General features: G+C 41.2%; 5 protein-coding genes across 5 annotated transcripts; 4 read left to right on the top strand and 1 right to left on the bottom strand.

Moving 5' to 3' along the window:
* The first annotated feature begins 5,388 nt into the window (after window positions 1-5,388).
* Window positions 5,389-13,670, top strand: LOC128367777 (E3 ubiquitin-protein ligase TRIM39-like). Its single transcript, XM_053328429.1, has 3 exons — window positions 5,389-5,591; window positions 8,384-8,654; window positions 12,479-13,670. Exons 2-3 carry the CDS (start codon window positions 8,393-8,395, stop codon window positions 13,579-13,581), a joined length of 1,365 nt encoding a protein of 454 aa, XP_053184404.1. The 5' UTR covers window positions 5,389-5,591; window positions 8,384-8,392; the 3' UTR covers window positions 13,582-13,670.
* Window positions 13,671-18,639: 4,969 nt separating this feature from the next.
* Window positions 18,640-20,786, top strand: LOC128377328 (E3 ubiquitin-protein ligase TRIM39-like; the record flags this gene model as incomplete). The annotated part of the gene is made up of 2 exons (XM_053337262.1): window positions 18,640-19,012; window positions 19,510-20,786. Coding segments are annotated over 2 exons (1,650 nt in total), but the record flags the coding sequence as incomplete, so codon positions are not given.
* A 4,414-nt stretch (window positions 20,787-25,200) lies between these two features.
* Window positions 25,201-27,292, top strand: LOC128377318 (E3 ubiquitin-protein ligase TRIM21-like). Its single transcript, XM_053337252.1, has 2 exons — window positions 25,201-25,462; window positions 26,193-27,292. Exons 1-2 carry the CDS (start codon window positions 25,201-25,203, stop codon window positions 27,290-27,292), a joined length of 1,362 nt encoding a protein of 453 aa, XP_053193227.1.
* Window positions 27,293-28,989: 1,697 nt separating this feature from the next.
* On the top strand, window positions 28,990-38,093 carry gtpbp2b (GTP binding protein 2b). Its single transcript, XM_053337239.1, has 12 exons — window positions 28,990-29,196; window positions 31,265-31,291; window positions 31,569-31,753; window positions 32,124-32,235; window positions 33,224-33,421; window positions 33,588-33,762; window positions 34,567-34,786; window positions 35,437-35,572; window positions 35,806-35,864; window positions 36,751-36,922; window positions 36,994-37,158; window positions 37,892-38,093. The coding sequence occupies exons 1-12, from the start codon at window positions 28,990-28,992 to the stop codon at window positions 38,090-38,092; spliced, it is 1,857 nt and encodes a 618-aa protein (XP_053193214.1). The 3' UTR covers window position 38,093.
* Window positions 38,094-44,858: 6,765 nt separating this feature from the next.
* Window positions 44,859-60,092, bottom strand: tp53bp2b (tumor protein p53 binding protein, 2b). Its single transcript, XM_053337603.1, has 17 exons — window positions 59,945-60,092; window positions 59,726-59,839; window positions 58,567-58,631; window positions 58,232-58,333; window positions 56,084-56,264; window positions 54,373-54,572; window positions 52,327-52,491; window positions 51,942-52,161; window positions 51,713-51,835; window positions 50,906-50,979; window positions 50,430-50,820; window positions 49,528-50,297; window positions 49,277-49,414; window positions 48,820-48,953; window positions 47,899-48,065; window positions 47,056-47,255; window positions 44,859-44,900 (listed from the first exon to the last, which is right to left on the bottom strand). Exons 1-17 carry the CDS (start codon window positions 60,090-60,092, stop codon window positions 44,859-44,861), a joined length of 3,234 nt encoding a protein of 1,077 aa, XP_053193578.1.
* Between the last annotated feature and the right edge of the window lie 6,194 nt (window positions 60,093-66,286).

Here is a 66,286-nt window from a genome sequence, read left to right as displayed (position 1 = left end):
AATTGTAATAATGCAGCCATAAAATTCACATTATCATAAGCTTGAATATTTCATTGTGTGTCATTTAGCTTTAAGGTCAGAACATGAACAGAAAAATAATATTCAACTTCAGTCTATTTTTCATTAAATAATTAATTAATTAATTCAATTAATCATTTTTTTAAGTTCACTAAATAGTTGAAATTGATTTAATATTTGTAAAAATGCTTTGATGGTTGGTTCTAATTCAAAAATATGATAAGACTAAAACAGATGCTGTAAAGTGAATGAAACTAAACTGTTTATGGAAGTGTTTTATTTTGAAATCTTTGTCTAAAGGTCTTTGCCCACCCCCTCTGACAAGGTTGGCCACCTTTACAGTGGTGGCAGACACTCAGGGCAGGGAGGTTATGGTGGCAGAGATCTATACTCTCATAGCAAAGAATGACACCAAGGAGATGATGCAGGATGGGTTGTATTAATACAGAACAAACAGTGAGCTGAGCTTTATAGTGACAGTAGGGTAACTATAAATAAATCAATCAGTCATTAGTGATAGTTATGTTGCTGTAATTGCAGCGCTGTAAAGGGGTTCTTGTTTCTCTCTGACCCTCAGATATATTCCTACATGTGTGGCTGAAATCATTTTGTAAATAATAATCAATTAGCTGCTACAGAGTCCAAATTTTATCACATCTACACATCAGAGCTTTAGTATGGAATGAGGCAGGACTGGATATAAAGGACAGGTTCAACGTCAGATTCTCCAGATTAAACTGAGAGTTTGTCGGAGTGACTCAGCTGCAGTCGAGACACGTCTCTGTGTTTCTGTCTGAAGACTTTACCAGAGTTCAAAGATCTTTCTCAACAACACATCTGAGTCTTTGCAAACACTGGTGAGTACAGAAGAAACCATTTACTGTGTTTCAGAAGGTTTTAACATAAAACTTCATTTTTACTCAACTTTATATATTAGTGAAACTTTATGGCTCGTATTGGGAGAAATGTCAAGTATCATAGTGTAGGTCATCTGTTCAATATTTTAGTGTCTAGAATAGTGCAATATTTTGGTGTGTGTGTCCTGGTGTATATGTGAATCTGCATGTTAACTGTAGTTTGATTGTACGTATACTTATATATTGTGTGTATATGAAGACGCTGTGTGCTGCTACATGACCTGTGTTCTCTGTAATGTCTGAGACAAAGTTCTCCTGAGCCTAATCTTATCTCTTATCTCATCTTTAAACTTTTGTAAATAAAACGGTGGAGGATTCTTAACATTTTTTTCATTTTCAAGTTTTGTTTCCGCCTTCCAACCTGTTGTTGGCACCTGGCATCAGTCTTGTACTTGTGTCTGTTGCCAGTTGTCTGCAATCTGAAGATCACTCACTATGTTAATACTGTAGAGCAGCACTTACAAACACGACAAACAAACAAAGACAACAATTATTACATGAAATGAAAACACTAAAATAAAAATGGTGGTCTGGTGGTTTGATTTTTTTTAACAATGACATGCACAAAACTGGTGCCCATATTTCAGCATATCCGGACTGGTTATTTTGTGGTCTAAAAGCCTTTTCTAATTTAATCATTTCTATTGCTTCAGTGATCCATCCATGTACAATACATTTATGATTTTCCAATTTTCTGCTAGGTGATTTTTTTGACTGAAAGGGGAGACTTAGCAACAGAGTAGGTATGATAAAGGTTTAAAAAGAGTTTTTGATTGAGGCTGATGACAAATCAGCGGTCAGCATAAAGGGAAGCAGGAAGGATCAGATGGAGCAATAGAACGTCTGTGGACTAGTGTCTGGGAAAACTGCAAGCCTTTCATGTCGAAAATATTCTGTATTTTAACAGGAAGAGATGGTGAAGAAGGTGGAGCTTTTGAACACTTTGAAGGATTTAACAGATGAGGAATTTAGGGAATTCAAGTGGCACCTGAAGGATGAAAGTCTGGCAGGCTACCAAACCATCAAAGAATCCCATCTGGAGAAGGCAGAGAGACGAGACACTGTGGATCTGATGGTGAAGACCTACCAACTTCCTGGAGCTGTGGAGGCGACCAAGAAGCTTTTAAAGACGATCAACAGGAATGATCTGCTGCAGAGTTTATCAGACAGCAACTCAGGACCAGAAGGTCAGTCACAGGAAGACAGAAACATGATGTCACTGCAGGGTGAGAGCTGCATTTAGATACTGAAACAAGATATTAACCTGTTCACACAAGATGCATCTCTCACATCCAGACTGTGGAGGTCACACAGAAATGTTACATTCATGTTATTTATTAGTTTTAATACTGAAGAACTTCCACATTCACACAGACCTCCATCTGTCCACCATGATTAACACAAACATCTCTGCTTTCACTATCAGTGGAAACGTCTTCACTTCCTCTCTGATACAGTCATGCTCAGTTTAAATCAAATGTTATTGACACAAATATCTAGCTGAATAACATTAAATTGTTTATTGATTATTAATGATCTCTCCCAGTATCTGTCAGTACTGATCTGAAGGCTTCAGAGAACAGAGGACCTTCCTCCTCTCAGCCTCATCTTCCTCATCCTCAAGTTTCCAATGGCAGCAGTCAGAGTGAAGGTAAAGCTGCTGTAATCTCTGGTTTGTATTTGTTGGTGTAGTTTTCACATTATTAACAGGTGAGAACTCCTCTGGACCTCTGCTAAATATTGTTTCAGGAAGGAATCGTTTCCTAACTTAAGAACACTGCAGCAGATTTAGTGACTTTAATTTACATCTCAGGTCTTTTATGGTGATGTGAAGTGCTAATGCTAATTTAATACAGGCTTACTAAAATTTGAATTTATGTCTGTGTCTTTTCTCTATGTGCCAGATAATATTAATGATAATGATAAGGAGTCTTCAGAGAACAGAGGACCTTCCCCCTCTCAGCCTCTGACTGACAACAGTCAGAGTGAAGGTAAAGCTGCTCAAAGCTGCACATGCTCAGTAGTGTCTGCTTTACTCAGAACTGCTCTCTGAAAACATGATCACTATTATTAGTTTTTGGAGCCATTTCTAAACAAACTAATGTGATCAAACTCTTTATAATGAAGGAACATGACAGTCAGTGCAGCGGTTTGACTCACTGATGTGTTTTTAATAGCTCCTTAACAACAACAGAGGAACAAGATATATCAGACTTTGATACACATACAATACATGTTAGTAGATCAGTTCATTGTTGGTTTGGATCCAAACATGACTTTTTATTGATTATAAGAAATATACAGAAATTGCCCTAACAACCCTGCATGATGGCGAGCAGAAAGGGAGGGGTCGTAACAAGTGATCAGTTATTAATTTCAAACTCACTGGAGGTAGAAAAAAAAGTTTACTCCTTCCTGCTCCCTACTGATGACCTGCGGTCATTTTATAAGGAAACAGTGACAACGTGTTAGAGGGCGCTCTTCCTGTTAGGTCTCTGAGACATAAACAATGTGTGTATTTTCATGACATTGAACATCTTAGATTCTAAGTTTTTTTACTTTCACTTAAGTACACTCAGCATTCAGACGGAGAAAGATTGGTCCCTTGGGGCCCACCAATTATGATAGGTCTGATTGAAGTGACTTGGAATTAAGTGAAATTAACTACAGAACTCAAGATTATGTTTTTTGCACAATTGTGATACTTCGCATACAATAAATATATTTTCACATGTGTTCTCTGTATGTAGATATGTCTGCCAAGAAGCTGTTTGAGGCTGAGCTGAAGAGGGTCCAGCAGTATGCAGTGGATGTGACTCTTGATCCTGATACAGCACATCCTAATCTCATCGTGTCAAATAATTGTAAAGTTAATCATGATCAAGTGAAGAAAAAGTTCCCACGCAACCCAAAGAGAATTGCTAAATACTATGGTGTTTTAGGAAAGCAGAGTTTCTCTTCAGGCAGATTTTACTTTGAGGTTCAGGTTAAAGAGAAGACTGAGTGGATTGTAGGAGTGGCCAGAGAGTCGATCAACAGGAAGGGAGACATCATAGCGAGCCCTCAGAATGGTTTCTGGACTATAATTTTGAGAAATGGAAATGAGTACAGTGCTTGTAATAATCATCCAGTCGATCTCTCCCTGAAGTCTCAGCCTCAGAAGGTGGGGGTGTTTGTGGATTATGAGGAGGGTCTGGTCTCATTTTATGACGTAGATGCTGCAGCTCTTATCTACTCCTTTATTGGCTGCTCCTTCACTGAGAAACTCTACCCATACTTCAATCCCCGTAATAATTATGGTGGTACAAACTCCGCCCCTCTGATCATCTGTCCTGTCAATCAAACTGTCTGATCTAGTTTCTATGATCAGCAACTTATTAAGCAGCACCAACAATTGATTTACTTCATGTGTTAATTATTAAGTTTTACATCCTCTGTGTAAATATGCAGAGTAGTCTATACTAGCAGTCAGTAGATTAGAGACCATACAACAATAATTGCATTTAGAAATTAGTATTTTACCTTAAACTTGTCTTTTTACTGCTTCAGTATCCTCCCATTATTCATTCATTAATCTCTTCATAGTTGATGGATCCATCATGAGAAACATTTGAAGAGAAACTTTGTTCAAATCAACAGAGCTTTAAAATCTAGTGAACATCTCAAAGTTTGTAAAGATACCAAGTGTGTATCAAGACTGAATGTTAGGGAAATATATCTACAGTGATGTTCAATATATCTATATCTATAGTTATAGTTTTTCAGTATATGTATTGATGCAGTCATAAAATTCAATATAGTGAGCTTCAATATTTTATCGTGTGTCTTTTAGCTTTTAAGGTTTGACAATGAACAGAACAATAAAATTCAGTTACAGCCTGATTTCATATTACTCTTTTAATTTGCTGAATATTTTAGATTTATTGAATATTTGTAAAAATCCTTTGAATGCTGTTGCTTATTCAAAAATATGATTTGTGTATTAAATCAAAATTAATCAACTCATTTTTAAATCTTCATTGATTATATTATTTCAATGTTTGTATTCTTTCATTGGCTGATCTGTGTTTGAATAATTACCAAATAAAATTGTTTAAAAAGCCTCATAACAAGTTCATGATATATTGTTTTAAACATGTGACTTAGTCCATCATTAAGTCCTCAACTTTCTTCCTAAAAGACAGAAAATGTGGATGTATGTCAGAGACTAAAACAGATGCTGTAAAGTGAAACTACTCTGCTATACAGTATCACTGCAGTTAAATCCTGTGCAGAAGAAGAAACTGTGTGTGGAAGTGTTTTATTTTGCTACCAGAGTCTTCCTCTCAAAGTCACTGAGGTTTGTACAAGTTGTCTGTGTTTCCCTCTTGTGTCCAGCAGAGGGCAGCATAACAGCAGACATCAGAGAGAGGACAGTTTGCTAAAGGCAGGGCCAGACTGCATACACCTCAACTTCCTCATCTGATTCTTTCACAACTACAGGAGAGAAGAAAATGCAAGTATTATATGAAAAGGTTAAAACATGACAGGAAAAATAGTGAAATATAGTAATAGTAAATAGTTAGTCTAACCCTAATAAAACCAGTTTCAAGACGCTCTCTGTGACACTCGGTACACGCCTTGTTCCTGCTCACATGACCTCCGTGAACACCACAGGTTTGCAAAGCTTCTTTATGACTGTGTCCCAATTTGGTCCCAATTGCGAGGCTGCATCCTCGAAGTACGCATTTAGAGGCCGATTACGTCACAACGCCGCGCGAAGGCTGTCCCAATTCGAAGACTCCTTCAAATGCAGCCTTGAAATGCGGCCTTCTTTTCCCTCTTTTTCGAGGATGCACCGCTACTATCCTTCGCGGCCTCCCAGATCCCAAGATCCTTTGCGCGGCGCTGTTCAGTGGCGCGAAAACACAACAATGGCGACACCAACAGGTGAAGACTTTTCATTCAAGTGTAAGTATTGGTTTGTTTTATTTAATTATTTGTACTTATTACTACTTATACTTTTACTAATTACTTATATTTTATTACTTGACTTATTTTTTTATATTTATATATATACTTATATATATGTACTTATATATATATTTACTTATATTTATATATATACATATATACACACATATATATATATATAGACTAAGATGAACAAATTTAGATTTTAATAAAGAGCTACGTTTGGGATTGTCACTATTATATGTTATACTTCATTATTATGATAATTTTTTGCTATATTAGAACCCTTTTGTCTGTTAGCATAGCATCCCTGTGTTTACCTTTTCTCTTGCTTCCCTCTGTGTTTAGAACAATACTGGAAAAGATGGGCCTGGAGGGGAAGGTCCAGCCCCACCAGGCGAAAAAGAAGTGGTGATTTTATGTTAATGTTATAAAATAAAAAATATTGTCAATTGTTACACGTTGTCTATTCCATTTAGTATTTACAACTTAAGTACAATTTATAACAGGGTTAACAAACGGCATAAAGTGCTACTGTTCAGGAAGAACAAGGGATTAAATATTTTCTTTTATTATCAAGTGATGAAACATTTAACTATTTACAAAAATTACATCAGAAATAACTATTTACAGATTATTATTATTTTATTATTCTTTCTCTTGTGTGTTTTCCTTCTTTCTTCTCCTTTCCTTTATTCTTCTCCTTTCTTCTCTCTTATAATTTTGTCAGCTTTTTCACCGTCTTTTCGGTCGTGGCGTCTTTCTCGTCTTATGGGCGGGAACAGCTGGTGACGCAACCAGGAAATGCCTCGAAGGCTCTCTCTCTCTCTCTCTCTCTCTCTCTCTCTCTCTCTCTCTCTCTCTCTCTCTCTCTCTCGGCTGCTCTCCTCTTGTGGATCATAACGGTTTGTTCCTCTTTATCTCGTACTCATCCTGTCATGTTGCACTGGTAATGAATGAGTGTTAAGCTTCAGGTAAATGCTGCTAGAAGCCAGAAAAGGTCCACATAGAGTCTCTTATCTCCCGGAGCCACTGACTGACGTTTGTTGAACATGTACAATATTTGTTGCATTCTCAGAGCTATTTTAAAGTGTTTCCTTCTGTTGTTTGGGGTTCCTAATTTTTTATCATTCAGTTTATTTTGTACACAATCATGTTGCTTCCTGGGTGATTGTGTTTAATCTTTATTCTCATTGGTTTCCACACTGACAGGAGGATTTTAAATGGCTGCTGTGTCAGCATTTTTTAATAATTTTGTACGTCTCCAGAAGCTGGGGGACTAAAGTGTTGGTGGCTCTTTGGTGCTGGTGTCTCCTCTCTTGTGTGTCATCACCCTTAGTTCACCCCTCTGCTTGATTAGCTCACTTTTAATAGTATTGTGTTTGTGCTAATCAAGTTATTGCCCTTTTATTGGTAACTGTACATCATCAATTCACTACTCTTTCAATACTATGTTTTTTGCTATATCGGACCACATCTCTCTCCTGTTGGTGTTATGAACCTGTTTGTCTTTTGGGTTAGTGGTACTGGACAGAGGATATCATTTTCTCTGAGTAAAACCCCCACAATGTGGTAGTTGGATTGTTTTGATGAATTCCCTGTAACCCCAATCACTTGCCACACTAATACAATGGTACAATAGTTGATTTGTTCCCATTTATTAAATAGTCAGAGGTTAGAGTAGGCATTGATGATTTTAATAACTGAGTGATTTATTTGGACTTTGTAGAAATAAGGTAAAGCATGACAGTATAGTGGACATCTTTGTCTGGTCTCTCTGCAGAGTCACTACATCCATCTGTGATCTTTATCCATGTTTACTTGGACAGTACGCGTCCTGTGGTTTATGGTTTTATTCAGTGGCAGATTAAGATTCTTGATTTTCTTTATTGTTCTTTGTAGATTTCAATCCATTAAATGAATAACTTACCAAAGTCAAACTTTTCTGTAGTGTCTCCTGTTGTGGGTGAATGAGAGATGAAATTATTGACTCAATTCAAAATGTTAATATTTGACTAATGATTTTAATATCTGTTGATTAATGAATAACTTGTGCAGAGTCGGGTCTTTATTTGACTGAGTACTGAGATAAGTGCTGTTTTCATAAGTTTTGATAGACTTTGATCTTTTTATCTTATCTGCTTTTTTAGTGCATAAAGGTGAAATGTCCATTTTTACATACTGTAATTGCTGATATGACTGTTAGGCTAACTTCAGAAATGAAGAAAACAAGAACACTGCATTTGAAATACATGTGCAGATATTTTACTACATTGTACTGATGACTTGCAGTAGAATTACTGCTGAAACAGCAAATCAGACTCATCATGAAACTGTGCCAACAAATGCTGCATTTTCCATCTAAAGCCATAAATGTGCTGTATCAAACTTAATTATGATTGACAACTGCCAAGAACCTCGTAAAACTATTTTCACAATAAACACAACCTAATATTTATTGATCCATTTATTTCACTTTTCACTTTTGTTCTCAGTGTGTAGATATGTCTGCTGCCAGCTGTCTGCTATCTGAAGATCAGTTTCTGTGCTCCATCTGTCTGGATGTGTTCACTGATCCAGTCAGCACACCATGTGGACACAACTTCTGCAAAAACTGCATCAATGTACACTGGAACAGTAATGACCAGTACCTGTGTCCACTGTGTAAAGAGGTTTTCATCACAAGGCCTGAGCTTCACATCAACACTTTCATCTCTGAGATGGTTTCTCAGTTCAAACAGGAAGCTCAACAGAAAGCCAGCAGCAGCAGCTCAGAGCAACAAGCTGCCAAACCAGGAGAAGTTCCCTGTGATGTCTGTACTGGAACCAAACTGAAGTCCTGTCTGGTGCTTCTGGTGCTTCTGGTGTTTCTGGTGATTCCGGTGTGTCTGGCCTTCGTCCACTGTGAGGCTCAATTCAATATTCATGACATTTGACATATAAATAAATAACATATAAAACTAGAGGGGATGGTGGCAGTAAGTATATTATGGTAATAAGAAATATTTTTTTTATAAATGTCTGTCTTTCTGCCAATGTCCTACCTGGGACAGGAAGTGACAGTTCTTTTCTCCCAGGATGAGGGGTTATTTCTTTCTTTCTCTTAGACTTCAGAATTAGGGGCAATTTTTTCTTACATTTTGGAAAGAATTCCTCTCTAATATTTCTGTAGTTCCATCCATCCATCCATCCATCTTCTACCGCTTATCCGGAGTCGGGTCGCGGGGGCAGCAGCCTAAGCAGGGAAGCCCAGACTTCCCTCTCCCCAGCCACTTCGTCCAGCTCTTCCCGGGGGATCCCGAGGCGTTCCCAGGCCAGCCGAGAGACATAGTCTCTCCAGCGTGTCCTGGGTCTTCCCCGAGGTCTCCTACCGGTGGGACGTGCCCTGAACACCTCACCAGGGAGGCGTCCGGGAGGCATCCTGATTAGATGCCCAAACCACCTCATCTGGCTCCTCTCGACGTGGAGGAGCAGCGGGTCTACTCCGAGCTCCCTCCGGATAACTGAGCTTCTCACCCTATCTCTAAGGGAGAGCCCAGCCACCCTACGGAGGAAGCTCATTTCGGCCGCTTGTACCCGCGATCTTGTTCTTTCGGTCACTACCCAAAGCTCATGACCATTGGTGAGGGTAGGAACGAAGATCGACTGGTAAATTGAGAGCTTCGCCTTTCGGCTCAGCTCTCTCTTCTCCACAACGGATCTGTGCAGAGTCCGCATTACTGCAGACGCCGCACCGATCCGCCTGTCGATCTCCCGTTCCATCCTTCCCTCACTCGTGAACAAGACCCCGAGGTACTTGAACTCCTCCACTTGAGGCAGAATCTCATCCCCGACCCGAAGAGTGCACTCCACCCTTTTCCGGTTGAGGACCATGGCCTCGGATTTGGAGGTGCTGATTCTCATCCCGGCCGCTTCACACTCGGCGGCGAACCGATCCAGTGAGAGTTGGAGGTCGCGGTCTGATGAAGCCAACAGGACCACATCATCTGCAAAAAGCAGTGACCCAATCCTGAGGTCACCAAACTGGACCCCCTCTACACCCTGGCTGCGCCTAGAAATCCTGTCCATAAAAATTATGAACAGGATCGGTGACAAAGGGCAGCCCTGGCGGAGTCCAACTCTCACCGGAAACAAGTCCGACTTATTGCCGGAAATGCGGACCAAGCTCTGACACCGGTCATACAGGGAACGGACGGCCCTTATCAGGGAGTCCGATACCCCGTATTCCCGGAGAACCCCCCACAGAATCCCCCGAGGGACACGGTCGAATGCCTTCTCCAAGTCCACAAAACACATGTGGACTGGTTGGGCAAACTCCCATGCACCCTCAAAGATCCTGCAGAGGGTGTAGAGCTGGTCCACTGTTCCACGGCCCGGACGAAAACCACACTGCTCCTCCTGAATCCGAGATTCGACTATCCGATGGACCCTCCTCTCCAGCACCCCCGAATAGACCTTACCAGGGAGGCTGAGGAGTGTGATTCCCCTGTAATTGGAACACACCCTCCGGTCCCCCTTCTTAAAAAGAGGGACCACCACCCCAGTCTGCCAATCCAGAGGCACTGCCCCCGATGTCCACGCGATGCTGCAGAGTCGTGTCAACCATGACAGCCCCACAGCATCCAGGGGCGGATCTCATCCACCCCCGGGGCCCTGCCACCGAGGAGCTTTTTAACCACCTCGGCGACCTCCACCCCAGAGATAGGAGAGCCCACACCCGAGCCCCCAGGCCCTGCTTCCTTACCAGAAGGCGTGTTGGTGGGATTGAGGAGGTCTTCGAAGTATTCCTTCCACCGATCCACAACGTCCCGAGTCGAGGTCAGCAGCACACCGTCCCCACCGTACACAGTGTTTACGGTGCACTGCTTCCCCCTCCTGAGACGCCGGATGGTGGTCCAGAATCTCTTCGAAGCCGTCTGGAAGTCTTTTTCCATGGCCTCACCGAACTCCTCCCATGTCCGGGTTTTTGCCTCAGCGACCGCCCTAGCTGCATTCCGCTTGGCCTGCCGGTACCCGTCTGCTGCCTCCGGAGTCCTACAGGCCAAAAAGGCCCTATAGGACTCCTTCTTCAGCTTGACGGCATCCCTCACCGCCGGTGTCCACCAGCGGGTTCGGGGATTGCCGCCCCAACAGGCACCGACCACCTTGCGGCCACAGCTCCGGTCGGCCGCCTTAACAATGGAGGCACGGAACATGGCCCACTAGGACTCAATGTCCCCCGCCTCCCCCGGCACATGGTCGAAGCTCTCCCGGAGGTGTGAGTTGAAACTCTCTCTGACAGGAGACTCTGCCAGACGTTCCCAGCAGACCCTCACAATGCGTTTGGGCCTGCCAGGTCTGCCCGGCATCCTCCCCCACCATCGGAGCCAACTCACCACCAGGTGGTGATCAGTTGACAGCTCCGCCCCTCTCTTCACCCGAGTGTCCAAGACATGCGGCCGCAAGTCCGACGACACGACTACAAAGTCAATCATCGAACTGCGGCCTAGGGTGTCCTGGTGCCAAGTGCACATATGGACACCCTTATGCTTGAACATGGTGTTCGTTATGGACAATCCGTGACGAGCACAGAAGTCCAACAACAGAACACCGCTCGGGTTCAGATCAGGGGGGCCGTTCCTCCCAATCACACCCTTCCAGGTCTCACTGTCGCTACCAACATGGGCGTTGAAGTCCCCCAGCAGAACGAGGGAATTCCCAGGGGGAGTGTTTTCCAGCACCCCCTCCAAGGAGTCCAAAAAGGCTGGATACTCTGAACTGCTGTTTGGACCGTAGGCACAAACAACAGTCAGGATCCGTCCCCCCACCCGAAGGCGGAGGGAGGCCACCCTCTCGTCTACCGGGGTAAACTCCAACATACAGGCACCAAGCCGGGGGGCAATAAGTATTGCCACCCCTGCCCGGCGCCTGACACCAGTGGCAACTCCAGAGTGGACGAGAGTCCAACCCCTCTCGAGGAGACTGGTTCCAGAGCCCTTGCTGTGCGTCGAGGTGAGGCCGACTATATCTAGCCGGAACTTCTCAAGCTCACGCACCAGCTCAGGCTCCTTCCCCACCAGAGAGGTGATGTTCCACGTCCCTAGAGCTAGCTTCTGCAGCCGAGGATCGGACCGCCAAGGTCCCCGCCTTCGGCCGCTGCCCAGCTCACAGCGCACCCGACCCCTTTGGCCCCTCTCACTGGTGGTGGGTCTGTGGGAGAGGGGTCCCATGTCCCTTTTTCTGTAGTTATGGCATGCTTATAGAAAGTGTAAATCTATCTGTAAAGCTCCCACATAACAATGACAGTAGAACATGTGTCACTGTCACCTTCTGTCTCAGGTTATTCTCAGTTACTGTGGTCAGATATTCTGCCTCAGTATACTGTCTGTGTAAGGCCAAACCTGTTTTGAATTTGTGTTGTTAGCATGTATTACCATTCCAATAAGTGATGTATTTTTTGTTTTCTTTGGTTACATTTTGATTAGTTCGAATTCAGCTGATGGACCCTGTTGAGAACCTGGAAGACAGGATGTGTATGAAACACAATAAACCACTGGAGCTGTTCTGTAAGACCGACCTGACATATGTCTGTGCACTCTGCTCTATTTTAGACCACAAGACACATGATGTTGTTCCTCTGAAAGAAGAATATGAAGGAAAGAAGGCAGAGCTGGGGAAGACAGAGGCTGAAATTCGGGAGATGATCCAGAAGAGACGACTGAAGATTGAAGAGATCAAACACTCAGTTGACCTCAGTGAGGAAGCTGCAGACAGAGAGAAAGCAGAAGGTGTTCAGGTCTTCACCGCTCTGAAGGAGTCTGTTGAGAGAAGCCTGAATGAGCTCATTGAGACGATTGAAGAGAAGCAAAGAACAACAGAGAAACAGGCTGAAGACTTCATCAAAGAGCTGGAACAGGAAATCTCTGAGCTGAAGAAGAGAAGCTCTGAGGTGGAGAAGCTCTCACACTCTGAAGACCACCTCCACCTCCTCCTAAACTTCCCGTCCCTGAAAGCTGCTCCACCCACCAAAGACTGGACAGAGGTCAGTGTCCGTCCACCATCATATGAGGGGACTGTGGTGAAAGCTGTGGCTCAGCTGGAGGAGACGCTCAGTAAACAGATGAAGAAGCTGTTTGAGGCTGAGCTGAAGAGGGTCCAGCAGTATGCAGTGGATGTGACTCTTGATCCTGATACAGCACATCCTCAACTCATCCTGTCTGATGATGGGAAACAAGTATATGATAGTGATGTGAAAAAGAATCTCCCAGACAACCCAGAGAGATTTTCTTTTTATATTTTTGTGTTAGGAAAGCAGAGTTTGTCTTCAGGCAGATTTTACTTTGAGGTTCAGGTTAAAGAGAAGACTGACTGGGATTTAGGAGTGGCCAGAGAGTTGATCAACAGGAAGGGAAACATCACACTGGGCCCTGAGAATGGTTTCTGGACAGTATGGTCGTCAGGAAATTATTTCGTAGCTTCGGCTGATCCTCCAGTCCGTCTCTCTCTGAAGTCTCGTCCTCAGAAGGTGGGGGTGTTTGTGGATTATGAGGAGGGTCTGGTCTCCTTTTATGACGTAGATGCTGCAGCTCTTATCTACTCCTTTACTGGCTGGTCCTTCACTGAGAAACTCTACCCATTACTCGGTCCTAGTTTTAATTATGGTGGTACAAACTACGCCCCTCTGATCATCTCTTCTGTCAATCAAACTGCCTGATCTTTTTTTTTTTTGATCAGCCATTTATTAAACATTAAAGCACTACCAATAATATAATTTATACACGGTGTAAGTAAACAAAATATATTTAAGACAAGACTGCCACTGCACTCACTACATGCAGATAATGAAGATGGATTGATCGATTTGAATAAAGTACAGACATAAAAACAAACCTATCGATGATAAACTGACACATATTAAAAGAGACCAAGACTGAACTTTATGCAAATGTATCTACAGTGATGATCAATATATCAAAGTGTATGATGCAGCCATGAATCTCATGTTATGTTCGTCATTTAACTTCAAGATCAGAGCATGAACAGACAGAGTAGAGTATGTGTTTCTGTTATAAAGGATGAACATATGTTCTCTTTACAGTTGTACAGTTCATGTTCTACTTAAACATATTGATTGGGTTTATGAGGTTTTACAATATGATATAACTGCTGTCAGTAAGTATCAATGGGAGGTGGTTGACTGGTTGGAGCTCGGTCTGAGAGAGGTGTGGCACGATGGGTGAGAGCACACCATTTGTCCCCATTGACCACATTTGTACCACAACTTAATTTAATTATACTTGTTTGTTGGTTTAGACCAGGGGTGTCAAACATGCGGCCTGTGGGCCAGAAGTGGCCCGCCGAGGTCCAATCCGGCCCAGTTTCCTTCTTCCTCTTTTCTTTCCTCCTGTCTGTCCTTCCTTTCTTCCTCCCTATCTTATTTTCCTTCCTTCTTTCCTTCCATCTGTCTTCCCTTCCTTCCTTCCTGTATTCTCTTACTTCTCCTCCTTCTTTTCCTTCCTTCCTTCCTTCATTTGCGTATTCTTTTTCTTCTCCCACATGAGATCAGATTGGGTTGTATGTGGCCCTTGAATGAAAATGAGTTTGACATCCCTGGTTTAGACCATAAATTAGTCAGTAATCAAACTTTGCAGACACTTACTATCCCGGGTTTCTTTGTGTGTTTGCAGTATATTTGGTTATAAGTTACATCTTAGCAAACTTTTAGTTAAAATAAAACACACATTTTTAAGTTTAGTTACAGTTTATTAGTTTAGTTTGAGGTCATAAGTTTAGTATTTTCTTTCTTTGTTACTCAATCAATCAATCTTTATTTGTATAGCGCCAAATCACAACAGAGTCATCTGAAGGCACTTTACACATAGAGCAGGTCTAAACTGAACTCTTCAGGTTTTAACTCACCATACTTACCATGTGCTCAGGAGACAAACAGAGGAGGTGTCCTACAGTTTCCTGAATGTATAGACTGGTGACATCATTAGTGATGTCACTAGGCTAGACCCATGTGGAGGGATGGAGGGTGAATTGATTTGAGTTTGGTTGCAGATGTAATATAGGGAGTCTGTATAAAAGTGATGTCATTTGAAGGCTGGCAAATGTTAATCTTGTTGGTACTTAGCTGTGTCAGGAGGGACTCAGGACTTACCTGAGGAGTGGTATAGTCCAGCTTCACTCACAGTGTGGGCTGATGGAGGGCTTTATATAAGCAGTAGCTGTGAGACTGCTCTGGTAGAGTAGCTGTGTACATGTTACTTTTGCTTTATTTCAGTTATGCTTATGAGTGAAGTTAATTGTTTAATTTTTCCTTTCTTTTTGTTTCGTACATCTTTTTTGTTACATGTGGCACTTTTAATAATAATAAACTACCTTTGGACAACTGATCAAGCCTTCTGTGTCTGCCTCCTGCTAAAGATCAGACGTCTTTGGTTGGCCTGTACCACACAATGAAAGCACATTTGAAGGAGATCTTTTAAAGTCAGTATGAACCGGAGGAACATTGTTGATGATAGCAAGCTTTTCTCTTTTTTGTTGTTGTCTGAACCGTGAGATTCTCAGTTTTCCAAGGCCTCTTTATGACCATCAGAGCCGATTAACTGTGTGGGATATAATCACATGAGATGAGAACAGAGTCTTGAGTCACTGTGTGCACTCAGTGGTAGTCTTCTATATAGCTCAGGGACAAATAAGGATTGACTCGATGAGCTGTTAAAAATATCTTTAAAATTGTTTTAAAAGCAGCATCAGCATCATCTTTCCTGTCAATCAAACTGCCTGATTTATTTTTTTATGATCAGCAATTTATTAAACAACGAAGTACTGCCAATAATGAAGTGTTTAATAAGTAAATCAATCTGTACATTTGGAGTCTACAGTATATTGACAGTACAAGTAGGGGTGTAAATGACAAGTTTCTTCATGATATATTGATTCAATGTACAACTATTCATTATTTGTCTGTATCACAAAGTCTGCCACGAGTCAATTCAGGAGCCAGTGATCTATATGAGATGATATCATACGCTGATTTAACAGAATCTTTTCCATTCATATCAAATCACAAAAACTAAAATATAATTTGACATTTTTATTTCTGAACCCAACCAGACATTTACATGAAATACAATCTATTCCTTTTGATAAAATAGACGACCTGTTCACTAGAATGTGCCACAATTTGATATATTAAGCTTTACATTTTTCACATATAAAAGAAAATTGAAAGAATATTAAGTTCTTATTTTTCTACATTAAAGCAGGATTTTTGCTTCTCCTTCAAAATTGCAGTGGTTGCTGTGCTGCAGAGGAAAAAACAAGACGACCCACCTCACTTTGCCCAAAAGACGAGCAGCAGCACATTTCAGGCCAAGTTTATAGTTTGGTAACTGGTTTGTACAAGTTGTCTGTGTTTCCCTCCTGTGTCCAGCAGAGGGCAGCATAACAGCACACATCAGAGAGAGGACAGTTTGATAAAGGTAGGGACAGACTGCACACACCTCTCAACTTCATCATCTTATAAATAACTTCCTCATTATTATATGTTCCATCTACTGGTGAAACAGCAACTTGCTAAAACCTGACCTGGGGCAATGCATCTCTCCTTGTTTTATAAAGGGTTAATGTTTTAAGATAGAATAAAATACAAGAATTACAGTAAGTTTATTGCAATTGTAAATTATTGCACATCAGTAATGATTATTAGGCTACATGAAGGAAGAGAGCACACTGCTTTAAGAATGTCAGCTCATTACAGATCGCCTGATTCAGCAGCAGTTAAAAGAAAGGAGGAAATCAAATTAGAAATACATGAACAAGTTAAAATATTACAGTGAGCTGAACTTTGGACTGACTGATTCTTTCAGAGCTGAAATAAACCAACACTGCAGAAAAAGAAGATAACAGGAGTTCAATTCAATCAGGAGGGGAATTCATTTTTGAAGCGACATTTCTTTTATTGAACATGCATATAATGAAGAAATGTGGTAAAGTCTGTGGTGATTAGACCCCATCATGATGTCATCATATCTATAATGGTATATCCCCTGTTACAGTCTAGATACTGGTGGTGGTGATGAATAAAGGCAGAGCTGAGATCTGGATGATGAGAGGAAGACCAGATTCTGGTGATCTCAGAATTGACACAATTCAAAAGAAATGTAGGTATCTCACAATTATACATGTTGATGTGAGTTTTATTGCCCCCTAACTTGATGGGTGTTAGGAGAAGTCGCTGTATATATTAACACAGAGGCAGACAACATTAGTCTCCTTTCCACTCGGCTGCAGGATTATTTTCCTCTTAACCGCTATGCGCCCTCTGCTGACATCTTTTAGTATTACACAACCACTGTAACCAGTAAAGTACACTGTAATTGGCATTTAAATCAACTGTAACATAGTCCCTTAATGAACTGACTTTTTCAAACATCTTTTAAATTTCCTTTATATCATCTTTCAAATACATATGCTGCAGTTTTTTTTAACCCTTTACAGTTGGATAGTACCTGTGGTGAGGGAGGAGGAGGACTACTGAGGTGAAGTATTCCCTCTATACTGATGTAGGAGAGTGTATATAGTATATTCCTTTCTGGTTTATTAATATATGTGTTGCTGCATGTCTTGAATGATCCATCCATCACCAGCCAATCATTTTCAGACAGGTGAAATATAAAATCTGAGAGGCGTTTCAGGACACTCTCTTACCCATTTTCCACCAAAGCAGTGAAGTAGAAGTTTCTCTGAAGAAAAGCACAGACGACGAAGTGATGAATCTTTCTCTTTTACTCAGTACATGCCAGCATGGAGAAGGACACACAGTCGTTCTCCCCAGCAACCCAGTGAAAGTTTGAATTAGACATGGTGATAAAGTGATCAAGTACAACAAATGTGAAGTCGTAAAGTAATAAAGGACAGAAACCCTTCAAAGACGACTGATAACCTTTGATGACCCCTATAAGGTGTCTGATTTAACAAAATGCCTGAGACTTAGGTGTTTACAACAGTTAAGACACACACATGACACAATGCAGAAAAACAGGTTGTTGCATTCGGTACACGCCCTGTTCCTGCTCATCTGACTTCCTTGAACACCACAGGTATGCAAAGCTTCTTTATGTATCTGCTTGAACTGATTTATGCTCTTTTAGATCCTCCATTCTCCGCTCTCTCTCTCTCTCTCTCGGCTGCTCTCCTCTTGTGGATCATTACGGTATGTTCCTCTTTATCTCGTACTCATGCTGTCATGCTGCACTGGTAGTGAATGAGTGTTAAGCTTCAGGTAAATGCTGCTAGAAGCCAGATAAGGTCCACATAGAGTGATGATGATATGAGGCAATAGCTTGTGCAGAGTCTGGTCTTTATTTGACTGAGTACTGTTTTCATAAGTTTTGATAAACTTTGATATTTTTATCTCATCTGCTTGGTGAAATGTCAATTTTTACATACTGTAATTGCTGATATGACTGTTAGGCTAACTTCATAAATGAAGCAAACAATAACACTGCATTTGAAATACATGTGCAGAAATTTTACTACACTGTAAATCAGACTCATCATGAAACTGTGCCAACAAATGCTGCATTTTCCATCTAAAGCCATAAATGTGCTGTATCAAACTTTATTATGATTGACAACTACCAAGAACTTCGTAAAACTATTTTCACAATGAACTCAACCTAATATTTATTGATCCATTTATTTCACTTTTCACATTTGCTCTCAGTGTGTAGATATGTCTGCTGCCAGCTGTCTGCTATCTGAAGATCAGTTTCTGTGCTCCATCTGTCTGGATGTGTTCACTGATCCAGTCACCACACCATGTGGACACAACTTCTGCAAAAACTGCATCAATGAACACTGGAACAGTAATGACCAGTACCTGTGTCCAATGTGTAAAAAGGTTTTCACCTCAAAACCTGAACTTGAAGTCAACACTTTCATCTCTGAGATGGTTTCTCAGTTCAGACAGGAAGCTCAACAGAAAGCCAGCAGCAGCAGCTCAGAGCAACAAGCTGCCAAACCAGGAGAAGTTCCCTGTGACGTCTGTACTGGAACCAAACTGAAGGCCCTGAAGTCCTGTCTGGTGCTTCTGGTGTTTCTGGTGATTCCAGTGTGTCTGGCCTTCATCCACTGTGAGGCTCAATTCAATATTCATGACATTTGACACAATAACATATAAAACTAGAGGGGATGGTGACAGTAAGTAGATTATGGTAATAAGAAGTATTTTTTATGAATGTCTGTCTTTATGCTAATGTCCTACCTGGGACAGGAAGTGACATTGTTCTTTTCTCCCAGGATGAGGGGTTATTTCTTTCTTTCTGTTAGACTTCAGAATTAGGGGCAATTTTTTCTTACATTTTGGAAAGAATTCCTCTCTAATATTTCTGTAGTTATGGCATGCTTATAGAAAGTGTAAATCTATCTGTAAAGCTCCCGCATAACAATGACAGCAGAGCATGTGTCATTGTCACCTTCTGTCTCAGGTTGTTCTCAGTTACTGTGGTCAGATATTCTGCCTCAGTATACTGTCTATGTAATGCCAAACCTGTTTCTAATTTGTGCTGTTAGCATGTATTACGATTTCAATAAGTGATGTATGTTTTTTCTTTGGTTGTATTTTTGTTAGTTCGAACACACCAGGAACCTTATCCAACATCTTCACATGAGGAAAGACATCAGCTGATGGACCCTGTGGAGAACCTGGAAGACAGGATGTGTATGAAGCACAATAAACCTCTAGAGCTGTTCTGTAAGACCGACCAGACATTTGTCTGCGTGTTCTGCTCTATTTTAGACCACAAGACACATGATGTTGTTCCTCTGAAAGAAGAATATGAAGGAAAGAAGGCAGAGCTGGGGAAGACAGAGGCTGAAATTCAGGAGATGATCCAGAAGAGACGACTGAAGATTGAAGAGATCAAACACTCAGTTGACCTCAGTAAGGAAGCTGCAGACAGAGAGAAAGCAGAAGGTGTTCAGGTCTTCACCACTCTGAAGGAGACTGTTGAGAGAAGCCTGAATGAACTCATTGAGACGATTGAAGAGAAGCAAAGTACAACAGAGAAACAGGCTGAAGACTTCATCAAAGAGCTGGAACAGGAAATCTCTGAGCTGAAGAAGAGAAGCTCTGAGGTGGAGAAGCTCTCACATTGTGAAGACCACCACCACTTCCTCCAAAACTTCCTGTCCCTGAAAGCTGCTCCACCCACCAAAGACTGGACAGAGGTCAGCGTCCGTCCACCATCATATGAGGGGACTTTGGTGAAAGCTGTGGCTCAGCTGGAGGAGACGCTCAGTAAACAGATGAAGAAGCTGCTCGCTGAAGCTGAGCTGAAGAGGGTCCAGCAGTATGCAGTGGATGTGACTCTTGATCCTGATACAGCATATCCTAGACTCATCCTGTCTGATGATGGGAAACAAGTACATCATGGTGATGTGTGGAAGTGTCTCCCAGACAACCCAAATAGATTTACACATTATGTACATGTATTAGGAAAGCAGAGTTTGTCTTCAGGCAAATTTTACTTTGAGGTTCAGGTTAACGAGAAGACTGACTGGACTTTAGGAGTGGCCAGAGAGTCAATCAACAGGAAGGGACACATCACACTGAGACCTGAGGATGGTTTCTGGACTACAACTTTGAGACATGGAAATGAGTACAGTGCTTGTAATAACCCTCCAGTCCGTCTCTCTCTGAAGTCTCCTCCTCAGAAGGTGGGGGTGTTTGTGGATTATGAGGAGGGTCTGGTCTCCTTTTATGACGTAGATGCTGTAGCACTTATCTATTCCTTTACTGGCTGCTCCTTCACTGAGAAACTCTACCCATACTTCAGCCCTGGTCCTAATTATGGTGGTAAAAACCCCGCCCCTCTGATCATCTCTCCTGTCAATCAAACTGCCTGATCTATTTTTTTGATCAGCCATTTACTAAACAATGAAGCACTACCAATAATGTAATTCATAAAAATATCAAATTAATCTGTACATTTTTAATCCACAGTGTAAATAAACAAAGTATATTTAAGACAAAACTGCCACTGCTGCACTCACTACATGCAGATATAAATGAAGATGGATTGATCAATTGAATAAAGTAGAGACATAAACACAAACCTATTGATGATAAACTGACACATATTAAAAGAAACCAAGACTGAACTTTATGCAAATGTATCTACAGTGATGATCAATATATCAAGACGTATGATGCAGCCATGAAATTCATGTTATGTTTGTCATTTAACTTCAAAATCAGAGCATGAACAGACAGAGTAGAGTATGTGTTTCTGTTATAAAGGATGAACATATGTTCTCTTTACAGTTGTACAGTTCATGTTCTACTTAAACATATTGATTGGGTTTATGAGGTTTTACAATATGATATAACTGCTGTCAGTAAGTATCAATGAGAGGTGATTGACTGGTTGGAGCTCGGTCTGGTGAGATCACACCATTTGTCCCCATTGACCACATTTGTACCACAACTTAATTTAATTATAGTTGTTGGTTTAGACCAGGGGTGTCAAACATGCGGCTTGTGGGCCAGAAGCGGCCCGCCGAGGTCCAATTCGGCCCAGTTTCCTTCTTCCTCTTTTCTTTCCTTCTGTCTGTCCTTCCTTTCTTCCTCCCTATCTTATCTTCCTTCCTTCTTTCCTTCCATCTGTCTTCCCTTCCTTCCTTCCTGTATTCTCTTACTTCTCCTCCTTCTCTTCCTTCCTTCCTTCCTTCCTTCCTTCCTTCCTTCATTTGCGTATTCTTTTTCTTCTCCCACATGAGATCAGATTGGGCTGTATGTGGCCCTTGAATGAAAATGAGTTTGACACCTCTGGTTTAGACCATAAATTAGTCAGTAATCAAACTTTGCAGACACTTACTATCCCGGGTTTCTTTGTGTGTTTGCAGTATATTTGGTTATAAGTTACATCTCAGCAAACTTTTAGTTAAAATAAAACGCATTTTTAAGTTTAGTTACAGTTTATTAGTTTAGTTTGAGGTCATAAGTTTAGTATTTTCTTTCTTTGTTACTCAATCAATCAATCTTTATTTGTATAGCGCCAAATCACAACAAAGTTATCTCAAGGCACTTTACACATAGAGCAGGTCTAAACCGAACTCTTCAGGTTTTAACTCACCATACTTACCATGTGCTCAGGAGACAAACAGAGGAGGTGGCCTACAGTTTCCTGAATTTATAGACTGGTGACATCATTAGTGATGTCACTAGGCTAGACCCATGTGGAGGGGTGGTGGGTGAATTGATTTGAGTTTGGTTGCAGATGTAATATAGGGAGTCTGTATAAAAGTGATGTCATTTGAAGGCTGGCAAATGTTAATCTTGTTGTTACTTAGCTGTGTCAGGAGGGACTCAGGACTTCCCTGAGGAGTGGTATAGTCCAGCTTCACTCAGAGTGCGGACTGATGGAGGGCTTTATATAAGCAGTAGCTGTGAGACTGCTCTGGTAGAGTGTGGCTGTGTACATGTTACTTTTGCTTTATTTCAGTTATGCTTATGAGTGAAGTTAATTGTTTAATTGTTCCTTTCTTTTTGTTTCATACATCTTTTTGGTTACACGTGGCACTTTTTATAATAATAAACTACCTTTGGACAACTGATCAAGTCTTCTGTGTCTGCCTCTTGCTAAAGATCAGACCTCTTTGGTTGGTCTGAACCACACAATGGAAGCACATTTGAAGGAACATTGTTGATGATAGCAAGCTTTTCTCTTTTTTGTTGTTGTCTGAACCGTGAGATTCTCAGTTTTCCAAGACCTCTTTATGACCATCAGAGCCGATTAACTGTGTGGGATATGATCACATGAGAAGGGAACCGAGTCTTGAGTCACTGTGTGCACTCAGTGGTAGTCTTCTATAGCTCAGGGACAAATAAGGATTGACTAGATGAGCTGCCTGATTGATTTTTTATGATCAGCAATTTATTAAACAACAAAGTACTGCCAATAATAAAGTGGTTAATAAGTAAATCAATTAGTACATTTGGAGTCTACAGTGTATTGACAGTACAAGTAGGGGTGTAAATGACAAGTTTCTTCATGATATATTGATTCAATGTACAACTATTCATTATTTGTCTGTATCACAAAGTCTGCCACGAGTCAATTCAGGAGCCAGTGATCTATATGAGATGATATCATACGCTGATTTAACAGAATCTTTTCCATTCATATCAAATCACAAAAACTAAAATATAATTTGACATTTTTATTTCTGAACCCAACCAGACATTTACATGAAATACCATCTATTCCTTTTGATAAAATAGACGACCTGTTCACTAGAATGTGCCACAATTTGATATATTAAGCTTTACATTTTTCACATATAAAAGAAAATTGAAAGAATATTAAGTTCTTATTTTTCTACATTAAAGCAGGATTTTTGCTTCTCCTTCAAAATTGCAGTGGCTGCTGTGCTGCAGAGGAAAAAACAAGACGACCCACCTCACTTTGCCCAAAAGACGAGCAGCAGCACATTTCAGGCCAAGTTTATAGTTAGGTAACTGGATTGTACAAGTTGTCTGTGTTTCCCTCCTGTGTCCAGCAGAGGGCAGCATAACAGCACACATCAGAGAGAGGACAGTTTGATAAAGGCAGGGACAGACTGCACACACCTCTCAACTTCCTCATCTGATTCTTTAACAACTACAGGAGAGAAGAAAATACAACTATTATATGAAAAGGTGAAAACATGACAGGAAAAATAGTGAAATATAGTAATAGTAAATAGTTAGTCTAACCCTAATAAAACCAGTTTCAGGACGTTCTCTGTGACACTCGGTACACGCCTTGTTCCTGCTCCCCTGACTTCACTGAACACGACACGTATGCAAAGCTTCTTTATGTATCTGCTTCCCTCGTTGTTTAACTTATTCTGATGCGTATTGTAACTGATTTATGCTCCTTTAGGTCCTCCATTCTCCTCTCTCTCTCTCTCTCTCTCTCTCTCTCTCTCTCTCTCTCTCTCTCTCTCTCTCTCGGCTGCTCTCCTCTTGTGGATCATTACGGTATGTTACTCATCCTGTCATGCTGCACTGGTAGTGAATGAGTGTTAAGCTTCAGGTAAATGCTGCTAGAAGGCAGATAAGGTCCACATAGAGTCTCTTATATCCCGGAGCCACTCGCTGATGTTTGACTGACCCTTAGTTCACCCCTCTGATTGATTAGCTCACTTTTAATAGTATTTTGTTTGTGCTAATCAAGTTATTGCCCTTTTATTGGAAACTGCACATGATAAATTAACTGCTCTTTTAATAGCCCATGTTTTTTGCTACTATTAATAAATATAGTTTTGGGTTAGTGGTACTGATCAGAGGATATCATTTTCTTTGAGTAAAACCCCCAGGATGTGGAAGTTGGATTGTTTTGATGAATTCTCTGTAACCCCAATCACTTGCCACACTAATACAATGGTACAATAGTTGTTTGGTTCCCATTTATTAAATAGTCAGAGGTTAGAGTAGGCATTGATGATTTTAATAACTGAGTGATTTATTTAGACTTTGTAGAAATAAAGTAAAGCATGACAGTATAGTGGACATCTTTGTCTGGTCTCTCTGCAGAGTCACTACATCCATCTGTAGTGATTTTTGCATCTTTATCTATGTTTACTTGGACAGTACGCGTCCTGTGGTTTATGGTTTTATTCAGTGGCAGATTAAGATTCTTGATTTTCTTTATTGTTCTTTGTAGATTTCAATCCATTAAATGAATAACTTACCAAAGTCAAACTTTTCTGTAGTGTCTCCTGTTGTGGGTGAATGAGAGATGAAATTATTGACTCAATTCAAAATGTTAATATTTGACTAATGATTTTAATGTCTGTTGATTAATGATATGAGGCAATAACTTGTGCAGAGTCGGGTCTTTATTTGACTGAGTACTGAGATAAGTGCTGTTTTCATAAGTTTTGATAGACTTTGATCTTTTTATCTTATCTGCTTTTTTAGTGCATAAAGGTGAAATGTCCATTTTTACATACTGTAATTGCTGATATGACTGTTAGACTAACTTCATAAATGAAGAAAACAAGAACACTGCATTTGAAATACATGTGCAGATATTTTATTACATTGTATTGATGACTTGCAGTAGAATTACTGCTGAAACAGCAAATCAGACTCATCATGAAACTGTGCCAACAAATGCTGCATTTTCCATCTAAAGCCATAAATGTGCTGTATCAAACTTAATTATGATTGACAGCTGCCAAGAACCTTGTAAAACTATTTTCACAATGAACACAACCTAATATTTATTGATTCATTTATTTCACTTTTCACTTTTGCTCATAGTGTGTAGATATGTCTGCTGCCAGCTGTCTGCTATCTGAAGATCAGTTTCTGTGCTCCATCTGTCTGGATGTGTTCACTGATCCAGTCAGCACACCATGTGGACACAACTTCTGCAAAAACTGCATCAATGAACACTGGAACAGTAATGACCAGTACCTGTGTCCACTGTGTAAAGAGGTTTTCTACACAAGACCTAAACTTCACATCAACACTTTCATCTCTGAGATGGTTTCTCAGTTCAGACAGGAAGCTCAACAGAAAGCCAGCAGCAGCAGCTCAGAGCAACAAGCTGCCAAACCAGGAGAAGTTCCCTGTGATGTCTGTACTGGAACCAAACTGAAGTCCTGTCTGGTGCTTCTGGTGCTTCTGGTGTTTCTGGTGATTCCGGTGTGTCTGGCCTTCATCCACTGTGAGGCTCAATTCAATATTCATGACATTTGACATATAAATAAATAACATATAAAACTAGAGGGGATGGTGGCAGTAAGTAGATTATGGTAATAAGAAATATTTTTTTATAAATGTCTGTCTTTCTGCCAATGTCCTACCTGGGACAGGAAGTGACATTGTTCTTTTCTCCCAGGATGAGGGGTTATTTCTTTCTTTCTGCTAGACTTCAGAATTAGGGGCAATTTTTTTCTTACATTTTGGAAAGAATTCCTCTCTAATATTTCTGTAGTTATGGCATGCTGACAGAAAGTGTAAATCTATCTGTAAAGCTCCCACATAACAATTACAGCAGAGCATGTGTCATTGTCACCTTCTGTCTCAGGTTGTTATCAGTTACTGTGGTCAGATAGATTTGTGTTGTTAGCATGTATTACGATTCCAATAAGTGATGTATTTTTTGTTTTCTTTGGTTACTTTTTGATTAGTTCGAACTCAGCTGATGGACCCTGTGGAGAACCTGGAAGACAGGATGTGTATGAAGCATAATAAACCTCTGGAGCTGTTCTGTAAGACCGACCAGACATGTGTCTGCGTGTTCTGCTCTATTTTAGACCACAAGACACACAATGTTGTTCCTCTGAAAGAAGCATATGAAGGAAAGAAGGCAGAGCTGGGGAAGACAGAGGCTGAACTTCAGGAGATGATCCAGAAGAGACGACTGAAGATTGAAGAGATCAAACACTCAGTTGACCTCAGTAAGGAAGCTGCAGACAGAGAGAAAGCAGAAGGTGTTCAGGTCTTCACCGCTCTGAAGGAGTCTGTTGAGAGAAGCCTGAATGAGCTCATTGAGACGATTGAAGAGAAGCAAAGAACAACAGAGAAACAGGCTGAAGACTTCATCAAAGAGCTGGAACAGGAAATCTCTGAGCTAAAGAAGAGAAGCTCTGAGGTGGAGAAGCTCTCACACTCTGAAGACCACCTCCACCTCCTCCAAAACTTATTGTCCCTGAAAGCTGCTCCACCCACCAAAGACTGGACAGAGGTCAGCGTCCGTCCATCATATGAGGGGACTGTGGTGAAAGCTGTGGTTCAGCTGGAGGAGACGCTCAGTAAACAGATGAAGAAGCTGTTTGAGGCCGAGCTGAAGAGAGTCCAGCAGTATGCAGTGGATGTGACTCTTGATCCTGATACAGCACATCCTAAACTCATCCTGTCTGATGATGGGAAACAAGTACATCACGGCGACGTGAAGAAGAATCTCCCAGACAACCCAGAGAGATTTACACGTTATACAAATGTGTTAGGAAAGCAGAGTTTGTCTTCAGGCAGATTTTACTTTGAGGTTCAAGTTAAAGAGAAGACTGACTGGACTTTAGGAGTGGCCAGAGAGTCGATCAACAGGAAGGGAGAAATCACACGGACACCTCAGAATGGTTTCTGGATAATATGGTTGATAGGAAATTATTACTTTGTTTTGGGTGACCCTCCAGTCCGTCTCTCTCTGAAGTCTCAGCCTCAGAAGGTGGGGGTGTTTGTGGATTATGAGGAGGGTCTGGTCTCCTTTTATGACGTAGATGCTGCAGCTCTTATCTACTCCTTTACTGGCTGCTCCTTCACTGAGAAACTTTACCCATACTTCAGCCCTGGTCCTAATTTTGGTGGTAAAAACTCCGCCCCTCTGATCATCTGTCCTGTCAATCAAACTGCCTGATCTATTTTTTTGATCAGCCATTTATTAAACAATAAAGCTCTACCAATAATGTAATTCATATACATATCGAATTAATCTGTACATTTAGAAGCCACAGTGTAAATAAACAAATATATTTAAGACAATACAGCCCTGCTGCACTCACTACCTGCAGATATAAATGAAGATGGATTGATCGATTGAATAAAGTAGAGACATAAAAACAAACCTATCAATGATAAACTGACACATATTAAAAGAAACCAAGACTGAACTTTATGCAAATGTATCTACAGTGATGATCAATATATCAAGATGTATGATGCAGCCATGAAATTCATGTTATGTTTGTCATTTAACTTCAAGATCAGAACATGAACAGACAGTTGTACAGTACATGTTCTATTTAAACATATTGATTGGGTTTATGAGGTTTTACAATATGATATAACTGCTGTCAGTAAGTATCAATGGGAGGTGGTTGACTGGTTGGAGCTCGGTCTGAAAGAGGTGTGACATGGTGGGTGAGAGCACACCATTTGTCCCCATTGACCACATTTGTACCACAACTTAATTTAATTGTACTTGTTGTTTGTTGTTGTCTGATTCTTAGTTTTCCAAGGCCTCTTTATGGCCATCAGAGCTGATTAACTGTGTTTGATATGATCAAATGAGATGGGAACAGAGTCTTGAGTCATTGTGTGCACTCAATGGTAGTCTTCTATAGCTCAGGGACAAATAAGGATTGACTTATTGAGGATTTTGTTGGTTTTATATCATTTGAAATTACATTTGCACCATTTTTTACCAAAAGTAAGACTGAATGCTCCTGAAAATGTCAAATGGTGTAACCACAAAAGACTGACAAATATTAAATATTTTATCACCTATAGTGTATTTAAGTGGACTTATACTAATAATGACTTCATTTAAAACATGTAAATGTTTCCTGATCTCCATGGTAACCAGATGAAATGTAATATTTAGAACAATAGTATTCCATTAGCTTTATTTAATATAAAAGTTATAATGTAAGATCATGCCACACTAGTTGATATGGTGTTAGGAAGGAAGGAAGGAAGGAAGGAAGGAAGGATGTAAGATCATGCCAAACTAGTTGATATGGTGTTAGGTAGGAAGGAAGGAAGGAAGGAAGGAAGGAAGGAAGGAAGGTGTTTTATTGACTATTTACTGTTTTTAAGCTAGTTGAATTATTTGGCACAAAGTTTGTATGGTTACACCACTTAGACATTTTTGCCATAGTCCTCTAATATATTCTCTCAAAATGGATTAAAAGCAGAAATTTGATGCTGGGTCCACAAAAAAAAGAATATATACAAGTTATTCATACGTGTATTTTCACATTTTAACCCTTTAAATTTAAACTAAACCTCATGGACACAAAACAAAAAATCTCATTGACCCTTTTATACATTTTCCAAACAGGAACTTGTCGTGCTTTTATTCTGAAACCTGTATTCTCTTTCCTGTTTAACGAAGCTGCAGGTGACATTATTTTGAAGTCCTTAGCCGGAAACTGAATGTGTTTATACTGTGAGGTGGAGGATGATGCTGAGGACAGAGCATCCTCCGCTGCAGGATTCCTCTGCAGGCCGCTAGAAAAGCACCAGTGTCGTTATTACCCCGTTATATTATTTATTATATTAACGTGAGCTGCAGGTCGGTGCCGGTAACCTCTCTGGCTTCATTCTCCCGTGATGGTGGATTTACATGACGGTGCAGCTGCAGCAGTGTCCGGCCACAGCAGCAGACACGGCGGACAGCAGGGCTCCGGTTCCTCCGGTAACAACGGGAAGAAAACGGCCAAAAAGTCGAGAACGAGAAGAGGGAAACGAGGCAGGAGGAGAAGAAGTAAAAAGAACAACAGGAACAATAAAACACCGCCACCGTATTTACCACCGGAGGTAGCTACCGGGCTTTATCCGGGGATTAAATATCAGTAACCTGGATGTAACTCCAGTTCTATGAGCTCCGCGTTGAAACGAGCTCTGTGATTGGTTTATCCGCGGAGTCCTCGGCGGGTAAACCAATCACAGAGCTCGTTACAACCCGGAGCTCATGCCCCCACTCAGCTAAACGTTACTCTGTCGCAGTTTTCTTCACAACAAACAATAAAACACCAAAAACATCGCGTAATAAACACTGTTAATGCGACTCTGACTCCATATTGGACCCTAATAAGTGTCTATATCCTCTGTGATGAGGAGAAAACGTCCAAGAAATCTGCCAATAAACAAACATATCAACAAACTCACCTGGGTAGTAAAGGTACAAACACAACAAAAAGTGACTCAGTGTATAGAATATTATAAAAATGAATATATTAAAATACAATAGTCAAGTCATAAGTAGCTTTAAAAGCAGCATCAGGTTTGTTAAAATGTACATTTAGTATTTTTGTTGGTTTTCTAGATAAATTCTGACTGAACTCCGCAGCAAGACATCATGGAGGTTACACCCAGTTCAATATAATCAATATATTAATTAGCTTTATTTAATATAAAAGTTATAATGTAAGATCATGCCAAACTAGTTGATATGGTGTTAGGTAGGAAGGAAGGAAGGCAGGAAGGAAGGAAGGAAGGGAGTTGGTTTTCTAGATAAATTGAGACTGAACTCCGCAGCAAGACATCATGGAGGTTACGCCCAGTTCAATATAATCAATATATTAAAAAAAGATCAATAAGAGAGATTTGAAATGACATTTGCACCATTTTTTTTAACCAAAAGTAAGACTGAATGCTCCTGAAAATGTCAAATGGTGTAACCACAAAAGAATGATAAATATTACCAAATTGAGGCTCAAATACAAAACGATACAGAAACAATAGGGTCCTTGCCTTTCAGGTCAGTCCTTAAATATTTTAATCGTGTATTTAAGATAAGATAAACTTTATTGTCCTTTACAAGGAATTTGTCTTGGGCCTAAGTGTTGATGCAGCTGCATATCGCACCATTACATTGAATACACACAACACATTCACACACATACACATACACATACTAATAATGACTTCATATTTCCTGATCTCCATGATTCACCACATTAAATGTAATATTTAGAACAATTGTATTCCATTAGCTTTATTTAATATAGTAGCATTCGTCCCTATAAACACACATTCAGAAAGAGTAATTAATAGTAAGGCTTTGAATTAATTAAGTTACTCTAATTAAGGCCGAACCAATACTAGAGTTTTGGGGCCAATGCCAATACTGATATTCCGATATCAATATAACAGCTGATAATCTCATACATACAGAACATATTCATAAATGTGCTTTTTTTCTAAGTGTGGTTACCAAACACTTGTGTAATGATATCTTACAGTTTAAGAATAAACTTTATTTTCATAAGTGCTCTAAACATCAATGGGGATTTAATATATTAAACTTGAATTAGGAAACGGGATTAAATATACATAAAATGCTGCTTAGATATCTTTAAAAAAATAAATATCGGCATGTATTGGACGGCATTAACAGTGATACCAGTATATCTGTGATAGGCCAGTATTGGTTGATCAATATATTGGTCGAGCTCTAATTCTAATTGTCTTTCACTAACACTTGTTTTTGCCACTGACTAAGTAATAAATCTGTGATAAGAGCAGATGTATAAACTGATATTCTGTTGAAATGTGTTTATATCAAAGAAGTCTTGAAATATGATGATACCATTTAATGTTAGAAATGCATGTTGCTCATCATTCTCACCTGCATATGAAATTTTAAAGGAACAGACTTTGCTGTTTGTAAAAAAACTTAATGATCAATTTCAACTTTCTGCATTCTGAAACGAAGCTTTTTTATTTTACTTTTTTTTACTTCCATGGATACAGGAAGTGCAGACATGCTGATATCAGTCAAATATCACATTAAACATTATCATCACACTTCATCATAAAATCCAACCATCAGTGTTAAACTGTGGTTAAATGTGTCCTCACCTGTCTCTCTGTCTGTTTCCAGGCTGAAGAAGGAAACATCGAATATAAGGTAATTAACTCTTCATTACCATCAGACAGTTCTGATAATTGATTAATCATTTACTGTTTGGTAATAATTTATAACTGCAGGATTGATTAATTTCTTGATTAATCAATTATTGACGTCAGAAAAGGGTGAAAAATGCCCAAAAATGCCCAAAAATGCAAACTGAACTGTCTTGTTAACCTTCCTGTTGTCCTCCCGGGTCAAATTGACCCGTCTGTTTTGACTGTTCCTTCCTTCCTTCCTTCCTTCCTTCCTTTCTTCCTCCCTTCCTTCTTTCCAGCTGAAGCTGGTCAACCCCACTCAGTACCGCTTCGAGCATCTGGCCACGCAGCTGAAGTGGCGTCTGCAGGAGGGCCGCGGCGAGGCCGTCTACCAGATCGGAGTGGAAGACAACGGCCTGCTGGTGGGGCTGACCGAGGCCGACATGAGGGCCTCGCTCAAAACCTTAAAGAGGATGGCAGAGAAGTAGGTCGCCTCCGTCTGATGAGGGTTAAACTGTGTTTCTGAGTCTTAAATGTGTCGGAGGTTTGTAGCATCATGAAGATTTATATAATTTTAGTGCAAATATTGATCAGTGTTTCCCAAAGTCCAGGCTGACGTCCTCAAATATCTCATTTTGTCCTCAACACAAAGATATTCAGTTTAATGTCATAAAGAAACCATAAAATATTCACATTTAAGAAGCTGAATCAGAGAAATTTGGACATTTTCTTCTTGAATAATGACTCAAAATGATCAATTGGTAAGACCATTGAAAATAGTTGGCGATAAACGTAGTAGTTTGGTTGGTTTATATCAGCTGTGATCAGTCTGATGAGGTTCTTTGTGTCTGCAGGGTCGGTGCCGACATCACGCTCCTCAGAGAGAGGGAGGTGGACTACGACTCGGACAGAAACACCAGAAAAATCGCAGAAGTCCTTGTTCGAAAAGTTCCAGATGATCAGCAGGTGAGATCTTCTGGTTCTGGTTCTTCCTGCTTCTGTCTGAAGGAAGGACGCAAAAAATCACAAAGCACAAAAATACTGAGGGAAATCCTGCAGGGAGTGGCCTTTATTTGAAACAGGCTTATTATAGTAGAGACAGGCCTTTATTTGGAAATCTTATATCATAGGCAGGCCTTTGTTTGAAACAGTCTTATTATAGTAGAGACAGGCCTTTATTTGAAAGTCTTATATCAGAAACAGGCCTTTATTTGAAAGTCTTATATCAGAGACAGGCCTTTATTTGAAACAGTCTTATAGTAGAGACAGGCCTTTATTTGAAACAGTCTTAATATATTAGAGACAGGCCTTTATTTGAAACAGTCTTATAGTAGAGACAGGCCTTTATTTGAAACAGTCTTATTATAGTAGAGACAGGCCTTTATTTGAAAGTCTTATAGTACAGGCAGGCCATTATTTGAAAGTCTTATATCAGAGACAGGCCTTTATTTCAAAGTCTTATATCAGAGACAGGCCTTTATTTGAAAGTCTTTTAGTAGAGACAGGCCTTTATTTGAAACAGGGTTATTATAGTAGAGACAGGCCTTTATTTGAAACAGTGTTATTATATCAGAGGGCAGGCTTTTATTTTAAAGTCTTATATCAGAGGCAGGCCTTTATTTGGAACAGGCTTATTATAGTAGAGACAGGCCTTTATTTGAAAGTCTTGTATCATAGGCAGGCCTTTATTTGAAAGTCTTATATCAGAGACAGGCCTTTATTTGAAAGTCTTATATCAGAGACAGGCTTTTATTTGAAAGTCTTATATTAGATACAGGCCTTTATTTCTCATTTTTCACCAGTATTTGTGTCTGATTTTGGTTCCCTGTTTGCTTTTACTGTATCATTAAATTCTATCATTAAGTGTGTGGCACCTTATTTTTTTCCATACTTGAAATCTGAACAATGACAACATGTTCTGCCTCCTCTGTTCGGCTCTTTCGGGCCGGCTCAGTTCCTGGACCTGCGCGTGGCGGTGCTGGGGAACGTGGACTCGGGGAAGTCAACCCTGCTAGGTGTCCTGACGCAGGGCGAGCTGGACAACGGCCGAGGACGAGCACGCCTCAACCTCTTCAGACACCTGCACGAGATCCAGACCGGACGCACATCCAGCATCAGCTTTGAGATCCTGGGCTTCAACAGCAAAGGAGAGGTGAGCTAAAAAAAAACCCACTACCTGCTCAGCACCAAACAAACAGACACACTTAGCTCTAGACTAGCTGCTGAACATAGTGGAGTATTTAGCAGCTAAGGAGAGTGAATATTGGACTTAAATTCAGCAGGTGAACAGAAACACGACTCCACTCTTCTCTCTGCAGGTCGTGAACTACAGCGAGTCTCGGACAGCCGAGGAGATCTGCGAGAGCTCCTCTAAGATGATCACATTCATCGACCTGGCCGGACACCACAAGTACCTGAAGACGACCATCTTCGGCCTCACCAGCTATTGCCCTGACTTCGCCATGCTGGTGGTGAGCGCCAACACTGGCATCGGTGAGCTGACCCAGACACACAAAACACGTAACTGTATATTTATATATCGTGTATGTAGCTGCTCTGGCTGCTGATCGAGGTGTGATGTTTTTATCTGAAATGAATATGAGAGTAATTTTAATAGTGAAAATGCCCATAACATAGATAGATACATAGATAGATGGATGAATGGATGGATAGGTAGGTAGATAGATAGATAGATAGATAGATAGATAGATAGACAGGTAGATAGATAGATAGATAGATAGATAGATAGATAGATAGATAGATAGACCACTGAGTTGACACACTAGCCCCTTAAACAAAGGCAAAAAATGCAAAAACGATCCTCAAAAAAATAAAAATAGCTTGTCTGCTGAACTGACTTTACTGAAAATATTACATATTAACAAGAATATAACTAATAACTCTCACATTCACTCTTTATAACTACTAATAATAAAAACACAGGAAATTAGAAAGTGTTCTGACTCAGAGTATCAAACAGAGTCTGAAGCTTCTGGTTTGAAGGTTTCTGGTTTTAATGTTAGTACTTTAGAAGCAGTACCTCACAGTCACCAGCAGAGGGCAGCAGTGATCCGTGCTGAGAGTCAAACAGAGCCGGTGTGTCTCCACAGTGTTTCCAGAGTGTTTGGATTAAAGGAAATACGATTTTAGAATAAGAATCTGATGATAAGCAATAAAAATCTGTATGTTGTTTTTTTAATGACACAAAAATAGATAACAAATAAAATATTGTTTTCTGCTGGTATCTGTCAGCTGTTTTCTAGGTATTTGAGTATTTTTCTCTCCTCCTCCGTCCAGCCGGTACGACGCGGGAGCACCTGGGCCTGGCCATGGCGCTGAAAGTTCCCATCTTCATCGTGGTCAGTAAAGTGGACCTGTGCTCTCGCGGCACCGTGGAGCGAACCGTGCGCCAGCTGGAGAGACTCCTGAAGCAGCCGGGCTGCAACAAGGTCCCCATGCTGGTGTCAAGCCCCGACGACGCTGTGACCGCAGCTCAGCAGTTCACTCAGTCTGCATGGTGAGTACTAGTACTACTGTTAGTACTGCAAATACTACTGCAAATACTACTGTTAGTACTGCAAATACTACTGTTAATAGGCTACTGCAGTTCACTCAGTCTGCATGGTGAGTACTAGTACTGCAAATACTACTGCAAATACTACTGTTAATACTACTGCAAATACTACTGTTAATACTACTGCAAATACTACTGTTAATACTACTGCAAATACTACTGTTAATACTACTGCAAATACTACTGTTAGTACTGCAAATACTACTGCAAATACTACTGTTAGTACTGCAAATACTACTGCAAATACTACTGTTAGTACTGCAGTACACACAGTCTGCATGGTGAGTACAAGTACTGCAAATACTACTGTTAATACTGCAGTATACACAGTCTGCATGGTGAGTACAAGTACTGCAAATACTACTGTTAATACTGCAAATACAACTGCAAATACTACAAATACTACTGTTAATACTACTGTTAATACTACTCTTAGTACTGCAAATACTACTGCAAATACTACTGTTAATACTGCAGTACACACAGCATGGTGAGTACAAGTACTGCAAATACTGGTGTTAATGCGTGTGTGTGTGTGTGTGTGTGTGTGTGTGTGTGTGTGTGTTTACCTGTGTGTGTGTGTGTGTGTGCAGCATCACGCCCATCTTCACCCTGTCCAGTGTGTCTGGAGAGAGTTTGGACCTGCTGAAGGTTTTCCTGAACATCCTTCCTCCACTGAGCAACAGCAAGGAGCAAGAAGAGCTGATGCAGCAGCTCACTGAGTTCCAGGTACACACACACACACACACACTCACACACACACACACACACACACACACACACACATACACACACTCACACACGCACATGCACACCTACACCCTTGACCCCTGACAATGGAACTATAACTGATAGTGTTTTCTCTACTGTACGTACGTGTTTGTGTGTGTGTGTGTGTGTGTGTGTGTGCGTGCGTGTGCGTGTGTCTGTGTGTGTGTGTGTGTGTGTGTGTGTGTGTGCAGGTGGATGAGATCTACTCGGTCCCTGACGTTGGGACTGTGGTGGGAGGAACTCTGTACAGGTGAGAGCAGCAGCATTAAAAGCTTATCTAGTTTTATTTATTATTAGGGCTGTCAAACGATTAATTATTTTTAATCGCGATTAATCACAGTTTCCATAGTTAATCACGATTAATGTCGTTTTGAATGTCATGTTTAAAATCCTGTTATTTTCCATTTGAAGGCAGTTTTAAGCCCATAATGTAAAGCATTTCTTACCAGAGTATCTTAACTGGGAATCAATCACGGCTCTGCTGCGACTCCCACACTCCAAAATGGTCCTTTGGTGGAGCTGAGGCTGGCTTGGCTGCACCTGGGTGTTTAGCGTGGAGGTGCTAACTCAAACTCCACGTACTCCGGTGGTAGTTAAACTCCGTTTGACACAGGTTGCATTTTACTTTTGACTTGTCAACTGAAGCGTCTGGAAGTGTTTTAAAGTTAAACAAGCCGTTCAAAAGTCCAGTAGCTCTCTTACTTTCCATCAGCGCGGTAGGTTTACTGCAGGAGGCCACTTCAAAGCATAGCGCTACAGCTAGAGGAGCCGTCTACGGGGGATTAACGCGTTAACGCTGACAGCCCTATTAGATTATAGTGCATTAGATTAGATATAATAATGTATTGTATTATATGACAGTGTATTAGTGTATGTTATATTATATATTATAATCTCTTAGAGCCCATTAGACTATTGTGTATTATATTATATTATATAAGGAATTTTGCAGTACAGGAAACTGTGTGTGTGTGTGTGTGTGTGTGTGTGTGTGTGTGTGTGTGTGTGTGTGTGTGTTCATACAGTCAGTGATGTCCTGTGTGTGTGTGTGTGTGTGTGTGTGTGTGTGTGTGTGTGTGTGTGTGTGTGTGTGTGTTCATACAGTCAGTGACGTCCTGTGTGTGTGTGTGTTTCAGCGGTGTGTGTCGTGAGGGCGAGCGTCTGGTGGTCGGTCCCACAGACGAAGGTCGTTTCCTGCGTCTGAAGGTCGGCAGCATCCAGAGGAACCGCTCGGCCTGCAGAGTGCTGCGAGCCGGTCAGGCCGCCACGCTGGCTCTGGGGAGCTTCGACCGCTCGCTGCTCCGAAAGGTCAGAGGTCACGCACGCTGTAGAGCTGCAGAGGTGTGGAGCGGTGTCACTGAACGCAGCTTGTGTTGCAGGGGATGGTGATGGTGAGTCCCAAGATGAATCCCACCATCTGCTGTGAGTTTGAAGCCGCCATCGTCCTTCTCTTCCACGCCAAGACCTTCCGCCGGGGGTCACAGGTCACCGTCCACGTCGGCAACGTCCGGCAGACGGCCACCGTGGAGTGCCTTCACGGGAAGGTCAGTGTCCTACCCTAAAACCCTAAAACCCGAACCCTAACCTTCCAGGTGGTCGTATTGTTTTTATTTATATGCACAATAATAGGAAAGCATAGTGTTGGTAAGATGATGATGAAATGACATTGCACCATTTTTTACCAAAAGTAAGACTGAATGCTCCTGACAATGTCAAATGGTGTAACCACAAAAGAATGATAGATATTACATATTTGATCACCTACAGTGTATTTAAGTGGACCTATACTGATATTGATCCTTCCTTCCTTCCTTCCTTCCTCTCTTCCTTTATTCCTTCCTTCCTTCTTCCCTCCCTTCCTTCCTTCATCCCTCCCTTACTTCCTTCCTTCCTCCCTCCCTTCCTTCCTCCTGTCCTTCCTTTATTCCTTCCTTCCTTCCTTTATTCTTTCCTTCCATCCTTCCTTCCTTTATTCCTTCCTTCCTTCCTCCCTTCCTTCCTCCCTTCCTTCCTTCCAAAGTTTTTATGGTTACACCACTTAGACATTTTTGCCACAATCCTCTAATATATTCTCTCTAAATGGATTAAAAGCAGAAATTTGATGCTGGGTCCACAAAAAAAGAATGTGTGAAGTTATTCATACGTTTATTTTCACATTTTAACCCTTTAAATTTAAACTAAACCACATGGACACAAACAAACCTCACTGACCCATGTATATATGTGACCTCATCATGTGACCTCATCATGTGACCCCCCCCCCCCCCCCCGCTGCAGGACGAGCTGCGGACAGGTGAGCGAGCCGTCGTTCGTTTCCGCTTCATCAAACATCCCGAGTACCTTCGACTCGGCGCCAAGCTGCTGTTCAGAGAAGGCGTCACCAAGGGGATCGGCCACGTCACCCGCCTGCTGCCCTCCTCCCAGAACCACGACCAGAACCAGAACCACCACCACGACCAGAACCTGCAGGAGCACTAAGGAACCATGCTTCCTTTCCTTTCCTTAACCTTCCTTCCTTTCCTTTCCTTCGTCGTCCATCATGAGGAGCGACAGATGTTAAACTTTGAGCGGTCGGACGTCATCGATGCATCTCATGATCGGGTTATCTCTCCCGCCACATGTCGGCGTTAATCCTCCTGGATCCTGTTCATGGATCTTATAGCCCTGTCCTCGTCTGCTCCTCGCTCTGATGTCAGAGTATAAACTCTCGTGGAGATGAATCCTCCTCCTCCGTCGTCTTCGTCAATCCTTCGCCCGCCACACGTTGCTGTTTCCAGTTAACCCTCCTGTTGTCCTCGAGTCAAGGAAGGAAGGGAGAAGGAAGGGAGGAAGGAAAGGAGGGAGGAAGAATGAAGGAAGGACAGGAGGAAGGAAGGAAGGAAAGGAGGGGGGAAGGAAATGAGGGAGGAAGGACAGGGGAAGGAAGGAAGGAAGGTAGGACGGAGGGAGGAAAGGAGGAAGGGAAGCAAAAGGAAGGGAGAAGGAGGGAGGAAGAAGGAAGGAAGGAAGGAAAGGAGGGAGGAAGAAGGGAGGGAAGGAAGGACAGGGGAAGGAAGGGAGGAAGGAAAGGAGGGAGGAAGAAGGAAGAAAGGAAGCAAAGGAAGGACAGGGGAAGGAAGGAAGGTAGGACGGAGGGAGGAAAGGAGGAAGGGAAGCAAAAGGGAAAATAGGAAGGAAGGAATAAAGGAAAGAAGGAAGGGAGGAAGGGAGGAAAGAAGGAACAGTCAAAACAGACAGGGTCAATTTTAACCCGGAAGGACGACATGAGGGTTAAAGCCGAGCGAGTGAACCTCAGCGGACTGAAGCCTGGACGCTAATCTGATGTTGCGCCACAGATTTGATTGAAGACGCTGCTTTTTATCTGCGGCCGTCGTCAGAAGATGGACGGATTATTTCTTTCAGGGTTAAAGAGATTTAGAGGAATGATTGGAGTGTTTGATGAGAGGAGCTGTGAAAGTCTCCTCACGCTCAGACTGAATCTATGAATCTATGAAGTTATTTGATGATACTTTTATGAGAGAACATTTCTGACTGGGTTTTTTGCATGTTTCAGCTCGTTAACTTCAGATCATTATCATCATATTTTATATCCTGGTGTCTTTTTTTTAACATTTGAGTTATTAATGCTCTTAAATCTGCTCCAAAAAACATAAATACAACAGTTAAAAGACGAAGCTGCAACTATTATTATTATTATTATCAGTTAGTGTCCATCACATAATTCAAATTGATGCCTTTAAATGAATTTTTTGGCCAATTAACAGCTCAGAATTTAAATATATTTGATTAGAAATGATGAAAATAAACATTATGTTAATTTATGAGCTCAAATTGTGAATTTTAGGGTTTGAATTATTCATTTATGGAAACATTAGTGGATTTATTTTCACTTTAAATTGAATTAATATGTCGATAATTGTCCTGATTAATCAATGAAGTATTAAATCTAGGCTGATATATTAATGATCCATCAACTAACTGATTATTTTCATTGTCAATTAATCTATAGTTTAATTTTCTAATCAGCTTTCCAATAATCAAAAAATCAGTTTACTGTCAAATAAGTCAAAAGAAACCAGGAAATATTCACATTTTGCTTCTTTTTACTTATAAAAATGACTCAAAACAGTTAAATCCATTATTAAAACAGCTTTAATGTAATTTAATAGCAACTGATGGCGACTAACTGATGAATGAATTGACTAATCGTTGCAGTAAATTCATCTGCTGAGACAAACTGTGTTAACTTTAATCACATATTACTCATTTATTCATTAGAGAGCATTAATTATTCATAAATTGTGTACATGTTAAAAAAGACTCCAAATATTCCACCAGAGTTCAGACTGATGTGGCTTTTTAGGATTTTTGGAGGAAAGATAAAAAAGTAAAATGATCATTTTTTATATAAAAACCAGCTCAGCGTATTTTATTCTGTTGTTTTTTGCACTTTAATCAGTTTGAATCACTTCCTCTTCACTTTTTCACCTTTTTTTTCACCTTTTTTTCTGCAGTTTTTTCACAGTATTTTTTTGTGGAGGTTTGATGTGTTGATTATTTGAAGCTCTTTTTGCTTTTCAGATAAATGTTTCATTATGTAAAAAGATAAATGTGTTGAGGGGAATTAAAGGATAATTACCGGACCTTATTTCTAGCATGAAATACGATCATTTACTCACCCAGACAACTTTGGTGTCATGTGGAGTCGTTCTCCAGTGGAGCGCCACGTATATCTGTATAATGTGAATACAGCCGCCTCTATATGTGAGCCTCTATATAACACATTATCTGCCACCAAACTAGTTCATTTCACCAATATTTAGTTATGATACGTTAGTGCTATTCCCCTCCGAGCCCGTGGTGGCATCCCAGCTGACACCTGACGTTAATGCGGCATTAGAACAACGTTGTACTCCAACGTTGGATTACCATTGGATTATGATATGGATTTGAAAATTGGGTTTACGTTAAAACCTAAACAGGTGAGGTTGACTAGACGTTGGATATTGGTTGCTTGCCAACACAACTTAAAACCAACTAAATATCAACGTAAAGTCAACGTTATATTTTTATGTGAAACTGACATCAGCTTTAGACGTTGTCTCAACGTTGGCTTTTAGTTGTCTGACGTTGCAACCGATATCCAACCAAGGACCAACGTTAATACAACACAACGTCAGCTGGGATGTTATCAACATCCGGGGTCTCTAGGTTGACCTCCTGACCTCTGATCTGGATGATGTCATCAGCCCGGTTTATCATTGAGCGGAAATCCTCCAGTGTTGTGATACAGACGTTTATCTCCTGGCCTCACATGCCACCACGGGCTTGGAGGGGAATAGCTCTAACGTATCATAACTAAATATTGGTGAAATGAACTAGTTTGGCGGAAGGAAGGAAGGAAGGAAGGAAGGAAGGAGGGAAGGAAGGAGGAAAGAAGGAAGGCAGGAAGGATGGAGGGAGGAAAGGAAAGAAGGAAGGAAGGTAGGATGGAGGGAGGAAAGGAGGAACGGAAAGAAGGAAGGAAGGTAGGATGGAGGGAGGAAAAAACGAAAAGAGGAAGGAAGGAATGAAGGTGCCCCGTGTACTCTCATTATACGGATATACGCGGCGCTCCACTGGAGAACGACTCCACATGACACCAAAGTTGTCTGGGTGAGTAAATGATCGTATTTTATGCTAGAAATAATGTCCAGGTTGTAAAAAAAGCGGTAATTATCCTTTAAAGGAGCAGAATCTGAGGTTTTCTTCCCCGCCTTACAGCCTTACTTACTGTACGTTCATGTGTTCAGCCCTTAAACTCGTCTCGCCTTCGCCTGTACATTCAGCTCATCTTCGACTGTTTGCATCTCTTGGGTTTCTGGTTCTTTCTGACTTTGAGTTCATGTTGAAGTGATGATATGAAACGTTGGATGTTTCCAGAGTAGCTTTTTTCCCCAGCTACACATAATCTGCATGCTCACTGACTGGCAGAAAAAAATCATTTAAAGATATAAAATATGTATTCAGTGAAGTGTTGAAGCTGAGTTTTGATTTTATTTTATTATTTTTTTTGAGGTTCTGTGCAATTCAAAAAAGTTAAATATTGAGAATATTGAATGTACTCTCCATTGATCCTGTGTAGCATTTTAAATCTGCTTCCTGTTGAAATGGACTTCCTGTGGACTTTTGCACTTTGTGTTCTGGTTCTGCATGCGGCTCGATTCTTCTGGACGCAGAGCCGAGACGTTAAAAGTGTGAAACGACTGAACATTTAAACTCCAGAGTGGATTCTGTTCGTTCCTCCACTTAATAAACGGTTCCAGTGATGATGAAACACGTCTGAAATATCTGCTGCTCATTCATTCATTCATTTAGTCTGGTTTCAATCAGGGAGGTCAACCTTTCTTTCTTCCTCCCTTCTTTTCTTTCTTTCTTTTTTCCCAACCTTTCTTTCATTCTTCCTTCTTTTCCTTCCGACTTCCTTCCTTCTTTACCTTCTTTTATTTTTTCCAACCTTTCTTTCTTTCCTTTTCTTCGTTCCATCCTTTCCTTTCCTTTCTTTCTTTCTTTTCTTTCCTTCCTTCCAACTTTTCCTTCCTGCCTTATTTTCTAACCTTTCTTTCTTTCTCTTCCTTCTTTCCTTTTTTCCATCTTTCTTTTCTTTTCTTCCTGTCTTTTTTCCCAACCTTTCTTCCTTCCTTCTTTCCTTCCTTCCATCTTTTCCTTCCTGTCTTCTTTTACAACCTTCCATCCATCTTTTTAATGATCCGGCCCTCCTGTTAAAATCATCACCCAATTCTGTGTTAGACATAACCTTAACTTCATTCCAACTTATCACCAGGAAAGTGTCATAAAACCTAATAATATAATATTTGTTTGTGGAGTCTAAAGTAAACCTTCATACTGTGGTTGTGTTCAAAAGTCTAGTATTCAGGTTCATTAACAGCTGCTGGAGTGTAATTCTCACTTTCGGCCACTGGGAGGAGCTCTAAGCTTCTTTTGTTTCATTCATTAAATAACTAAAAAACTGTAAAATTAAGTCATCACAGACTGTTTAATCATTTGTGCTGTGGCCGTTTTATTCATTTATTCATTTTCATTATAAACTTTAATGAAGAGTTGAGTTGTGTAGTCTAGTGTTCAGGTTCATTAACAGCTGCTGGAGTGTAATTCTCACTTTCAGCCACTAGGAGGAGCTCTAACAGAGTGAATTTGACTCGGTAGTAAGTTAGCCTGCGAGCTAGCTGACTCGGTAGTAAGTTAGCCTGCTAGCTAGCTGACTGGAGGAAACATGATGCAGACGAAGTCACACTAAAGTCCAGCGTGGTTTAAAAGCTTCCAGAAAGTAAAGGATAATGTTGTCAGGTGTGAAATATGTGGAGCAGAGTTGAGCTACGGTGGCTTCACATGGACAAAAAGCTGCTGTCTGCTGTGACGGTTGCTAAGGGAGACGGACCTGACGCTAATCACCAAACTAGTACGTGAACAGAGAGAAAGCTAACGTTACGTCTCTCATTGCTAACATGATGGTAAAGGAAATGCTCAGCGGTGTTTAGGTTATATTTTTAGGGGTCTGTAAACCTGCAAGATTTATTCTTTTAATTAATGTGGCTGATTATCATTTAAATTAATACTAGTTTGCGCAGTTAAAGCTTGTTTCTTATGAATATCTAAAGTTATTTTTGACACATTATCTATTTAGATCCTGTGAATATCGGCATGCAGTAAATGTACGATTACTTGTCGGTTATAAGTACACACCGACTAGTCGACCCTGAAAAATGGGCTCATGCACGTCCCTACTTATTGAAGGTTTTGCTCAATAGGCCTCATTTAAATTCATTTATACCTCATTTTTTTAATCAAAAAAGTAGAAACTTATTTGAATCTGGTACTGTATGTGTCAAAGTTTAGTCAGAGTAGTACTGTTTGATATCATTTCAAATATTTGACCGGAAGCATCAAACCTAGTTCATTGAAAGTAGTGTCAGGCAGTTTCATGAAATAAATCCATGTTTCTGATCTAAAAACTTGTGAAATTTGACCCAAGGACAACAGAAGGGTTAAGTAAGTTCATTTAGATGAGAAGACAGAAACTAGGAGGAAACTTTTTTTTTTACAGGCAGCTGAATTTAAGCTGATCAGGCTTTTATTTTGAAGAAACACTGGACTTCAACATTTGAACTCTTTAATTTCTACTTAAAAGCAGATCAAAAAATGGGATTCACTAAATGATATTTCTGCTGATGTTAGATTGTCTCTTTTTTTCTTTCCTTTTCTTAAGAATTGAATGAAAAATTAAACAAAATCTGACTTTAAAAATTACACAAAAGTTGTGCTGCAGCAGAACAGGGACTGAATTAAATACAAAGAAAACAAATTTAAAACCTAAAAAAAAATGTAAAAACCTTCTTCATGCTTTAATATAAAAACAAGTGCTTTTCCTTTCCATAAACATCCCATAGAGTCCTGAAGAATCATCTTTTCTTTGCACAAGTTAACATCTTGTTCAAATACGTAATTATAATTTTTCCATGAGTTATCATCTTTCAAGCCTCACACAAGTTATAATTGTGTTACTCTCTCTGATTTTGCAACTGATCTTCTCTCGTGCAAACAAAAAAAATCTTCTTTAGGACTTTTGGGGAAAATCAGTAAAATACCGAAACTTACTCAAGAACATCATGGAATACAGATGATTAAAACTTTAAGATTAAGATATCTTCTAATTGCCATATTTTGGTATAGCACCCCCAATATATGTGTGTTTTTTGTTATTATTCCAATAGATCTTTACACATTTTTGGATGCTACATTTGGTGGAAACAGCTAATGCTCAGTGTCCACAGGTGTGTTTCAGTCTTTGGGAGCTTTGTTGGATGTCTCGTCTTTATCTCAACTATTCAACAAAAAGGCTAAATACCAAAAAAACTAAATCTTACATGAGTCCAAAAGGAATTTCACATCTTGTTTCAGTCAGTCTTCTGATAGCGACTCATCTGCTGAAGTCGTATACTTGCTGATAAATTTCGGTTTAAACTGATCATTTGTTAATTTTACTACAATCAATCAGTAGCTGAAAAATTACTGTTTTCTGTCTTTCAGCCGTTTGGATCCAAACTTCACTCTGACATTCTTTGTGCTGAGGCTAAAAAAAACCAAACATTTACATTTGTCTCTTTTTTTTAAAACAACAATCTCTCTCAATATGTTTTGTGTCCAGAGGTTCATTCGTCCGCTGCTTCTTGCTTCTTTTTCGTGGTTAAGCCAGGGTCCTCTGCCGCGGCTTGATCCTCAGATACAGCTGTGGGAATAAAAAGGGAAAGTTTCTCATTAAAACACCATTAAGATAACATTAAATACTCAAAGTTCTTACATAATACTGTTGAGTAACGGGAGCTCAGAGCTGCTTTTAAACCAGATTTAAACCAGATTTCAGAAGCCGGGTTGATGGTTTTATTCCCTGGAGCTCAGAGGGCAGAGCAGGACGTTATACTTCTTATACGTCTTCTTCTCTTCCTTCCCTTCATTAATGAAATGGCACATTTTGATGTATGGATGTATGAATACTAAAAATGAATGATGATATTCGGGGCCTCAGTGGACAGTTTCCTGTGGAGCTCTAAATATGGTTTCAGAAGCTTTATGCCCTTAAAAATCACATTAGTGCTGAAACTAAAGTTAATTTCATTAGTTTTAAACCTGCAGATTATTTTCTCTGTTAAACAATTTGAACTGTTTAATGTATGAAACGTCAAAAATTAATGAAGAACCCCCATCACAACTTCAGAGCCTTAATGTCCTTAATGAGCGGTCCAAAACACTAAAATATAACATTCATTTTTTATTTATTCTCCTTTCATTGCAGATCTTGCCACTTCCTGTCCTGCAATCACCTCATTCCCCTCATCTGAGCCTCCCTGCCTTCTTCCACAGCTGGCCCTCATCATCCTCATCAGTCTCTCTTTCTTATACAACCCTTCTTCAGTCTCTCTCTGTCAGATCATCTATCTTCATGTCCTGCTCTTGTCTTGCCTCTTCTGTTCTGTCTGAGACTCCTCTGTACTTGTTAAAGGGTTTTTTTTTGACCTTCCTCTTTCAGTTTAATAAGCTTTTTAGTTTGAAGCCTAGTTTTTTTGTTTTGTGAGTTAATAAATATTTGGTTTTGGACACTTTACTTTCATCTGATTGGTGCTTTTGGGACCAGCGCCTTCTGAGACGTTACAAGCAATTATTATATTTTAGAAGCTAGAACTTGCAAATATTTGCTGTTTTTGCTTCAAAATGACTGAAACAATCAATCTTTTATTGAAAGTAGTTGCTGGTGATAATCCACTTGTACTCAGTTTGACAGACTTTTGGTTAGACAGTGATTGTATTAAGATGGGTGGTGTTTTGTTTAATTAAACCAACATCTGTGTATTCTTGTCAGTGAAGTATGAATATGGTTGGTTAAATAACTTATTTGAATTACAAATTACAGGGCCAACTGTATGAATGTTTACCCTGCTGTGAATGTATGAATGTTCATGTTTATATAAGGAAAAAGTAGTTGCTGATGAATTCTTTCATTTGATTGATTTATGGACTAATCGTTGCAGCTCTAGATAACATAAAATCAGCAGGAGACACTGAATACTTGAAAGTTTTGTGGGAGAAAGTTGTCAACTTTACTGAGAAATTCATATAAAAAGTGTTGTTCACTTTCCAAAAGTACAGGAACTTTGGGCATGGGGGTTAGCAGGGATGACCGACACTGATGACTGATGCTTCAACCTGTGAACCACTTCCTTCATAAAACAACAAAGTATCTAGTATTGATTTAGGATGAGGGGAAGACATTTCTCTTTGTCTGTTAATGTTAATAGTTTGGCTTTGTAGTCGACTAATCAGTCATCAACATCAACTGTCAGTGGCTTCGGTCTAAAAACATTGATCTATCAAGTCAGTTCGCTCAGTCAATAACGAGACAACAAGTTCACAAAATTTATTGAAAAGACGTATTTATAACTTGGGATTGTGTCTGCTAACTGTGTGTAAACCGTGTCACTTTCCTCCATTTTGGACTCTGGTCTCTCAAAGGTCAACGGTGTAAATTAAACCCCTTTCAGACCATTCTCCAATCAGGCTTGTTCCCTGGTCGATAAAAGTGGTTTAAGTTTGTCTGAAGCTGCATTTCCATTATAGGAACTTTCCCTGCAGACGACGAACCTTTTGTTCCTCTATTTGTGTTTCCAGGAACTTTGTGTGGCAGTGATGATTGTCACTGATTGGCCAAACAAAGACAGAGCAGTTCCAGAAGGAAGTATCTAGTAGACGCTTCATTTGTTAACCTTAAAAATAAAGTTAGGCTTGGTTGTCGACTAAAAAGGACGAATGGGGTGATTCAATTGCCTATAATTCTTTTAATTGTGGTGCTTCGGTCTAAAATCATCTATCAGTTGTTGAGATGGACTCACCCCCACCAGGTTGCGAGGGATGTAACCCTCGTGGTCGCCACATCGCGCCCACCACCACTCCGTTTCCACCTCATCCTCCCGTCTCAGCACCGTCATGCAGTCACCCTCGATGAAGCCGAGCTCGTCGTCGCCCTGTGGTTCGTAATCCCACAGAGCGTACACCACACCGCGGTTCATCACGCCCATCTTCTCCTGAACACCTGCCGCCACACAGAGGGGGGAAGAGGAGGAGGAACCATTTACAACCAGATCATCAATGATCAAAATTCAAACTAAAAACTGTCACTGCGTTTGACGTTTTTTGACAGACAACAAAATACCTCACACATTCCTAGAACTTCCTCATGAACTTATAAAATCTACCAAAATTCAATCTCTCAACTACTCTAAATCCACCCAGGCCTCATGGACCCATGAACTCCTTCAAGGATCTCCAAAATACCCTCATGGTGATTATGAAACATAGAACTTCCTCACAGACCTTAAGAACTCACACAGAGGGGGGAGAAATAACCATTTACTGGATGATCAATAATCAAACTTACCTTCAGACTAAAAATTCTTACTGTGTTTGATATTTTTGACAGTCTACAAAATCCCCAAATCCTCTCAATGTATCATGGACCCCTCTCAAAAGACCTAACACATCTCTCGAACTTCCTAATTAACATAAAAAGTCTACCAAAATTCAATCTCTTAACTACTCTGAATCCACCCAGCCCTCATGGACCCCTGAACTCCCTCAAGGATCTCCAAAATACCCTCATGATAACCTAGAAACATGCAACCTCCCTTAGACCTCCTCCTGAACCCCATCATGAACCACGTTGTGTTGTGTCTCACCATAGAGGAACTGGGAGCACTGGGCGTAGCCGTCCTCCATCTCCTCACACTTGTCGGCAGCCGTCTGCATGTCGCTGTAGGTGGTGGCGAACACGGCCGCCCCCGACTCCACCAAGAACTTACAAACCTGAACGTTGTTACATGAGGCAGCGCAGTGGAGAGGAGTCCTGGAGACGGAAGAGAGGGGAAAAAAGGGTTGGTAAGGATTACTGGGACTCACTAGCCTGATCCCAGACCTCTGAATCATCTCATCTTAGATTCTCTTAGTGATTCAAGAAGGTCTGGCTTCATGGTCACTGGCAGCTGTTTTAGAGCTTTGTAGAAGGGATTAACAATGGGTGATGTCATCTTCCTACAGAGTTAGCTACCGAGCTACAGTCATGAAAAACAGTGACAAGACAGATAAGACGAGATGTTTGCAGTGACAATGGCGTCGGCAGGACTGGACAGATGTTCTGGTTCTGATCGCAGACTGTTTATAAAGATGGACATAACGAGATGACAACAGCTGTTGGAGGCGTATTGAAACCAAAAGTTGCAGATTATGGTCGGCGCCATCTTTTCTGTTTGGAGCCAGGACCTTCCAATTAAGCATTGCAAGGTTTTGCCTTTCAAACACGACCCAGCTAACATTAACTACTTGCACTAAATTGTGCTAAGAGTATCGAGTAACATTATACTTTGTTAAATAGTGTGAGAGCAGCAGGCAATTCAACTGTCAATCAACAGCCACACAGCAGACATTAAAGCTACTGTAAGTCTTTAAATCTTATTAACAAAGGATTAATTTCCAAAATGACCACCAGCACACTTTTAGAGGGTCTAAATTTAGAGATTGAGACCAGAATGATTCATTGAAAACAATGACCGACTCTGTTTCTGGAGAACAGTTGAGGCAGTTGTTGGTTGGTTCAGACTCACCAGCCATCGCTGTCAGCAGCGTTGACATTGACACCATACTGAACCAGAAACTTGACGATCTCGGTGTGGCCGGCACAGACGGCATTGTGCAGTGCAGTGATGCCCTCGTCGTTCGGCATGCTGGGATCGTCCACCTGCAGGACGGACATGTGATCACATTAACAGTCTGAGGCAGGTTTTAAAATACTGTAGAGTGAAGCTACCGATTTATGATACTTAATCTTACCTATAATAAATGACATATGAAATATCTACGTACTCAGTAACTTTTAGCTGGCGTTTCCCGAACTAATATCAAAAGAAGTTATAATCCCATGTATGCAGGAGGTCATTGGGATCACTTGCTTACATTGTACCAGATTTAATGCATTAATCCATGCAGCTAAAAATGCCCTAAATCTATAGGCAATGTCTTCATAGTAGGCTTAGAGTAAGACCGGACAGCAGTGGGACTCACATCATAGATGACCCTCTGGACGAGGTCGTACTCGCCCTCCAGAGATGAGTCCAGCAGCAGAGCCAGAGGGTTGAACTTGACCCGCATGCTGTGGTCGATCCGCTCAGAGCCAACCTTACGAAGGATCGACCTCTTACCCTGAAACACGGGACAGTCACACAGAGACGAAATAAGAACAACTGAACTGCAGCTTTCATTAGAGATGCTTGCATATCATCGTCCCTGTATCCTGTTAGACTGTCGACACTCACCGGCGGCACCGTGACCTGTCCGGTGAACTCTGGCGGCTGAAGGTTGAAGGCGTCGTCTCCTTGCTCCGTCTCCCCACAGGTGGGGTAAGGTGGAGGCGGGTAGGGGGGGTACTCGTCTGCAAAGCGTTCCTGAAGCAGCGAGGTGACCCGACACACCTCCTCCTCCTCTTCGTCCTTGTCCTCCAGAGGGGGGGGCAGGATGCAGGAGGAGGCGGGGTCAGGGATGGCTGAGCGGGGGGGCAGAGGGGGCGGAGTCAGGCTGTCCTCAGGGCTCTCAGTGAGCAGCTGGGTCAATCCGGGTCCGGCGGTGTGGACGTCCAACCCATCGATCCCGTCCTCGGCGGCTGCAGGTTGGGTGTACGTCCCCCCTGGACCGACTGTCTCCATGGGGATGGTTTCCATGGCAGCCAGAGTGGTCTTCTGGTAGAGCAGCTTCTGGATGTTGGGGCCCGCCGGCCCCTCGGGCTCCGTGATGGAGCTGCGTTTTTTCAGGGGTCGGGGGGCATGGTGCAGCCTGCGACGCAGGGCCTCCAAGTCGGCATCGCTTGGGTTCCTGTGAGGGTTGGACAGGAAGGGGAGGAGCTTGGTGGGGCTGAGCGGACGGGGGTTGGTGCGCTCTGACGTCTCCGCTGGGACACTTTCGCTGTTACCAAGGCAACTGGTGTCAAACTCGCTCCCGTTCATCACACAAGACCCAGAATTCGTAGCGGTGCTGTCTGAGCCGACAGACTGTTGCCCCCCGTTGGCTGGGAGGACGGGTTTCCCATAAACTGGAGAGACAGAGACTCAACATCAGGCCAACAAACCAACATCTGTTTCATCACTATGCAACATGAAACTAAACCAAGCAGTCTGCAGTAAATCTACAAATACAACGTTTTTTTAGGGTGGGGCGTAATCACCTCGGGGCTGGCTGCGGGTCAGTGTACCCTGGCCCTGGTAGCACTTCCCCGGTGTGCTCTGCTTGGTGTACATGGAGTAGATGGATGAAGCCGCCACAGTCTGAGGCTTCTGCAGCACTGGAGGGGGGGGGTCCGAGGGGTCGGGGGTGTAAGGTCGCACGGCGGCGGCCGGCGGGTTCTCCTGCTTGTGGGGCAGTGGGAGGGTGTGGCTGTGGCTGGAGAGGGGCCCCGGAGCCCTGAGGTGGCCTCCAACCGGACGCACTTTACCAGGGAAGGTCCCGGTGCTGTAGGGGGGCTTGGAGAGGGTCGGCGGGCCGGATGAGGAGAACGGTTTGGGTTTACTGGGGACTGGAGGCGGCCCCGCCATCTTAGCCAGACCTTTACCTGAAGCCTGAGTGACACACAGAGAAAGTCTCAGATCTGATGATGGGGGAATCTCACTTTTAGGTTAATGAACATGATGTCTGTAAATGTACCTGATTGTCCCTGAGCAGGTTCTCAGTCATGTGATTGTTCCGTGAGGGGACAGGGGGCGGGATGTCGGACCCAGAGAGCCCCTTATGATCAGTGAGGGTCTCACCACCTGCAGGAGAGAAAACGACACAAAATTCTACTCATCTACAAACATCTTCTGGGTTTCCAAAGTTTTTGTGATAAATTCAGTGCAGGACTTTCTAGCAACCCTGTTCTTATATTTGAAGTAATGATTCCTTCTGTTCATACTGAGCATTAGAAGATCCTTCATAATGTTTACTATGGAAGTGATGGAGGACTTCTAACTCTACATAATGAACCAAATTAAAGTCTAATCCCAGCATTAAGTGTCTCTGTAAGGTTCCTGCTGTGGATGCTGGTGGATAACCTTCACTCCTCAATCCTGCACATCTCAAAAGGATCAGTGGAGTATTTTTATTTTTGGATGTTTTTGGGAAACATTTCTGCCCTAAAGCTGCACAGATAGTGAACAGAGGACAGGTTCACTATTACTCAGTGATGGAGGACTAAATCTACAGTCCTCCTTCTGTGGAAACATGGATTTAAAAGTTGATGTGAAGCTAATATGAAGCTTCAGCGTCCAAATGAGTCAAATCTTCATCTATGTTTCAACGTTAGTGTTTTTAATATCAAAGTCTTTTTGTTACTCTACTTCCACCACAGAGAAACAGGAAACACTAAGAGGGAATCTGATGCTAAAAAGACTGTAAATGTGTCACATATCCATTTGACGTTTGAAGGGGATCTTCAGACTTCAGCTGTTGTCTGTAAAGATTTTGGTCCTAACTGACCTGAGTTGTGGCAGCCGAGGCTGGACATGCGCGGCAGGGAGGCGTGGCTGTAACCTCCACTGGATTCAGAAAATGAGCTGCTCCAATCAGAGAGTTTAGATATTTTCGATGTGCTGAAACCTGAAAACAGCAGAAAAAAAACATGGATCCAATAAGCTGTAGGTGCTGATTTATAGTGTTTAATCTAAATTATGCTTTTAATGGATATGTTAACTTCTTATCGTACCTGAGGCTGGTTTGGCGGGTCTGGGAGGCGGCTTCAGGGACGAGTCGGGCATCGGCAGGGTGGCCGTGCCGTCCGGGTACGCCGGCTTCACCAGAGCCTCCTGGCGTGCCGGCACCGGAGGCCCCTGAGGGCTTGTTGTGGAGGAGGACTGCATGTACGGCCCCACCGCCGCCACTCTGGAGCCCACACCATGCTGCGGGGCAATGCTGTCTGACACCACCTGCACCAACAGGTCAAAGTTATTGGTTAGCTTTAAGGTTCAGACATCGGCTACTTAAGGATCTTCCTGATTTTATGCTACAGAATAAAATATTATCTAAATTCCTGATAACAAAAAAATATAACAAACTTTTACTGATTGATTATGTTGCTCGTCTCTTCTCACCGGCTGGTTCTCCTTCTGCTGCAGGGCAGCCTTCTTCTTCCAGAGCCGCTGTCGTAGCTCAGCTAGCCGTCGGTCCATCGCCGCCACCTCCAGGTTCCTCTTGTTCAGGCTGTCTCTCTGATGCTGCAGCCGGGTGCTCTGATCCTGGTTCAGCTTGTTCCTCAGCTGAAAGGTCAGGCATGAAGTTTAGTGAAAGACAAGTCAGGAAAAAGGAAGCTAATGCTGCAAAAAGCCTACGGTAGCTAGTTCATATTGCAACATCGTCGATTTTTGGACTGACTATTTTTCTGGTGATCAACCACAAATCTGTACAGACTGACAGCAAAGTTTTCTGTGTAATTTAACTGCACAGAAATCATGTTTTACCTCATATTGGCTCAAAATACAGTAGCAGCAGCTATGAAGAGGATTTTCAACCAGAAGCAAAACATTGAATAATATTAAATTAACGTTTTGTTGCTGTAATTAGGAATAGGACACTGCACAATAGTTGCTGCTGATTAATCAAAAAGTGAATAAATTATAACTTCCAACATATTTCAATGAGTTTAAGCCCTAACTTCAACCTTTACTTTGCCCAGAGCCACCAAACAGGTGGTGGTGGAAGGTGACATTTACATTTTGTCATTTGGTTGGCATTTTTACCCAAAGTGACTAAAAAGACAACAAAATATTAGAAGACAGAAACTCAAAAAATGATTTCAATACAAATTCTCAAACACTAATGTAGGAACCAGTGAGCCAGTTAGCAAGTGATAGCTCAGTCGCTACCCACGCAAGTTATCAAACAGCAAATAAAGGTTCAACAAGACCTTTTTAACACCACACAGCATGCAATTTAACACCTGTGTCATGGTCATACCAGCTAAACTATGAAAGTATAATGCAAATCAGTGACAACATGCTGCAGTGCAAGACTTTTATTATTATATATAATTATATTTTATTATTTTATTTATTATTATTTACATATTTATATCATAAGCCCCGCTGTAGCCTGCTCCATTGCTACTGATGCAGCTGTGTAACGGTGGATAAAATGTTTTTAGCATCACACAACCAACACGAAATGACTTCACGATCAGAATTGGATCCATTCAGTCTAATAACACTGGAGGAGCTGCAAGTTAAATAGTTTTATCCCCATTCAAGTTAGACATTTAGAAGTCTCTGGTGTGCATGTTCTGCCTATAGAGCATGCTCAGTATGAATTCGTCCAGCCATCATTTGGAGAAGTTTGCTGTTTTAAATGATGCTGTGATTATTGGTGTGATTGTACCTTTAAACAGTTTTTTGGTCCAAGGGGCAGACACATTTAAGAGTATGCTCCAAACGTTCCTTTGTGATAAAGCTTATAGTTGGGGCCGGTTCCAGCTCCCAGTTTATGCTGTTATAGGCTTAGACTGCCAGGGGACTCCCATGATGCACTGGGCTCCTCTCTCCTCCTCCCTCTCTCTCTCTCTATCCATCTATATCCATTAACATTCGTGTACTATCAATGCATTCAATAAGCTAAACTTCTTCCCCGGAGTTGTCTGTGCTTTCTGGTCTCACAGGTAATCTGGGCCTGTAGACGTCCGGATGACAGATTCCAGTCCTGGACCTTCAATCTCTCTCTCTCTCTCTCTCTGTCTGTCTGTCTGTCTGTCTGTCTGTCTCTCTGTCTCTCTCTCTCTCTCTCTCTCTCTCTCTCTCTCTCTCTCTCTCTCTCTCTCTCTCTCTCTCTCTCTCTCTCTCTCTCTCTCTCTCTCTCTCTCTCTCTCTCTCTCTCTCTCCTCCAACCGGTGGAGGCAGATGTTCTCCCACTCTGAGTCTGGTTCTGAGGGTTCTTCCTGTTAAAAGGGAGTTTTTTCTCTCCACTGTCACCAAGTGCTGCTCATGTGGGAATCTTGGATCTCTTTAGATTAGACCTGAAGAGTTCGGTTTAGACCTGCTCTATGTGTAAAGAGCCTTGGGATAAATTAATCTGACCCAAAATAACCTCGGCCACTGAGGACATGAGGCTCTGCAGGGCATTTTAGAGGTCCTCTTCCACTACAATCTTACCTGCAGCTCTTTGTAGAGGCGGTCCAGATCCGCTGAGGAGGAGGTGGTGTTGTGGAGGTGAGGTAGAGGAAGAGGAGGCTCCAGTCTGTTGCTCCTCAGCGCCTCCAGCTGGTCGCTCAGCTCGTCCACTCTCGTCACGGCGACCATCAGCTCCCTCTGCTTCTGCTGGAAGAGGCCGGTCATCTGCTCGATCTCCTCCACTGACGCACACAAGATCACACACACCGTTACATACAGCAGTAATCCTGTCATTCCCATAATGATGACCTAGAATCAGATCAAATCTATTTCATTTAATCACATTTCTGTAGAATATTTACTGAACATTAATATTTATGACAGTTTCCTCTCTCTCCTCTCTACTCCAACCGGTCGAGGCAGATGTTCTCCCACTCTGAGTCTGGTTCTGAGGGTTCTTCCTGTTAAAAGTGTCCTGTTTTTTTCTTGCCATTGTTGCTCATGTGGGAATACTGGGTTACAATTAAAACCTGAAGAGTTCAGTTTAGAACCTGCTCTATGTAGAAAGAGCCTTGGGATAACTTAAAGATAAAGATTGATTGATTTTCTGCTCTGATGGTTCAGTTTAAACCATTTGAGCCTTTATTCTGCAGAAACAAGGTTTGTCAGGTTTGTTAAAATGTACTTTTTGTCAAATGGTGTAACCACAAAATATTGTATCAGCTACAGTGTGTTTAAGTGGACTTATACTAATAATGACTTCATTTAAAACATGTAAATGTTTCCTGGTCTCCATGGTAACCAGATGAAATGTAATATTTAGAACAATAGTATTCCATTAGCTTTATTTAATATACAAGTTATAATGTAAGATCATGCCACACTAGTTGATATGGTGTTAGGTAGGAAGGAAGGAAGGAAGGAAGGAAGGAAGGATGTAAGATCATGCCAAACTAGTTGATATGGTGTTAGGTAGGAAGGAAGGAAGGAAGGAAGGAAGGAAGGTGTTTTATTGACTATTTACTGTTTTTAAGCAACGTTGAATTATTTGGTACAAAGTTTTTATGGTTACACCACTTAGACATTTTTGCCATAATCCTCTAATATATTCTCTCTAAATGGATTAAAAGCAGAAATTTGATGCTGGGTCCACAAAAAAAGAATGTGTGAAGTTATTCATACGTTTATTTTCACATTTTAACCCTTTAAATTTAAACTAAACCACATGGACACTAAACACATCACTGACCCTTATTCTTATTTATTGCAATAAACTGTATGGGGCAAATTGGACTGTGTGAATATGATATAATGATCAGATATATATTTATTATGTTATAAAATCTGTTATTAGTCTTACATCCTGTTTGCTGTATTATGTAATTTGTCTCTCTTGTTCTGTTTCTATACAAATAACATCTGTTTCCTGTCTACACATCCTGAGACAGGATTCCTTCTCTGCTGCTTCCTGACGTTTCGTTCATTTGTTCATTATTAATTGTATTTTTTGGGGGGTGTTGGTTTCCTTATTGTAATCGAAGGTCTAAGCATAGAGGTGTGATTTTATAATATTAAGCTATAAATATTAAATGAAGTTGATTTGACATGTTTGTAAAGGAGAAGTTCTGCTGGTTTTTACAGTGTGTCTGTTTGATGGAGACTTTGGCGTCTCTCTGGTGCAAAGAGTTGGTTACAAACATTGTGTGGCAACAAAAGGAAATGACAGAATAAAAAAGGAGAGCACCACACTGACCTAGTTTGCTGTTACTGAGGCGTTTCTGCTCCACCTGACTCCTGAGGGCCCGGACTCGCCTCAGCTTGGCCTCCTGGTTGTGAGCGTTCTCTCGGAGCTGCCGCAGCCGCTCCTGTTCGGACGCTTCCTGCTGCTGCTGCTGCCGCTGGTCCTGCAGCTTCAGGTAGCGCAGACGCTGCTCCTGTAATAAAACACAGCCGACCAGCTGATCATCACCTGCTGCTCCTCTCATTTTAATCCTTTCTCTCTCTCTCTCTGTATGCGAGTCATTTTCCAGCCCAGTAACAACCACAGCTGCTCCTCCACTCATTTAAATCCTGTCCAGAGTGACGTCTCTGTATTTTAAAGTGGATCTCTGAGTATTTTCCGCAGGAAGAGGAACTTCAAGGATACTTCAAGGTCCTTTACTGTCACCTCAGCACAGTTATATTCATACTATTCAGCTTTGGTTTTGGAGGGCTCTCAACCTTTGAATCACTTTTATATCCTTTTAAATATACTTTAATATGTCTATTCTTGCTTTTCTCTACATTTAGATGTTTTTTACTTACCAAATAGTTTTTATTTGTTCTCTTTTATAACACAATTAGTTTATGATTTGTGTATTTTGCTGCTTTGTGAAGCACTTTGAAGCTTAGACTTATTATTATTAGTAGTATAAGTAGCCACATATCTGCAGTGTTCCAGTTTGGAGTCCAGAGAGAGCTTTACTGTGTCTCATTCACATTTCTCTCTTTCCTCTTGTTTCGTGTCGGCTTCTCTGCCACTAAATGTCCAATATAAACAGTCTTTAAAAAAAGGTTTTAAGAGAAAATATATATAAATAAAACATCAATAAAGACTTTTGGCTGCAAGGTTGAATTGGTGCAGTGTTCATGAACATAGATATGAAGGATATATTTGACTAATAATCTGCAGAGAGGAACACAGAGCAGAGAGCAGAGGATCAGATCCAGTAGTTATTTGACTACATTTAAATGTTAACTTCTCCTTCTGCTTTTGTTTTATTCCAGCTCAGTGTGACGTTTAACTTCTGTGTGAAAATGAAGGACGTAAAAGCTGATATTTGTTCTTTGTTGTTTCTCCATTTCGAGTGATTATGGAGGTGGGCGTGGTTTGGGTAGTCAGCTGTAGGAGAGAGAGCAGCTGGCTCAGCAGGAGCAGCACCAGCTGAGTTGATTAGGTCAGATCAAACCATCAGACTCTCCTTTGTCTCTGCGGTCATGGCTGGACTGAGGGAGTGGAAACATGTAGCCGGCTGTCTGGAAAACCGGTCAATGGAAACGATTATTTCTGAAAACTCCAGCTAAAGTGGAGATCTGAGTTTTAGGTTCCTGAACGACAGAAAATATGTCACAGCATGCGACAGAAAATGTATCAACGTTAGGGGTCCGAGCTTTGTTTAGACACGATCTGCTGTGTACAATGTTATTATTGAGAACGGAGGAAGGGAAATATTCATGGCCTGAGACGCGGCTGCATCAGAGCTGAAAACAAGTTCTCTAAGTTTTTGTTTTGAGTTTTTGTTTGAGACGTGTTGCTGAGCGCCGAGAAGCAGCAAATAAAAAGGACTGATTGACCTCCGTTTGTCTGTCCTCTGCTGAGGGGAGGGGGGGGCACTGTAGCAGCAACTGGTGCTACAGTCCTGTCAATCAGCTGTAACATGATGTACAGGAACTATCACAGATCACTGAGATACTGAAGAACACTACAACATGTTCTGCAGCTTCTTGTTTCTTATTTCTAAGCAGATTTCTGAAGGTTTATTGCTGATGGACGTCAGAGATAAAGATGCTCTGGAAGTTTAAATCACACTGAATGATATCAGTATGTTTCCTGTCTGTGTCCATATATGACAGAACTCTCCCTCTCTCCCTCTCTCTCTCAACCCAAACCAGTCGAGGTAGACAGTCGCCCATTTAGAGTCGGTTCTGTTTGAGGTTTCTTCTCATTAAAAGAGTTAGTCCTTGCTGCTGCTCATGTGTGAATGTTGGGTCTCTTTAAATTAAACTACAGAGTACAGTCTAGACTTACTCTACGTATAAAGTACCTTGAGATGACTTTCATTGTGTTTTGGTGCTGTATAAATAAAGATAAAGAAAGTCGTGCCTCCATACATCAGGACTGACTGTATCAGTGTGTTTGTACCTTGGAGGCGAGCAGCTGCTGCTGGGCGTTGATCTGCTGCTGCTGTCGAGCTGCCAGATCCTGCAGCTCGCTCAGCGTCACGTCCAGGTGAGGCGCCGAGAGCTGCCACACACACACACACACACACACACACACACACAGTCAGAGTTCACCTTCACATGGACAGGACCACATTCAAGCCTCAACTTTGTCCTCATAACAGAGGATCTAATGCTGGATGTGTGACACTCAGAACTTTTTACATCTGTTTCTACACATGGATGAATCAGACCAGAAGCTAGGCTAGCAGTTTCCCCCCACTTCCAGTCTTTGTGCTAAGCTAAGCAGCCTCTCACCCCGTTCTCCAGTGACGTCTTCACCTGGTTCCTCTTCATCATGTGATCTGCAGCTCTGGATCCACCTGGACATGGAATCACAGTTCATTAGGTTTGATGCTAAAGTGTGTCAGTACCACATGATTCACGCTTTAAAGTTCACGTGTTTCCATCCAATCTAGAAATGATCCGACAGAGTTAAACTGTGTGACGTGGACTGTTTATCAGCTCAGGAAATCCCCTCTGAGGATTTCCTGGTTTTATTAGGACAGAAAAAAACCAAAACAAATGACAATCCCAACCGCCCCCCCCCCCCTCCTCCTCCCCGAACCCTCCACCCCCCCGCTGAGCCTGGCAGCTGCACACTTGACTCCCTTCAGTCACATAAGCTGATTACAGTTTGTCATCGACTGTAGTTAAACACTGAAGCTGTCTGACAAAAACAACTGGATTACTGACAGCAGACGTTTCACTCAAGTATTTAAAAAAAAAAATCACTATTTTCTGTTTTATAGATTAATTAAATGAGGAAAATAATTAGCAGATTAATAAATAATTGATCATTACAGCCTGGGTCTCTTTAAATGAAAGTACAGAGTATGGTCTGGACTTGTTTTATGTTGAAAGTGCCTTGACATGACTTTTATTGTGATGTGGTTTTATATTAATAAACCTGGATTAAAACATTAAAACATACAATTAAAACCCAATTTTAATGAAAATAAAACAAAATACAGAAAAATTGGGTAATGGAATACAATTGTTCTAAATATGAAATTTAATCTGGGGAATAGTACTTAGTAATTATTTGTCTAAGTCCACTTAAATACACTGTAGGTGATAAAATATGTAATATCTATCATTCTTTTGTGGTTACACCATTTGACATTTTCAGGAGCATTCAGTCTTAAAAAATAAAAAATGGTGCAAATGTCATTTCAAATTATATAAAACCAACAAAAAACCATTTAAAAAAAAAACCTGGTGCTGCTTTTATTTATTTTTGAACTGCTCATCTTGCCGACCCTTATTTATCACTGACCCATATCTGATCTTTTGTCTCATACATCATTTTTTCAGAGGCTGCTTCTCTGCAGATTCACATCAGTCCAAGTCAGTAGCTTCCCTGCACACACACACACACACACACACACACACACACACACACACTGTTTCTTACCTGTCTCTCGTCCCGGTGCTCTCTGGTGTCTCAGGATGTAACGGACCTCTCCTCTCTGCTGCCCCCATCTCTGCAACACCTCCAGCATCCGCTCCCCTTCCCCAACAACGCGCTCTGATTGGTCCACAAACAACATTTTCAATCAATTTTCAGATCACTAAACTTTGATCACAAGAAAATGATTGAGATTTTGTTGTGTTAGTTTTTCTGGAGACTGACCGGAGCCTCTCCACGTCTCGGCCAGGTAGCAGTCGGCTTCTCCTGGCTCCTTGCAGAGCTCCACGACATCTCTGCACAGCGTCTCCGGCGTGATGGGGACCTCGCTGAAGTGCTGGTCATTGTTGCTGAGGTACACAGTGAGGAACATCTGGAAGAACACAAGAGATACACAGTGAGGAACATCTGGAGGAACACAGCAGACACACAGTGAGGAACATCTGGAGGAACACAGCAGGTAGACAGTGAGGAACATCTGGAGGAACACAAGAGATACATAGTGAGGAACATCTGCAGATACACAGTGAGGAACATCTGGAGGAACACAACAGACACACAGTGAGGAACATCTGGAGGAACACAACAGACACATAGTGAGGAACATCTGCAGGTACACAGTGAGGAACATCTGGACAAACATAGTAGACACACAGTGAGGAACATCTGGAGGAGCACAGTGAGGAACATCTGGAGGAGCACAGTGAGGAACATCTGGAGGAACACAACAGACACACAGTGAGGAACATCTGGATGTCCTTTGTGTGTTTTCTGGGAATCTGAGGGTTAAATCATGTTAGTTTTGGGGTTTTTTAAATACATGGTGGGTCATTTATAGACTCACGAATGATACAAAACTGCATTTCCTGGCTTTGAATTGAGATTTAGACCATGTATACTCTGAATAAAATAAAATGTAAACAGACAAAATATGACTATCGTTTGCTAGACAGATGTTTCACTGATAACCGGAAACCACAACCAACGTCATTAGAAGGAGGAGAGCAGCTCATGAATCATCGTAAGTAGTCTGATCTGTCAGTGTGTCATGAGCCTACAGAGAATAACCAGAGCAGAAGCAGCTCCTCTCAGCTTTACAGAGCTTTATAGTTGAGTTTCAGCTCATTGTTTACTGTTCTGGTTCACTCTCAGCGCTCTCATAGCGTCGTTTTTCAAAGTAAAAGCTGTTTAAAAAGTCACAGTACTCTACCTGCTCAGCACCAAACAGCAAACAGACTCCGCTATCTGTAGACTAGCTGGTGAACATAGTGGAGCATTTAGCAGATAAACAGCCAGATATTCCCAACACGTCCTCATAGATCTATTTCCAATGACTCCCGGAACCACACGGGTGTTTCCAGCGCCCCCTACAGGACGGATGCTGTTCTCCACCTTTAGGAGTGTAACGTTATAAAACAACTGTTTAAAAACTAATGATGTTTAATGATGAGACGGCGCTGTGGTTCAAGTCAGGTTAGAGTTAGCTTGGGTTAAAATTATCCTTTGACACGTTGTTAGGAAAGTTAGACAACCTCCGTAACCATGGCAACAGTAAACACTAAATTAGAGGTTTAGGTTCAAAAAATGTCCCGAAAACGTTGTAAACATGACACGATGGTCCAGTTTCCCCCTAACTTCAGGATTTAGCCACATCCCCTCTCTACCTGGCTCTATCTAACTCACCTTGTATCGATGTAATCTGAACTTCAGCCACTAGATGGCGGAAATGTGACAACAGGAAGTTTATACCGATCGGTCAGTGAGGTTATATCGTGTCCATGTGGTTTAGTTTAAATTTAAAGGGTTAAAATGTGGAAATAAACGTATGAATAACTTCACACATTCTTTCCATTTAGAGAGAATATATTAGAGGATTATGGCAAAAATGTCTAAGTGGTGTAACCATAAAAACTTTGTACCAAATAATTCAACTTGCTTAAAAACAGTAAATAGTCAATAAAACACCATATCAACTAGTTTGGCATGATCTTACATTATAACTTTTATATTAAATAAAGCTAATGGAATACTATTGTTCTAAATATTACATTTCATCTGGAGAATCATAGAGATCACGAAACATTTACATGTTTTAAATAAAGTCATTATTAGTATAAGTCCACTTAAACACACTGTAGCTGATACAATATTTAACATTTATCATTCTTTTGTGGTTACACCATTTGACATTTTCAGGAGCATTCAGTCTTTTGTTTAAAGAAATTGGTGCAAATGTCATTTCAAATGACAAAACCATTTTAATAAGAACTGAATTGTTCATCTTGCCAACCCTTATCTGTCATTGACCCATATACTGTCTCTTTTCTTGTGAGGACAGGCTGGATATTTCCCTCAGGAGTTGGTAGAGAGTAAAAACAGAGCTAAAACAGAGTGAATATTGGACTTACATTCAGCGGGTGGACAGAAACATGTTCAGTAACTGCTGGATGTGGAAATAAGTTCAAGTAGAAGTAGAACTGATGATGTTTCAGTGTTGTGTTCATTTATTGATTCTGATTTTTTTTTTAAAACTAGAGTAGAAATCATCAGTGAATGTTGAGTATCACTGATCTCTTTTAACAGATTGTGCTGATGAACCAGTTTATAACAAACCCTCCGCGTCCACCTTTATGGCAGCTTTCTGAGCTATTTACAGTAAGACCATAACAGATATTTGTGGACATAACTCCCATGATGCACTGGTCCATCTGTTACTCCAGCAGGGTATCTGCTGCCGTCAGGCCCGGAGCCAGATCGCCTCCCACAACCCGCCAACCTGCAGGGAGGCATCAGTGCTCAGCGTCTGTATATTTATCTCGGGAAGGTTTGTGACGAAGCTCAGAGGATCCTCAGCAGCTCTGCAGGAGCTGAACCCTCCTCAGCTGCTTTCTCTGCTCTGTTTCTCAGCTCTCTGTCTTCTTTCTCTCTCTCTCTGCCTGAATGTGAAAAATGAGCTGCCTTCTTTGACCTTTCTGATGTTTTTTAGGGCGAGACTGACTGCAGCGTCATTTACATGCAGATGCTGTCGAGGCTGAGATGAAGCTCAAAGAATCCAAAGCAAGTTCCTCTGATGTTTGAGGTAGAAAACAAACCCCAGAAAAAAACACAATTTGACTCAAAATCAAATCAAATCACATGTCTGCTTTGTGCCAGCAAATAGATAGTGTAGGAGAATTTACTAATGTTTGATTCATTAGTGTCAAATAGTTTAAAGTTGATATGTAAAACAGCAGATTTTAAAGTATAGTTGATGTATTGGTAGTTTATTTTTCCATCTTCTGACATTGCTCTATGCTCCTTTTATTTTACGCCCTTTTATTGTGAAAAACTCATTTTGTCAGAAAGCACTTTAAGTTAAGATGATTATTAATGTTGCTTTCTAGTAACGCGTACTGTCCCATTTAGGGTTAGGATTAGGGGAGGAGGGGGGTTTGATTATTAAGTGGAGCCACACAATTTTTTTGACTTCTCTCCTTTTTTGTCCTTTTAAATAAAGTTAGTTTGTGTCTCGAATAACTTTGGAAAAGGACAAATGCTCTGTATCATTCTTTTTTTGTTGTTATTTCAAAGTAAACTGTGAAGATTCACCGAGTGGTCCTGTGGATTCAGAATCATTAGAGCGTCAAGCTGAGACTTCATTCTTCAAAAACCTACAGATAAAAAGTTAAGAACAAGACGCACGTATATCGAGGTTTGTGTGTACAGAATTAAAAAATCCTCTTCTGTTCATTTCTACCTAATATATTAAAAGAAATCTGTAATCTTTTCATCACAGTCAGTGGTGATAGGTAACTAAGCACATTTACTAGTACTGCACTGAAGGACAGTTTTGAGGTACTTGTACTTTATTGCAGTATTTATGTTTGCATAGATTTGCAAAGAAATAATTTCTAATTGAACATGCAGCTGAATAAATAAATAAAAGACTTAAAATTAAATTATTACATCAGTATTTCTAAAATCCTGCTACAGACGTGATTCATACTATAACATCTCTCAGTCGTTGGCAGCAGATAAAGTCTGAATCTGAAAGAGAGATTTTGCTTTTGGAGCTTTTCTGCTGCCAGTTTTTAAAGAGCAGGTCAAATATCAGGACAGACTTTAATGTTTCTCTTTTTAAGTCCTAATTAGTCTGAAAATGCTTTTTTTAAAGTTACATTGACTGTGTCAGCTGTGTCCTGGTTCACATTCACTCTGAAAGGTTAGCAGACACTCGGCGGACTGTCCGACTGCAGCAAATGGAAATGAAGTGTCTCATCTGAAAAGGGTCATTCAGCTCCTCGGCAGAGGTGACTCATGGGACATTTCTCATGCTGCTGTCAGCTGAAGAAACGACCCCGAAGTTCAACAGAAAATCAAGATGAATCTGTGAGTCTGATAATGAGCTGAGAGAGGAGTTAGTGTCGGGGAGAAGCAGCCGTCTGGCCGGCCTGCTGTCCTACATTCAGCTCAGAAGGAAACTGGAGCAGAGCCGCGTTCGTTCAGGTTCACACATGAAGTGGGTCACCACCGTCAGCCGCCACACGCGGGTCGACCAGGAAACACCGAGAGCCAATCAGAGCCCGGGGAGGCGAGGCCGTCTGTCCCTCCGGACGACAGCGGGGAGGAGGAAGTGAGACCTCCTGTCGTCAGAAGGACAAATATCGAACCTCAAAACGCCTCGAATACAGACTGAAGGTGATGAATGAGTTTTAAACCAGAACATCAGAAAACCTGCTGACCTCACGACTGTGTACAAATACTGCATGAAAATACTACTACAGTAAAAGTACTGCAGTATTATAGTGATGTAGTATGCAGTATTACAGTAAAAGTACTGCAGTATTATGAGTGATGTAGTATGCAGTATTACAGTAAAAGTACTGCAGTATTATGAGTGATGTAGTATGCAGTATTACAGTAAAAGTACTGCAGTATTATGAGTGATGTAGTATGCAGTATTACAGTAAAAGTACTGCAGTATTATGAGTGATGTAGTATGCAGTATTACAGTAAAAGTACTGCAGTATTATAGTGATGTAGTATGCAGTATTACAGTAAAAGTACTGCAGTATTATAGTGATGTAGTATGCAGTATTACAGTAAAAGTACTGCAGTATTATAGTGATGTAGTATGCAGTATTACAGTAAAAGTACTGCAGTATTATAGTGATGTAGTATGTAGTATTACAGTAAAAGTACTGCAGTATTATAGTGATGTAGTATGTAGTATTACAGTAAAAGTACTGCAGTATTATAGTGATGTAGTATGCAGTATTACAGTAAAAGTACTGCAGTATTATAGTGATGTAGTATGTAGTATTACAGTAAAAGTACTGCAGTATTATAGTGATGTAGTATGTAGTATTACAGTAAAAGTACTGCAGTATTATAGTGATGTAGTATGCAGTATCAGTATAAGTCCACTTAAATACACTGTAGGTGATCAAATATGTAATATTTATCTTAGTATTTTCTTTTGTGGTTACACCATTTGACATTTTGTGGTTACACCATTTGACATTTTGTGGTTACACCATTTGACATTTTGTGGTTACACCATTTGACATTTTCAGGAGCATTCAGTCTTTTGGTATAAAATGTGTCAAATGTCATTTCAAATCTCTCTTATTGATCTTTTTTTAATATATTGATTATATTGAACTGGTCGTAACCTCCATGATGTCTTGCTGCGGAGTTCAGTCTGAATTTATCTAGAAAACCAACAAAAATACTAAATGTACATTTTAACAAACCTGATGCTGCTTTTAAATCTAGTTTAACCCATTTATGAATTCATCATTTTACCAACATTTATTAATCTCTGAGCCGATACTGCTTCTACTCTCCTGAAGTCTGATGTGATTGAACTTTATGAAGCTCAGGATGAGTCATCAAACATGTTAAAGAGTTTACAGGAAGAGAAAAGAGAGCTTGTGATGTTTAGATACTGTGATTGTGATTCTGTGGAACATATTTATCTCAGAGCAGAGACGAGGTCAGCAGCGTTAACACAGAGACGAGTGCAGCAGCAGCGTTAACACAGAGACGAGTGCAGCAGCGTTAACACAGAGACGAGTGCAGCAGCGTTAACACAGAGACGAGTGCAGCAGCGTTAACACAGAGACGAGTGCAGCAGCGTTAACACAGAGACGAGAGCAGCAGCGTTAACACAGAGACGAGTGCAGCAGCGTTAACACAGAGACGAGTGCAGCAGCGTTAACACAGAGACGAGTGCAGCAGCAGCGTTAACACAGAGACGAGTGCAGCAGCAGCGTTAACACAGAGACGAGTGCAGCAGCAGCGTTAACACAGAGACGAGTGCAGCAGCGTTAACACAGAGACGAGAGCAGCAGCGTTCACACAGAGACGAGTGCAGCAGCGTTAACACAGAGACGAGTGCAGCAGTGTTAACACAGAGACGAGAGCAGCAGCGTTAACACAGAGACGAGTGCAGCAGCGTTAACACAGAGACGAGTGCAGCAGCGTTAACACAGAGACGAGAGCAGCAGCGTTAACACAGAGACGAGTGCAGCAGCATTAACACAGAGACGAGTGCAGCAGCAGCGTTAACACAGAGACGAGTGC

Source organism: Scomber japonicus, chromosome 2 (assembly GCF_027409825.1).
Source record: "Scomber japonicus isolate fScoJap1 chromosome 2, fScoJap1.pri, whole genome shotgun sequence".
In the NCBI taxonomy this organism is placed as follows: Eukaryota; Metazoa; Chordata; class Actinopteri; order Scombriformes; family Scombridae; genus Scomber; species Scomber japonicus.
The sequence above is the reverse complement of the archived record's forward strand: the minus strand, read 5'-3'. Positions and strand labels throughout refer to the sequence as shown.

Coding starts and splice junctions, on each gene's coding strand:
- LOC128367777 (XM_053328429.1), top strand. CDS start 8,393: ATGTCTGCTGCCAGCTGTCTGCTATCTGAAGATCAGTTTCTGTGCTCC. Junction 8,655..12,478: donor TCAACAGAAAGCCAGCAGCA/GCAGCTCAGAGC, acceptor GCTCTATTTTAG/ACCACAAGACACATGATGTT.
- tp53bp2b (XM_053337603.1), bottom strand. CDS start 60,092: ATGTTCCTCACTGTGTACCTCAGCAACAATGACCAGCACTTCAGCGAG. Junction 59,840..59,944: donor CGAGACGTGGAGAGGCTCCG/GTCAGTCTCCAG, acceptor TGGACCAATCAG/AGCGCGTTGTTGGGGAAGGG. Junction 48,066..48,819: donor GCTGCTGACAGCGATGGCTG/GTGAGTCTGAAC, acceptor TTCCGTCTCCAG/GACTCCTCTCCACTGCGCTG.
- gtpbp2b (XM_053337239.1), top strand. CDS start 28,990: ATGGTGGATTTACATGACGGTGCAGCTGCAGCAGTGTCCGGCCACAGC. Junction 29,197..31,264: donor CACCGTATTTACCACCGGAG/GTAGCTACCGGG, acceptor GTCTGTTTCCAG/GCTGAAGAAGGAAACATCGA. Junction 31,754..32,123: donor TTAAAGAGGATGGCAGAGAA/GTAGGTCGCCTC, acceptor TTGTGTCTGCAG/GGTCGGTGCCGACATCACGC.
- LOC128377318 (XM_053337252.1), top strand. CDS start 25,201: ATGTCTGCTGCCAGCTGTCTGCTATCTGAAGATCAGTTTCTGTGCTCC. Junction 25,463..26,192: donor TCAACAGAAAGCCAGCAGCA/GCAGCTCAGAGC, acceptor GCTCTATTTTAG/ACCACAAGACACACAATGTT.